The following is a 72089-nucleotide window of genomic DNA, read 5'->3' on the forward strand; positions in this document are numbered from 1 at the left end:
TTAAAAACGCTCCCCATGCATCTCAACGGATGCTTTCACACTGAGGCGTTGCGCAAGCGGGGCGTTGAGAAAACTTCTGCAAGAAAAACGGGTTTGTAGAGGTGCCCATCAATGGATCAGAAGATGTGTCATTGGGTCCCATTAATGACCTCAACTTCATGGCCTGCTTCCAGTGACACGAATCCCCAGCCTTGCTGTCTTGACCACATCCATGCCCACCAATGACCCAGAAGATGGGGGGAAGCACTGGGTGGTCCTGGTGATGGCTCCAATGGCTGTTACAACGACAGACATCAGGCTGACATGTGCCACACTTATCAAATTGTCAAGCAGAACGGCATCCCTGAAGGAACTGAACAAGACCATTCAGTACATGTATGACAACAAGAAGTACAAAAAGATGGTTCTATACATCGAGGCCAGTGAATCAGGCTCCATGATGAATCGCCTCCCCAACAACATTGATGTTTACCCCACCACAGCCACCAACCCTACAAAGTCCGCTTACGCCTGTTATGGCAAGGAGAGAGACATACTTTGGCAATCTTTACAGCATCAGCTGGATGGAGGATTCAGAGATGGAGAAACTGTTCAAGGAGACACTACACAGTTTATACTGGTCAAGCAACACACCGATACCAGGTATGTGATGCAGTATAGAAACTGGACTATTTCCAAGATGAAGGTGAGCCAGTTCCAGGGTAGCACTAAAAGAGTGGTCCCTCACATGATCCTGGAGCCAGTATACAATTATTAAGGCCCGGGATGTACGGACCAGGTTCAAAGCCTCACAAGAGACCACAGCCTTGATCAAGGAATCGGTGAAGAAGCTTGTTCCTGTGGTGACAGAGTGATGAGTTGGCAGAAGAGATTATCACCAGACTTAAATGATTGGTTGTGTTACCCCGCAGCAGTCGAGCACCTCAAGAACCAGTGCTTTAACTGGCACAACTCCCTGCATGCATACTTCAAGAGACAGTTTTACACTCTGAATCTGGATACTCACTAGAGAGCATCACATGCTATGATTAATGTCTGCCAAAATCTGCACTGACACAGCTGGCGACACAAAAGACTTCCAGTAGAAGGAGGCATGGGTGATGACTATTAACCCTCTCTGAGATTTGCCCCCTCTGAAGCTGCTGCCTCAAACCTAATCTCTACTCTTATGCCCTGTACACACGGTCGGATTTTCCGACGGAAAATGTGTGGTAGGACCTTGTTGTCGGAAATTCCGACCGTGTGTAGGCTCCATCACACACTTTCCATCGTAATTTCCGACACACAAAGTTTTAGAGCTTGCTATAAAATTTTCCGACAACAAAATCCGTTGTCAGAAATTCTGATCGTGTGTACACAAATCCGACGCACAAAGTGCCACGCATGCTCAGAATAAATTAAGAGACGAAAGCTATTGGCTACTGCCTGGTTTATAGTCCCGACGTACATGCTTTACGTCACCACGTTCAGAACGATCAGATTTTCCGATCACTTTGTGTGACCGTGTGAATGCAAGACAAGTTTGAGCCAACATCCGTTGGAAAAAATCCATGGACTTTGTTGTCGGAATGTCCGACCGTGTGTACGGGGCATAAGACTGTTTATTCAGCATCACAAATCTTCAGTACAAACCCCAGCCTTCACTTACACAGCCAAGTCCATCTAAGTCCGTTCGAATCCCAACCACAGCACTACCTGCCTTTGTAATAGATATTTTATGCCTACCATGATCTTTACCTTCAGATTACATTATTGTCATTATTAATAATGTGACAGTGAACTTTTGACATACAGTTTGGCTTAAAAAGTTTCAGAACGCTGCCTGGACATTCTGAGAAAAAGGACACCATAAACCAGCTCTGGAATTGTATCTAGAGGAGCTCTCTAAAAAAAAAAAAAAAAAAAATCTCTTTTCCGGCCATTTGGTAGTATAAGTTATGGACTAAGTGGAATTCAATTGAGGTGAGGGGGGAAGGAAGGCAGCTGGGACTGTTTTTAATGACAATTGCCTTCCTTCCTCTACCCTGTTGGGAAAAATATTTTTCCTAATTTGTCAGAGGGACACGAGACAAAACATGTTGTCCTCCATCCTGAGTTGTTAGGAAAAGTTTTTCTCCAATGTGCCAGAGAGACATGACGATACATGTTGTACACCCGCTGTCTGATTTGGAGCCCATTATAAAGTGGTACTCAAGTTGTTCAGAAAAAAAAAATCTAATAGCTCACTTTCAGTCTCTCTCTTTAAAATGTACCCATGTGCTCACCCCCAAGTGGAAGGCCGGTATCGCTGAGAATTTTATTAGTCTGAGATTTTAACCATGCTTCCAGCCTCCATTGACCATGATGTGGAAGTTCTTCTGGATAGAATGGTCTCCTATCCACAAGGACTACAACAGGTACAGAACTACTTCCTCATGGTGAAGGAACTTAGAAAAGGTGGAAATGGAAGAGTATTCTTGGCAAACAAAAAGAAAACAGGTCAGTGAATGACAAAAAATTATAGATAGGCAACTCCTATCCTCATATTAATTAGTGGCTCAAAATTAATAACTACTGCAGTAGGGAACAGACACAAAATATACACTCCATCACTTTCCAAATAACTGTCCTGCTTTATTATGACGCAATTGAAGGTTTTTATACACATGATTACGTTCCCATTATTTCTTATGGTGAAATTTGCTTTGATGTACATGCTTGTAATCCAAAGCATTTGTATAAGGTTTTACTGTATTTGACTTCTCATCTCAGTCATGATGAACAGATCCAGTTTGCAGAGGTCACCTCCAGTGATGGGATAACACTCAATGTTGATATTTCTCATCAATGATTCCTCAAATGTTCTGGATTTGTGCCAAAACTTTGTCTACCTGTGATAGCAGAGCCTGGGAAATTTGGCTGGTGGGGGGAAGCTCCAGCAATAGTCTAAGTGGTCTGAGGGGAACAATAAAGCTGATCATTACACACCACCAATTATAATCGGACACTAATGGAGGGTTTGTCTTTAATTGTACAGGATAGAACAAAAAAAATATGAAAGAATAAGAACAAAGCAATGGTTGTTATCAGAGGGGTGATGTCCCCAAGTATATTCCACCTTATTGGAGCTGCTGGACACAATATAATAAGATGATGGTGAGAAGTAGAGGGGGCAGGGATTGGTGAGCAGCAGAGGGGGCTAATGAGCCAATCCCCTAGCTGAGGACTAAACCCATCACTATATGGGAAGAGCCTGTAGTGTGTATGGAGCTGAGTGTAATACTTTGTATTTACTGCTTAAAAAGGCAGATGAAACCCTATATAAACCACATGACCCATAGAGCGCTATACACACACTGGGTGGAGATTCCATTCACAATCCCAAAATATTGCCTTCAGGATCTCCTTCCAAATCCAACTTTGGTATCAGTGGCTCCCTACACAGAACACTGGACTTTCTGGATCTTCTCTTATTTCTAGAAGCTCAGAAGAGACAACCAAGTCCTACTTACTAGCTCTGTCTCCAATATAGAAATCCCCCTGTTTGCGCTCCCTGTACTCTCATACAAGTTGGTTCTCTCCCTATACTGAGATAAAAGTCATCTCTGTGCTGATATATCAATCAAGACTTTCCCTACAAGTAACTTGTATCTTGGTATAATATCCATCCCACACAGCACACCTCCCTCTCCCAACATACAAATGGTCAACTGCTTCTCCTCTCCACCAAGATATAGTCACCATTCACCCCGCCCCCTCATCACATGACCGATACCAACCAATGAATGTGCTCCAAACCCTTCCCACTCCCTAATCACGTGACCTCTCTCTCATTAGCTATTCATACTGAGCTGTAGCTCCTCCCTTTCACAGATTAACCCTTTTCTGTCATTCTCTGTCTGATGATTTATAAAATCTTGATATAAGAAAACTGACCCCCCCGCCCATATATACACCTATTGGATGGAGGAACTCATCTGGTTTTGTCTATTAGAAGAAGAAACATGGAAAACGTTACTACAGACAACTCCTCACTTTTCCTCCAATGAAAGAACTATTCTGTTTTTATATGCGATGTTAGTCAGGTTTAAAAAAACAAAAAAAAGGTTAACAAATAAAAGGGAAACAATAAATATACATATTGCTATACACACACACACAGTTGATCCAGAGGAAGGCAAAACCCAGCAAAGTATGAACCAATTTGCTGCGGGGGGGGGGGGGGGGGGACATTTTTCTGTCTAAACACCTGCTGACACTTCATTTCATGTATGGGTTTTGTCCAATTTAATTTTTTTACAATTTTGAACTCTACCATAGTTTGCTTATTCTGTGTGAATGAAATCTAACTTGCTGATAGCCACACTCATGAATGTATTTATTTATATTGGGGGGGGGGGGATTCTGAAGAGTGGGGGGTTTATGTTTTGCTTCATTACTATGCATCTTTTCTAAAAAAAATTAGACCCTGAAAAGGTTTTAACCACATGCCGACCAGTGCATGACGATGAACGTCAGAACAATGGCACAGCTGGGCAAATGGGCGTACAGATACGTCCCCTTTAAATTGCGGCATTGTGGGCATGCGTGCCCAACAAAAACTCCGCGATCATTCCTGCAGGTCCCGCGGACTCTACGTCCACCTGGGGCCTGCGATCGTGTCACGGAGCGGCAGAACGGGGAGAGGTCTATGTAAACAATTCATTTCCCCATTCTGCCTTGTGACATGACAGAGATCACTGCTCCCTGTGATTGGGAACAGTGATCTCTGTCATGTCAGTGGTAGCCCATCCCCCCCACAGTTAGAATCACTCTCTAGGACACACTTAACCCCTTGATCGCCCCCAAGTGTTTTACCTCTTCCTTGCCAGTGTCATTTATACAGTAATCAGTGCATTTTTATAGCACTAAATGACAATGGTCCAAAATGGTGTCAAAAGTCTCCGATGTGTCCGCCATAATGTCGCACTCACGATAAAAATCGCCGCCATTACTAATAAAAAATAAAATACTAAAAATGTCATAAATCCCCTATTTTGTAGACGCTATAAATTTTGCGCAAACCAATCAATAAACGCTAATTGCGATTTTTTTATACCAAAAATATGTAGAAGAATACAAATCGGCCTAAACTGAGAAAGAAATGTGTTTTTTTATAGATTTGTTTGGGGGATATTATAGCAAAAAGTTAAAAAAAATAGTGACAATTTTGAAAAAAAAAAAAAAAAGCAGTTTCTTTTTGTTTATAGCGCAAAAATAAAAACCGCAGGAGATGATCAAATACCACCAAAAGAAAGCTCTATTTGTGGGAAAAAAAAGGACGTCAATTTTGTTTGGGTGCAACGTCGCACAACTGCGCAATTGTCAGTTAAAGTGACGCAGTGCCGTATCGCTAAAAGTGCTCTGGTCAGGGAGGGGGTAAATCCTTCCGGGGCTGAAGTGGTTAATTAAATATGATATAATGTGGTGCAGTGCGGAGGGGTTTATACGTCCCCTCCAATGTGTTGCCTGGTGAATATTCACCATATTCTGTACCCAGCTTCATGCTGTGAAAGTTGTGTACAATATAAAAGGTTTAATCTTTATTAGAGTGTAAGCTCTTATGGGCAGGGCCCTTCTAACCCTCTTGTATTGTAAAGAGCTGTGCAAACCCTAAAGCCTCGTATACATGGTACGATTGTTGGCCAACTAATGCCGAGTACACACGAGCGGACTTTCCGGCATACTTGGTCCAGCGGACCAGAGTCCGCCGGACAATCTAACCGTGTGTAGGCTCCGGCGGACTTTTCCGGCAGACTTTTTCCCAAAAGCCCGCCGGACCTAGATTTGAAACATGTTTGAAATCTTTCCGTCGGACTCAGTTTGACTGTGTGCTCGTCTGTGTGCTGGTCCAACGGACTAGATAAGACGCAAGGGCAGGGTATTGCATTTCGCGCTCGCTGCAATAGGAAAAACAAATTTTCTTATTGCGGCGAACGCGGGGCATACCAGGCCCTCAGGTCTGGTATGGATTATAAAGGGAAGCCCCTACGCCGAAAAAATGGCGTGGGGTCCCCCCTAAAATCCATACCAGACCCCGATCCGAGCATGCAGCCCGGCCGGTCAGGAAAGGGGGTGGGGACGAGCGCCGGAGTTATGGCGGACTTTCAGAATGAACAGACTTGCCCACACATGGGGGGCGTGGTCACCGAGTGATGTTGACCACGTCCCCTAAAACGTCACAGTCCCAGCATGCCCAGGGACTGTGACATCATAAAGGGGTGGGGTCTCCGCCTATATAAGTCACAACGGAGCCCTCAGAGAGCAGTCCAGCCGGAGAGATCGTCGTGTTAACATCTAGAGAAGAGGGAAGAAGACAAGAAGCCCAGAAGTCCGGACCTCCGCTGGCAAGAGAGCAGCATGAAGACAGCAGAGGAGCCCCCCAAGCTGTTTAATAAATTATTTTAAAAACCTGTGTAGTGTTTTATTATTGACACTTTTTCCCTAGGGGAATGGGTACAATGTACCCCATACTCATAAGGTGGGGGGGGGGGGCCAGGATCTGGTGGCCCTCTTATTATAGAGGGCTCCCGGATTCTGATAAGCCCACAGACCCCGACAACCAACGACCAGGGTTGTTGGGAAGAGGCCCTTGTCCTCATCAACATAGGGACAAGGTGCTTTGGGGTGGGGGAGCCCCACAGGGCTCCCCCTCCCCTAAAGCACCCACCCCCCCCGTGTTGAGGACAGGCGGCCTGGTACAGTTCAGGAGGGGGGGGCACTCGCTCGTCCCCCACCCCCTTTCCTGACCGGCCGGGCTGCGTTCTCAGATCGGGGTCTGGTATGGATTTTAGGGGGGAACCCCATGTCGTTTTTTTCGGCATAGGGGCTTCCCTTTAAAATCCATACCAGACCTAAGGGCCTGGTATGCCCCGCGACGGGGCTCGCAAGGTGTCAAATCTCGCCGATAAAAGCGGCAAGATTGACTTCCTATTCTAGACCTGTCGCACGTGAGTCACGTTCCAAATGCACGGACTTGTTCATTCGGAAAGTCCGATCGTGTGTACGCGGCCTAAGTCTGAGCTTTGCCAAAAGAGCGGTGTGCCAGGATCTTGTCGTGTCACAAACAGGAATGTAGTGACGTACTACAAGGAATTTCAGCTCTGGAGAGCCATCCATTGTTTGGGCCCCTTCTGCTAATTCCGTGAGCATGTGTGTTTTTACTTTTAACGTTTGTGTGACAGATTTGTGTACTGACCATCCGAAAAACTGAAAAATCTACTAGCCTGCCAGTCAACATTTGTTGGCCGAAAGTTGAATAAAAATTGTCTAAAGCAGTGGTCACCAACCCTGTCCTCAGGGCCCACTAACAGGCCAGGTTTGTAAGATAACTGAAATCCATCACAGGAGATATCATTTGCTGCTCAGTGATTGCCGTATTCTAGTCTGCATCTCCCCCAAGGTAATACATAAAACCTGGCCTGTTAGTGGGCCCTGAGGACGGTTTTGATGATCGCTGGTCTAAAGGAGTGTACTAATGGTCAGATTTTAGGACAACAGTGTGTCAACAGACAATCCCCTGCCAACAATCGTATCGTGTGTACGAGGCTTTACTCCATAAATACCAGATCAGATTTTTACCATAAAGGAACTGAACTGACATCATTGTGGTGCTGCAGAAAGAAAATATAAAACTTGTTTTGTTTGTTGGGCAAATAAAACTTTTTTTAACCAATGTTTATATTTTTATATTTTTTATTGTAATGAATGTATTATTATCACCCATAGAAATCTGTACACCATGTAATGCTTTCACATCTGCCTTTCATTATGTACAATTGCAAGACATATAAAAATAAAAATAAAAAAAGCACACCTTTAAATTCTGTCCTGTCTAATTACATCAACAAATGAATTCAGCTGTGGTAAATGGAGGGTGTTAAGGCTTCATGAACACTGGAAGTTAAAATAACATTATAAAAACGCCAGTAGCTTTACAGTGAGTCTTGCAATGTTTATTTTAACATTTTTGCACTCGTGTTTATTAGCGTTTTTCCACATTAGCATTTTTTAGTGATTTTTAAATATATTTATTTTTTTTCACTTAAAAACCATTAAAAAATACTGGTGAGCCACGTTTATCAACGTTTATCAGCGTTTATGAGCATTTGGCATTTTTTTTGTGGTCATAAAAACGACTCCTGAACGCGATTTCATGGCGTTCAGAAAACAGCCCAAACACTCTACTGTTGATAAACATCCAAAAACGTCCATGTGTGCTATGGACACATAGGATAACATAGAGGGGAGTTTATGGGCTTTTTAAAAAAAAAAATGCCCAAACTCCCCTCTAACAGCCCATAAACTCCCAAAAACGGACGTTTATGAGCTTCAGTGTGCATGGAGCCTTAATGTCAGAAGTTCATCTTTGTAAAACAAACAAAAAAAAATAATAAGATACATGCACATCTATTTGCAGAGAAAATAATGTGCATTTAACATTTTTTTTTTCTTAACTAGGAGCCTGCAAAGCATCACACATGCGATCAGCAGACTTGAAAAGGGTGGTCCATGCGGTATGTTTAGTCAAATATAGTTTATCAGACACTGTAGATGTGGCGGTAACCCCACCCCCACACCTTAGAATTTAGTGGGTACCCCCCTATTAGAGTATGTGGCTTTATAAAATGGTAAAGCCTTATGTATCAAGGCTTTCCAAGCCGGTAGGGCCAAAGCAGTAGCTTGTTTCTGTGAAAAAAAAAAGTTTTCTAGCATAGAAGAAGAATAATGTAATTAAAGTATGGATAGATTTTGTGGGGGCCAATGAAATCAACTAAACACAACTCTATAGTACAGGTTATAACTAAAGTAGTAACCAACTGGATACACTTTGTAATTTCCAGCAAGTACTGAAGGTGTGGGGGATGTCAGGAGCTACTCCAAAAAAATGCCCCATGACAAAAAGGAATTATTTATGGACTATCTCGGTACCCAGGGAATGGACAATTAAGTACTGTTCAATGGCTCGACACTCCCAGAAGATATTAATGAAATTAGCATTGGGAAAGTAGCAATGGCAGCACGTTGAAGCATTGAGCGCTATATACTGTGGGTAGGGTTGCCACCTCATGACTGTAAACCCAAACCCATATTAATTACACAGGTTCTGTGGATGATTAAGGTGGTAATTAAACTCACTAGGAGCCTTATCTGCATTAAAATTAGCCTCAGAACCTGTGTAATTCATGTGTGTTTGAGTTTAAAGGGATGAGGTGGCAACCCTAACCTGTGGGCATCCTAGCTGGGGTCAGATAAATACTTATAATGGATCAGATGGTCCCTTAGCTAACACTAAATCTGGTAAAGGGAGCCTCCAACATATCATCCCAGTCTAGGAACATCTGCAACCCAAACATTTCTACAAGGTGTAAGAAGTTTGCTAGTTGGTATATAAATAGTAGATAGTGCCTTGGAGAGAGAGAGAGTGTCATCTCACAATAATGCATCAATGTCAGTAGATTGAAGAAGAAGCCGGTCACAACCAAACTGAGCTGGATAGGCCTAAACTGCAATAAGTGGAACCGGTGAGAGTTTCGCAGACGGACACAAGGACTTCAACCCATCAAACTGCAGCAAAGTCCTATTACTGACAACATCACAAAGTTTCCTAATACCAAACTTTGTTGGACTGAGAAGTGTGGATTCATCCAGCAAAAAGATAGGGCTGTGTGTACATTATGCTGTGAAAGTGTTGTCTGTCGTACATCTAGTGTGGTGAGACTTTCATATCAAACACGAGGCCACATTACAAGACCCGGCTAACAGTAAACACACCCTAAAGCCTCGTACACACGATCGGATTTTCACCAAGGAATTGTGCGATGACAGACCGTTTGCCATAAATCCGACTGTTAGTACGCTCCATCAGACAATTGTTGTCCAACTTCGGCCAACAAATGTTGGATGGCAGGCTTATAAATTTTCGGCGGACAGCGGTCTGTTGTCAGATTTTCATATCGTGTGTACACAAGTCCGTCACACAAAAGTCCAAACACGCATGCTCCGAATCAATGCTCACCAAACATGACATTAGCAGAAGGTGCCCAAAGGGTGGCGCTCAAGAGCTGAAATTCTACGTAGTACGTCACTATGTTTGTGTTGGCCGAAAATTGTGTTGTTTGTATACAAGACAATATCCAGCCACACGCTTTTCAGGCAAAAGCCTGGAGCTTTGTCTGCCAAGAATCCGATCGTGTGTACGAGGCTTTAGAGGAGCTGTCTCTACACACACGAAGCAAATATATTCCATCAGATAATGGGAATATATAAAAATAAAGAAATGGAGTCGACTGCAGTTTCCAAATAGTGCAATGTTGTACAAGGAAGGGAAAGCCATTTACAGGTGTAAAATATTTTAGGGCCAGTTCAAACCGCATGCCGTCCAGTGAGCTTTGAGGGCCAGTTCAAACCATGCCAACACATGAAAATGAACACGCTGGGCGTTCCTGTGCAATTCAGACCTCATGTAAGACAAACTCCAATCTGCAGCAGATGTAGAAGTGAACAACACCACAAACACAGGTCGCAAATGTATTGTGTTAGCCCGCACCTGATCACATGGTGCTTTTGTACTGCAGTGGATTATAAATTTGGCCACTATTGGCCTGTAAATGTAGGTGACCGTACAGTGTTTGGACCCTAATGTGTAAAAAAAGAACAAAGTAATGGGTTTTGGGCCCTATGGGCTGTTAATAAAACAAAGATTTTTGAAAATGTATTTGTCTGCATTTGGTTGTGTCTTGGTGATTATGTGTATGTAGTGCAAGGGACAGGTCAAAAAAAAATATTGACATACCACAACCTCTATAGGGGAGAGATATCTAAAACTTGTGCAGACAGAATCTGGTGTAGCTGTGCATAGTAACCAATCAGCTTCCAGGTTTTAGGCCAGGTTCACACTGGTACAACAAACGCTCCGACATTGAGAGCTCATGTCACATGACGTGTGACAATCATTGTTTCTCTATGAGAGCCGTCATAACTGGTCTGACACAAGTCGGTCCGACTTTGAAAGGGCTCCCTGCACTACTTTGGTCTGACTTTGATCCTACTTCAACCCATTGAATATCACTGAAGTCGGATCGCCTTCTTAACTGATCCGAATTTGACATGCTACTTGTGCTCTGATGATCTTGAAGGGGAACCCCACTCAAAAAAATAAAAATGAAAAACATGGCATGGTTTTCCCCTCCAACACCATACCAGACCCTTTGGTCCGGCAAGGATTTTAAGGGGAACCGCCAACACCAAAAAAAATGTTGCCCCCTAAATCCATACCAGACCCCTATCCAAGAACACAGCCTGAAAGGCTTAGGAAAAGGGGGTGGGGACAAGTGAGCGCCCCCTCACTCCTGAACCGTACCAGGCCAAGTGAATCCTCAGAAAACGAATCCCATATAATACAGACAATCAAATGTCCAGCAAAACTTGCAAACAAATAGAATATGAACTTTTCCCTTTAAGAGTCTATCAGATTTATTTTTGTTGTTAACTTAGTTACAATTTTACTAAGAAGTTCAAGTGAAGAAACAATATCTGAAACATCATTTGATTTATTTTATTAATAATGAAATAGAGGTCTATGTTGTAGCATTGCTTTGTAGGCATGTACACACAGTTTGCTTAAAAAGTTGTATTTTTTTATTTTTTTTTATTTAACACATTTGGAGCAAAGATGATGAAGAATCCAATTATAAATTTAAAACTTGGACACTTTTAATTTACTTACAGAAGAGAAAAAAAACTTTTTACAGGGTGAAACTGACCATCCCCCCAGAGACTGACTTGTACATTCATATGGTAATAAGGAGGCCAGTGGTGTAATTATAGCCAAAAAGCAGTCTGTGGGGTTCATTTACTAGAGGCAAATCCACTTTGCACTACAAGTGCAGTTGTTGTAGATCTGTGGGGAAGCTCTGCTGATTTTATCATCCAATCATGTGCAAGCAAAAATACTGTTTTTTATTTTCCATGCATGTCCCCCTCAGATCTACGATGACTGCACTTACAATTGTACTTGCAGTGCAAAGTAAATTTACCTTTAGTAAATAAACCCCCTATGTGCCTGCTATGGGGCTCTGGGATAGGAGGGGGCCCTATAGGGAGGTTCTGAAGGAAACTAAACTGTGAAGTTTCCAGTATAGAAGGTCTGAAGTCAGACCTCAGGATCATCACTGGTCAACGATCCCCCTCTGTGCTGTACGAGAGTCATTTGCTGATCTGTCTTAGCAGTGTAATTCTGCTACAGACTGACATTGACCCTGTATACCTAATGGAGTCACCAATCCCAGAGACGATCTTCTGCAAAAACCATGTAGGACATCTGATATCATGATGGTTATTACTACAGCTATAACTGTATCCATAGCACTCCTCCCTTGTAGAGTACTGACTATGCCGATGGCTCTCCTGCTGCCTGTCCTTGATTTAGATATACTTTGAGTTAAGATCAATGACAGAATTGTCAAAGTGTGCATTGCAAAAACTGCTACAGAACTAATAGAGGTAGCCACACACCAGTAGCTTATCATATGAAAAATCCCATCGATATCTTGAAGTCAGGGATCAATGTAGTGGAACAACAAGCAGGATCTGGAGCCAGAAGGGATGTCAGCAAAGTACGTCTAACAGAATCGCAGGAGATGATCAACATCATAGAAACTAAGGCGAAGGCAGAGATCCTCTGGGCTGAACGGCTTAAGTAGGCAGGACTGAAGAGCAGGATATCATCAACAGGTGAGTAACTGTGGAGAGATAGTAGCTGGCAATTAGCCGACAGCTGAGCGGCCAGCTCTGAGAAGGAAGGGCTGAGCCCAACCTTGACAGTTTCCTTCTCTTCTATTTTATTTACCCTCCCTATGAAACGCACATCTACAGCAACACACACTATTGTTGTTCAAGAGGAATTTCAGGAGTTGTTTATTTCACGGAGTCACCAAACATTCTAGGCTTTCATATAGGCCTTGGAGGACCTTTGTGTTCTTTTTTACATAAAAGAGATTTTCACCGGAAAATAAGTTATTTAATAAAAGACAGAGAAAGGGAAAAAGCGGAAGGAAAAGAGAATTAAAACAATATCACAATTTACTTATGAAGAAACATATTTATTTAATTATGCCCACTCCTCCAGACTGACATCCATCCATCAAGACATTTCTATATTTGCATAACTCCTCCAGTGTTGTCAGTTCAAACGGGAATTTAGACGCTCACTGAATTTCTGGCAGGATCAGCGGGTATTTGTTTCTGTACGGAGAAAATTCAAGAGCCCCACCCAGTGCACAGGAGGAGTAACTACTCATATATGTACAAGTTACATCCCCCATGTACCAGGCAGGGGTCTTGTTCAACCCCTGGGGGTAGTCCAGACTTCTTGTCTTAAAAAAAAACCAAAAACATAAAAATATTGTTAGAGCAAAATATTATTATAAATTCCATATTCATGTTTGCTGTTCACATATAATTTTCTTTAAACTGCACATGTTCAGTTCTGAAAGATTTCTTCCTTATAGAATGACTATCCTGCAGTAAATAATTATAAATGTTTAGCAATTCATGTACACATATATCAAGTTACAGACACTGACTGTATAGGTGATTTGTGTAAATTAGAAAACAGCCCTAGAATAGCTAATCTTAGTTAATAAGACAATAAACAAAAGAATAGAGCCATAAATCATCCAAAAAGAAGCCATGCTTTACTAGTTTTACTTTTCTAGATTGATAAAAACCGAACTGTTAAAAGCAAAATGTTAACAGCCTATCCAACAAGAGTCCTGCTATTACCATTGTAAATTAGAAGGCCTTTCATATCAACCTCTTTGATTATAGTGTCACTTTAATACTCCAGACTGAGCTCCACCACTCTGGGAATGGCTAAAAAAAAGTTGAACCATTGGCATACCTCTCAACCTTCTGAGATGAAAGGGAAGGACACACAACGCAAAGTATATAGACATAGAATGTGGTCATGCCATGCTTGCAATAGTTTAGAGGCTGGATGAAAGGTTTAGTGCGTTACAACAACATTCTTGGTAGTGAAATAATACAATTATATAGAGATCTGAACATCAGAAGAGGGACAACTAAAAAGAACAGAGGTATTTTGTTAAAAAAAAAGAGGGTAATCAGCCTATATGCTTTGGATGGAGATAATATGCCTTTAGTACAAAAAAAAAGTAAAATTAGTGGTGGATATGGCAGGACAAAGAGTAATGACTACACACTTAGTGCAGAACTGCTAGTGTGACATGGCCCAAATGGTTTGAACTGTGAAGTTGACTAAGGCAAAATGCACATAAAACCTAATTAGCTATGAGTTTCCTCAAATAAGTCACATACCTGAATAAATTGGGCTTATGTGGTGTTGTTTCAGATGTCCCATCACTCACCAATTCTTCTTTACCCAACATCTACCTCTGCCCCAATATGTAGGGAGAATTCGTCATCAAACATCATTAGTGCCTCTTCCATGTTGTCCTCCTGTGCCTCTGGAGACATCTCAGACTGAGATAAAGAAGTATTTGTGGTCAAAGGGGAAGAAGACATTGAGCTGAGATTAGAAGTGATGGAAACTCTGGAGCTCTGTGAAGTGTACAGATGAGAAGCCGACAAGTCCTCAGACTGTGCAGAAGAATTATTTTCAGTGGGATCTTCACCCTCTTCTCGTGTAGCTGAATCTACAGTTTCTTCTTTCCAGCTTTGACTTGTGAATTTGAGGACTTCGGTACTTTGACTCCTTTTGGAGTAATCAATTGCCAAAAGACCACTGAACATCCTTCGTATCTTAGTGGGGACTTTTCTCCATGCTTCAGGAGGGTCATCCATCTTGAAATTGTTTTGCCATTGAACAAAACATTTGTATCCTTTATCATCAAGGATGGCCACCCGCCATGGAAACTCTCCTGTAAGTAAGCAGTAAATGATAATACCAAAAGCCCACACATCGAGGCTGCCATCTACAGTCAATCCACCTGCAATGGTCACGGCACGCATCTCTGGGGCCATGTAGGATTGGCTGCCACACCTGGATGTTATCACTGTCCCTCCGACCTTAGCAAGGCCAAAGTCTGTGATCTTGATGCAATGACACTCCTTATCAAAGACCAAAATATTTTCCGGCTTCAGGTCCATGTGCACAAGTCCTTTCTCCGCCATAAATTCGAGGGCATTGGAGATTTGAACAGCGCATCTCTTCACAGCGTCCTCTGGAATTCCCACCTAAAAAGTAAATAAATAAGATCAAAATCCAATAGATAATAAATACAGTAGGGAGAATATAAAGAGACGTTCAGAATAAATATCCAGAAACAGGTAAAGTGTATGTATAGCCATACGTTTTTTTAGGTTTAGACTAGAGATTAATTATTTGTCATGTGTATGTATTTGGCATATGTGTAGGTATCTGCCTGACTTTAGCTTGTAGTTTTCAATGAACTACCATGGCGCTGTGAGCACTGTGGTGGTTCATTCATTCTTCCTGTCAGCATGTATCGGCTCCCTCGTACGAGGAAGCAGAAACACCGACAGGTCTCTGCAGGAAGCCTGCATGGCATCAGCGATCTGCTGATCACTGGTGAAATGCTTTCCAGGCTAATAAATGCAGATTTTTTTAACCTGCAAAAAATCTGCATTCATATTTTTTTCTGAAAAGGTGAACTTATCCTTTAACTCCTCATACTGTAATTCTATCTAAAACTAAGAGAAACAAATTGAGCCATACATATATCTTAATGTACTTACATGTGGTATAATCAAAGAGAACAGATCACCAACAGGCGCCAGTTCTTGGGCAAAGACGAAGTTGTACGTGGTTTTGCAGATAAAGTCACAACATCCGATGATGTTGGGATGAGACGAAAGAAAGGATGAAACACTGAACTCCCGGAGGAAAGACTCCTGACTGTTTCTGCTTCTATCCATGAACTTCAGAGCCACAGTTTGACCTGTGAAAAAAAAAAAAAAAAAGAATTTAACTTAAATCAAGAATTGGAAATATTTAGCTGATAATTTTCGAATGTTCACTCTCAAAATCCCAAGAATTATAATAAGATCTGCTGCTCCTGGATTGAGAATGTAAAATACTTCATTTAAAGCTAAACTTCAACCCTACCAGCAGACACATTTCAGTACTGGAGAGGTTGCTGTACAGTTCTTACAGTTTGCAGTAAAATCAAAGTGCATTAGAAGCTTCAGCAAGTCAGATAGAACCCACCTCATTTCCCGGCTAGAGGATGTCCAGAATCATTAGCATCACATCCTTCCCAGCCTGACTGCTCCTAGTTGGTTCCTTGTATTTATTGGATTTCTATTTTATCATATAGACTCAGCATTACATGTGGTCATTATCTAGGACTGTCTGCATGCAAACACAGCCAGTCTAGGAATGTCCACTCCTCTGGACAGATATGTACCCATCAAGACATTTTGAGATTTGCAAAACTACTCCCAAGGAGTCAGCCCAATGCTTAGTTACCTAAATAATATTATAAAATGTATAAAACAATAATCCATATTGATATTTATAGAGATGTAATAAATTCTAGAATTGGCACATATCCTCTCACTGCATATTCTGTACCTGCTATTCTTCATCATGTGTGTTGATCAGGGATTCTACTTTACTGCTCCTTTTATTTTAGGGTGAGTCTACAATTAGTGACCTCTTGGAGAAATTATTTTACAGATTACACACATAGATATACACAAATACTTGTAGAGAATATCAAAATGGTGATTAGATAAATTCACTGACCTGTTTTCCTGTCGTTTGCCATTAATACTCTTCCATACCCACCTTTTCCAAGCTCCTTCCCCAGGAGGAAGTACTTCTGTACGTCCACCTGCCGTAGTCTCTGTGCGTAGAAGGAGATCATTCCATCTAGAAGAGCTTCCACCTCATGGGCAACAGATGCCATAGTGTCCTAGAGAGCATAAAAAGATTGTTACACTAACAATTTATTGTAACCAATAACAATAAATTATTAGGCAGAAAAATAATCTTTAAAGAGAAACTATAGAAATATGTCAAATATGACAACTATTACCCTCAGTTATATGCCTATGAAATGCTCAATAGACTTCCATATCTATAGGTATATGACTCAGGAAAAAAGGTTTGGACAGTAAATCTAGAGTTTGAACACAACAACAGAAATGTTTGGAATACATTTAAAGGAACTGGATATGGAAAGACAGCAATCTACGTATATACAAGAAAATTATCAGGCAATGGTGTAACTTGATCAAGTAGAAAGGCAAAAATAATTTCCAAAAATGTACCAATACATAAATAGGAGCCAGGCTATATCCACAAGTTACCAGTTTAGTTGTGTTCAGGGGCCCTCGGTGGCCAAAAGACCCATTTGTATTCCTTCAGTAAGGAAATGTAATAAACATTGGTAAGCACTGATGGAAAAGTGTATCTGCAGCCAGCAGTCTCTTGGTGACCCCAATATGTCTGGCAGATACTGCCATGAAAAGAGTAACAATACCATAAGGATGACCTATAAGTGATAAAGTTTCTTGTTGCCAACCATCTATGCCAAGTTTCCAGTTTTGGTACATAAAGTCAAGAGAATGAACCCAGAGCTCAGCCAACTGAACCTCCACCCATTGTCCCTTTTATCAGTTGTCCATATATAGGTTTTTATACATTTATTAGATAAACCTCCACAGTGTTACCAGAATGTTCATTAAATAATAAAAAGTTCCATTGATTGTTAGATTGAAGTGACCTTACCTTAAAATGTTGTGGAGGATTCAGCTGTGAAAATATCAAATCAGTTTCGGTATTCAGTTCCACTGCAGATCAGCTCCGGACAACGTCACCAAAATTTCAGCTGTGCTGTAACAGAGGAGTCTCCAGATACCAGAATCTCTGAAAGTAGAATCACTGATCAGTGGGAGAGGCCCCTTTTTACAAGGGAGATGGGCGGGGAAGACAAAGAATGAAGGATTTCCATTGGCTGACTTCGAATGGAAATGTTGTGTGAACAGCCTCAGATTGTTGTTGCCGATTTGCATATAAAACAGGTTTTCCAAAGAATAGGTGATTGGATTAAATATACTAAAACCCAAATACTTTGACACTTTACTGAGTTTAAAAAATGAATCTTTCCACCATATTAACCATAACATGGGAAATATGATTCTAGCCTGAATAAAAAATAGAAGATTGGAGTACTAACCAGGCAATTAATGTTTTATGTATTTATTTTTTCAATGTTATATTGCCTGTTGTTTCTTGATGGTTCTATTATATTTTTCTCTTATTATTAGGTCTTATTCCCAGTAACATTGTATGCCCATGGGTTTAGTTTAAAAAAAAGACTTAATTGAAAATATAACAAAATAAATGATTGTAAAATGTAATCCACGGAAACATAATTTGAATTAGAATTAAATGAATGTCAGGATAGAAATATTGGAGCTGCCATGTCTGGGCTTTTTTTTTTTTTTTTTAGATATCTCCAAACATCCTGATCATTTCTTCAAAACTTGTTTTGTCATTATAATATTTTCCATTACTTGATATACACATGATTGTTCTAGGTCATTGACTCACCGAGTAAGGTGCCAAATCTGGAGTTTGCACCTTCAAAATAATAATAATAATAGCAAATAACTTTCAAAACTGCTTGTTCTGAATACTGTAGAATAAAACGGTGTTAGATATAATTATTCTATACACAAAGCTAGATTTTGTCATGGTGTAATGGAAACCTTAACCTTAGTATTATAAATAGTATTATAAATGGGAAGCCAATGACAAATTTCTCAATTGGCCAAAACTAGCCCTTCCTTTACTGACAGAATATTTTAGCTCCCAAGAGAAGACAAATTTGTCTAGATCAACGTCTCAACCAGATCTCCATGGAACTCTAAAGTTCTCCACTTAATCATTAGAAAATCAAATTAACTTTCTTAGAACATTTGTTTCCCAATTATTTTTTTTTTCAAAATTATACACTTCTATGGCCAGATTTAGACTAGGAATTCTCTCTGAGATCTGATATCTCTAGTGATATAATTTGGTGAAGTTTATCGATTTTTTGGGTAACATAATTAATGGCCACTTTGTCAGGACACTAGGCTGAGAGTTTTTAGCACAGCAGATAAAATATGTACATTGTGTTTAGTTAGTGGGTGTTAGAAGAACTCAAAGGGGGCTAAACCATCACCACTTGTTAATATTTAGATATCCTGTATGAAAGAGTATATTGGATAATAGTTTCATTTAAAACTGGGAGGTTATACTGAGTGGGAAAATTATAGAATAATTTGTTTTGTTTCTTTTTTGCTCAACTTACTTCAGTATCTTGGTTTTGTGTTTTTTGTTGATGGCAAAAAAAGGCACAGAAAGATTTTTTTATATAAAGAGGCAGAAAAAGCTTGTACTTGAGGCTTTTTTAAAAAAAATTTGAAAAGAATTTGTGTCACCTAAATCCATTGTATTTTGCTGGCAATTGAAACTAAGAGTTACAGGATTAGTTTTTGAGGGAATTTAAATATTTTAAGCATTGTTATTTCTGGAAAAGTGGACATTTATAGAAGTGACTTCCAACTGTCACAAGTAGATAAGTGTTTTGGTCTTTCTTTGCATTGTTACAAATGTTCTAGGGTATCGGCTTTGTATGTGTGGTCAATGAATCAGTTAAAGATTTATTGAATTTTTTTTAAAATATGTTATATCTAGCATACTTTATTTCTTATTAGTTGAGATTGATTTTTGAGGTGCATTTCCCCTTCTAACATTGTGTGTTGTATTGGGTGTGGTAGTCAATAGGAACAGTTAACATTGGCAGTGCTATGCTAATGTCTTTCCTGGGGGTTCCATCTGTACTATTATTTCTTGTACACACTGTATCCTATCACTATTATTCCCTGTGCCCCCTTGTCTATTGTTTTTTGGGTGTAGGCTCAAACTATTCAGGGAAGATAACATTGTTATTATAAAATATTGTGTCTCAGTCCTGTACATAGGTGATGAAATTGATATCCTAAAGAGGAGGTAGAATACCCAGCTGAGGTGTGGCTGTCAATACTGTTTCCATCATAATTACCATGTCTATGGAAGCCAACCTCCATTGTTGCTACTAGTCAGTGCCCAACTGTGCCACTTAGGGAATGCAAAATTTACATGATTATCTCAGTACAGGGAGGGGCAAAACTATTTATGGCACCTTTTAGCATCAAGTGAAAAACCTTCCCAATAAATAATAGTCTTGTGCGGGGGGGGGGGGGATTTAATTAATTGTAAAAATATTCACTTTTGGGATGTAGGGTCTCTCAATGCCCAATTAAATTCAGCTTTTATTAAAACACTACTAATGCAGCCCCCACATTACAAAGTCTGTAAGGATTATTATATTTAAAATGGTGTTAAACCCAAAAATTAAAATAAAATCAAAATCAGCAGAAAATGGTGCACCAGTTGTATGAAATCAAAGTGTTTCCATCTATATTATTAGAAATAGTAATTCATTTTATTATTTCTATCTAATAACACAATTTGATTCAACTCATGAATGTTTTATAAAACACGTCATCGATGTACCGACACAGGGAATTAGGAAGAGGATGTTGGCCACCAATGATATCCTTTATAGAATGGCGGTGTGGGAGAAGACCCATGGGCAGGACGGACCAGTGGCTGAGTGTAAGACCATTAAAGAAGAAGCTTGTTACTACAAGAAAGTAAACTTATTATACTAAATACATTTCATTAGTGTTGGTGGTGTATTGGGGGGGTCTACTTTATATTTTCCCGGAGTCCAACTTTAATCACAAAGTGGTCTATTTATAAAGGATCTGTATCTGTATTTTACTGCATTTATTTTCAAAGAGAATTCATTCTATGTGTAAAGCGGCAAGTGGGCAAATCTTGGAAATTAAATTTGATAGGTGAATCTTGTATGTTCCAGGAATCTCTCTATTATAGTCTATGCCACTTCTGAAAAGTGACTCTTGATTGAAAATGATGGGCGATTCCTTTTTGTTGGATGACTAAGGTGAATCCTCCTTAAATTTCAATGTGAAAGGGCACATTTGTTTGTTACTGAAATCTTTATACTGTATATTGTATGTTGAAGATTCATTTTTACCTTTTTTGAAAACAGGATTTGCTCATGTGGTACATTTTTCAAGAGAATCCTCTGAAAACAAATACCATATAATACAGACGAACGAATGTCCAGCAAAACTTGCCAACAAATAGACTCTTAAAGGGAAAAGTTCATATTTTATCAAATGTATTTTTGTTGTTAACTTAATTACAGTTTTACTAAGAAGTTCAAGTGAAGAAACAATATCTGAAATGTAATTTGATCTATTTTAATAATATTGAAATAGAGGTTTACATTGTAGCATTGCTTTGTAGGCATGCACAGTTTGCTTAAAAAGTTGTTTTTTTTTACACATTTGTAGCAAAGATGATGAAGAATCCAATTATAAATTTAAAACTTGGACACTTTTCATTTATTTACAGAAGAGAAAAAAATTTTTTACAGGGTGAAACTGACCATCCCCTCAGAGACTGACCTGTACATTCATATGGTAATAAGGAGGCCAGTGGTGTAATCATAGCCAAAAGCAGTCTGTGGGGTTCATTTACTAAAAGCAAATCCAATTTGCACTACAAGTGCACTTGTAAGTGCAGTTACTGTAGATCTGAGGGGAAGCTCTGAAATGAGGGGAAGCTCTGCTGGTTTTATTATATAATCATGTGCAGGCAAAAATGTTTTTTTATTTTCCTTGTATGTCCCCCTCAGATCTACAACTGCACTTCCAACTGTACTTGCAGTGCAAATGGTTTTACCTTTAGTAAATAAACCCCTATGTGCCTGCTATGGGGCTCTGGAATAGGAGGGGGCCCTATAGGGAGGTTCTGAAGGAAACTAACCTGTGAAGTTTCCAGTATAGAAGGTCTGAAGTCAGACCTCAGGATCATCACTGGTCATCGATCCCCCTCTGTGCTGTATGAGAGTCATTTGCTGATCTGTCTTAGCAGTGTAGATTTATTTTTCAGAATTCTGCTACAGACTGACATTGACCCTGTATACTTACACAATCAACACGAACATCACACAACCGCCGGACTTCTTCTTGACCCCGATCACCACTGACACAACTAAAACCATTATGAGAAGCCTTAGAGACAGCACATCAACAAATGACATCATTCCCACGAAACTCCTGAAAGAGTGCTCCGATATCCTGGCTCCCACTATAAACTTCTATAAACTTCAATTTAATTAAATTTGATAGATGAATCCTGTATGTTCCATGAATCTCTCTATTATATTCTATGCCACTTCTGAAAAGTGACTTTTGATTAAAAATGATGGGCGATTCCTTTTTGTTGGATGACTAAGGTGAATCCTCCTTAAATTTCAATTTGAAGGGCGCATTTGTTTGTTACTGAAATCCTTATACTGTATATGGTATGTTGAAGATTCAGCTTTCAGTGCTGTCGCAGTTTGAATGACAATTGCGCGGTCATACAGCACTGTACCCAAACAAAATTTTTATCATTTTGTTCTAGAGCTTTCTTTTGGTGGTATTTTATCACCTCTGCCGTTTTTATTTTTAGCGAAACAAATAAAAAAAAAAAAAAGACCGCAAATTTTGAAAAAAATAAAAGTTTTGCTTTTGTTTCTGTTAAAAAATATTTGTAAATAAGTAAGTTTTCTCTTTCACTGATGAGCACTGATAAGGCGGCACCAATGAGCAGGCACTGACGATGGGCACTGATGGGTTCTTATGGGTGGCAATAATGGGCACTGATACATGGCACTGATGGGCATCCCTGGTGGCAGTGGTAGGCATTGAGTGGGCACTGATTGGCAGCTGCCTGGGCACAGATTGGTATTTCCCTGGGGGTCTAGGGGGCATACCTTTTGGTCCAGTGTGGATGGCTTCCCTGGTGATCCTGGGTAGGATCCGAGGGGGGGCTGTGCTGATAAACAAACAATAAGCACAGACCCCCCCCTGTCAGGAGAGCAGCCGATCGGCTCTCCTGTACTCGCGTCTGTCAGAAGCGTGTGGGGAAAAGCCGATCACCGGCTCTTCCTATTTACATCGTGACCAGCCGTGATTGGACACAGCTAATCACGTGGTAAAGAGTCTCCGCCAGAGACTCTTTACCTAGATCAGTGTTGCGGGCTGTCAGACTAACACCCCGCAACAACGATCGCTGCTATGCGCGCCCCTGGGGGCGCGCAGCAGCTCAATATCCTATGGACATCATATGATGCCCAGTCAGGGTTTTGAAACCACTTTGCCGCCGTCATTCTGCTATATGGCGGGCGGCAAGTGGTTAAACATTTTTTGGGTGTATTTTTTTTTTTTTTTTTTAATAAAAGGAGTTGTAAATATTTGAGAGTCTTGATATCCAGGTTGCAACTTCTTTTGTAAATGATAAGGGGCACTATGGCTGCTATCTATGGGGCCCCTTTATTAATTATTTAAGGGGGTTTCCTAAATATTGATACATCTCCTACAGCCACCAGCCAGTGTTGTGGGGAAGAAGCCCTTGGTCTTATCAACTTGAGGATAAAGTGCTTTGCCCCCAGCACATCCCCCCCCTGTTGAGGGAATGGTTCGGGGGGGGTCATAAGCTCACCCCCCCTTTCCTGGCCAGTCAGGCTGAAGGCTTGGATTGAAAATAACCATAAAAACAGTCAAAGCAGCTACACCACCTGCACCATAACAGATATCAACTTTACCATATAAGTCTATTTCTAGCTAGTTGTTTAGGATGAGTGTGTGAAGTTGGAATGAATGTGGTAGCGCTACCTGTATCTTGACAATATTGTCAAATTTTAAACTAACATGGTGGAGGTGCAATTATATCTAATTATTGAAAAAAAAACAAATTCAAATTCCACAAAGTGTTTTTTTTTTCTATCACCGGCTGTTTCTCTTTGAAGATTCACTTTGGATCTTAACCACTTAAGGACGGAGCCTCTTTTTGAGATTTGTTGTTTACAAGTTAAAAATAGTTTCTTTTGCTAGAAAACTCCATTGAAAAAAATGTATAATGTTTGGGGGTTCTAACACCCTAGAGAATAAAATGGCAGTCGTTGCAATACTTTCTGTCACACCGTATTTGTGCAGCGGTCTTACAAGTGCACTTTTTTTTGGAAAAAATACACTTTTTTGAATTAAAAAATAAGACAACAGTAAACTTAGCCCAATTTTTTTAATATTGTGAAAGATAATGTTACACCGAGTAAATTGATACCCAACATGTCACGCTTCAAAATTGCGCCCGCTCGTGGAATGGCGACAAACTTTTAAACTTAAAAATCTCCATAGACGACGTTTAAAAAAATTCTACAGGTTGCACGTTTTGAGTTGCAGAGGAGGTCTAGGGCTAGAATTATTGCTCTCGCTCTACCAAACACGGCGATACCTCACGTGTGGTTTGAACACAGTTTTCATATGCAGGCGCTACTCACATATGTGTTCGCTTCTGCACACCAGCTCGGCGGGATGGGGCACGTTTAAATTTTGTTTTTATTATTTATTTTACCTATTACTTTTTATAGATTTAAAAAAAAAAAAAAAATGTGTCACTTTTATTCCTATTACAAGGAATGTAAACATCTCTTGTAATAGAAAAAAGCATGACAGGACCTCTTAAATATGAGATCTGGGGGGTCACAAAGACCCTTAGATCTTATATTTACACTAAAATGTAATAAAATAAAAAAAAAATGTCATTTAAAAAATGATAAAAAAAATGGCCCTTTAAAAGCTATGGGCGGAAGTGATGTTTTGACATCGCTTCCGCCCTCTCCGAGTGAAGGGAAGAGGAGCCATCTTCCCCTCACTCGTCTCCATACCCAGCAAGGGTGAAGATTAGATCGCCACCACCTCTCCTGATGGCTCCGGTAAGTGGCGGAGGGCACCGGAATACGGGGGGAGGAGAAGACCCCCCTCCCGCCACCGATAAAAGTGATCTTACGGCGAATCTGCTGCAGAGACCACTCTTATCAGAAAGGGGACTGCTGGCCGAAGAAGAGGATGCCAGGGTTATGGCAGTTAGGACGTATATCGGCGTGTGGCAGTAAATGTTCATTGGCTCTATACTATAGAATGGGATTTCAGTTCATCTTTCTGTCAGAAACCATGAAATCAGGCCGAGACAGAAGTACAGTTAAATCACACTTGTTTAATAATAAAAGTAAAAAGAACAAACTTAGTCAAAACATATCCAATCAAAACATATCCAAAGTTCAGTAACCGGAACAGATAGTCAGCCAAGCCAGAAGTCGAGGATCAATGTAGTGGAACAGCAAGCAGGATCTGGAGCCAGAAGGGATGTCAGCAAAGTATGTCTTTAACAGGATCGCAAGAGATGGTCAACATCATAGAAACTAAGGCAAAGGCAGAGATCCTGTGGGCTGAACGTTTTAAGTAGGCAGGACTGAAGAGCAGGATATCATCAACAGCTGAGTAACTGTGGAGAGATAGGAGCTGGCAATTAGCCGACAGCTGAGCGGCCAGCTCAGAGAAGGAAGAGCTGAGCCCAACCTTGACAGTTTCTTTCTCTTCTATTTTATTTACCCTCCCTATGAAACGCACATCTACAGTAACACACACTATTGTTGTTCAAGAGGAATTTCAGAGTTGTTTATTTCACGGAGTCACCAAACATTCTAGGCTTTCATATAGGCCTTGGAGGACCTTTGTGTTCTTTTTTTACATAGAAGAGATTTTCACTGGAAAATAAGTTATTTAATAAAAGGGAAAAGGGGAAGGAAAAGCGGATTGAAACAATATCACAATTTACTTATGAAGAAACATTAAATTATGCCCACTCCTCCAGACTGACATCCATCCATCAAGACATTTTGATATTTGCATAACTCCTCCAGTGTTGTCAGTTCAAACAGGAATTTAGATGCTCACTGGATTTCTGGCAGGATCAGCAGGTATTTTTTTTTCTGTACGGAGAAAATTCAAGAGCCCCACCCAGTGCACAGGAGGAGTAACTACTCATATATGTACAAGTTACATCCCCCATGTACCAGGCAGAGGTCTTGTTCAACCCCCGGGGATAGTCCAGACTTCTTGTCTAAAAAAAAAAAAAAAAAATAGAAATATTGTTGGAGCAAAATAAAGAAAATGATATGTGAACAGCAAACATGAATATGGAATTAATAATAATAAACTGGGGGGGTGTTCGGCCCATCCCTAAAGATGACTATAAAACATAATTCTAAAAATTATTCTGGAGATCTGGCTTTAAAGAAATAAGAGATTATTCAGGAGATCACAAGAAATAATAAAGAAATAAGTTTGTGAGAACTCTGTGTGAATATCAGCAGCAAAACAACTTAATTCTTCTAGCATTATAAAGCACAAAAGAATGCGCTTCATTAACAATCACAGAATTTGCAGCGTGAGGAATGTGCTCTCTCCATTATGAACGCTAGTTTTACCAGACCGATCGCTTCCGTCTCGTACTTGCTTCAGAGCATGTGTCGTTTTTGGTGCGTCGGAACAGAATACAGACAAGAAATTTTTCCCATAGCAATTTGTTCCGTCGGAAAAATATAGAACATTTTCTCTATCGAAGTCCGTCTGAATTTGACGGAAAAAGTCCGATGGGGCATACACACGATCGGAATATAGGATGAAAAGTTCCCATCGGACTCTGTCGGAAATTCCGCTCATGTGTACGCGACAGAGTCTGCTAAAGACTTGAGACTGGGGCGGAGGTTCACCTTCCAGCAAGACAACAACCCGAAACATACAGCCAGAGCTACAATGGAATGGTTTAGATCAAAGCATATTCATAGTCACAGTCCAGACCTAAATCCAATTGAGAATCTGTGGCAAGACTTGAAAATTGCTGTTCACAGACGCTCTCCATCCAATCTGACAGAGCTTGAGATATTTTGCAAAGAAGAATGGGCAAAAATGTCCCTCTCTAGATGTGCAAAGCTGGTAAAGACATCCACAAAAACACTTGCAGCTGTAATTGCAGTGAAAGGGGGTTCTACAAAGTATTGGCTCAGGGGGGCGCCATACAAATGCCCCCCCCCCCCCACACTTTTCACAGGTTTATTTGTAAAACTTTTTGAAAACCATTTATCATTTTCCTTCCAATACACAGTTATGTGCCACTTTGTGTTGGTCTATCACATAAAATGCCAATGAAATACATTTACGTTTTTTGGTTGTAACGTTACAAATAGGGTAACATTTCAAGGGGTATGAATACTTTTTCAAGGCACTGTACCTAGCTTGTATTGCACTGCATTGCCTTTGTAAACCTGGTTGAAAACACTGCTTGGGATTTCAGTGCAGCAGAGGCAGTGTTGTCAGCTCAAACTGGAATTTAGGATCTCACTGGATTTATGGAAGGATTGACAGACACTATTCTGTTACGAGAAAAATCTAGAGACCCACCCAGTGCACAGGAGGAGTAACTACTCATATATGTACAAGTTACAGGCAAAGTGGTGGACTTACCAATATATATCTTCTCACATACCAAGGTACAGCATATCCTTCTAAACCTGGCTGATAGCACTGCTTCAAAATTCAGCACAGCAGAGGCAGTGTTGTCAGCTCAAACAAAATCAAACATGTATTTTTCTGCACGGAGAAAAATCAAGAGCCCCACCCAGTGCACAGGAGGAGTAACTACTCATATATATACACAAGTTACACCCAACCATGGACCAGGCAGGGGTCTTGTTCATCAAATGGGGATAGTCCAGATGTATCTAAAAAAAAAAAAAAAAAAAAAAAAAAAAAAAGCAAAGAAATCTTGTTAGAGCAAAAATATAGAAATGATCTGTTAAATTAAAACATGAAAATAGAATTTATAGTGATAAACAGCCTGTTGTCAGCTCTGAAGGACAACCTCTCTATAGAATAAATGAATATCCTGCAGTAAATAAAGATATACCCATAAATAAAATGCTATTATTAAGAAGATTACAGACACTGGCCGTATAGAGGTGTTTTGTAATAAATAAAAATAGCTCTAGAATAGACAATTTTAGTTCATAAGAAAATATACAAAGGGACAGAGAACTACATCAACCAATAAGTAACCGTCCTTCATTGGCTTGTCTGTTCTAGATATTTAAAATTTGAACTCCGGTTCCTATGAGTAATACACTACAATACCTACATAAAAACACTAGACTTACCGCACTAAACTCAAATAAATATGGCATTGCCAAGAACAATTATGTATCTGTCAACCATTTCAAATATTTCATAGAAAAATGCCATAAGATGTTACCATTGTTAGCTAGAAGGACTTTTGTATCGATCTCTGTGTGTTATGCGCCCCTCTTTCTGTTAAGCTTTGCAGTTGTATTATAGTGAAACTAGGATCAGAGTATGCAGGTATAAAACACCCCCAGCCATGCCTTCAATAGTTTAGAGGTTGGATTATTTGTTAGATCTGAAGAAGCGGGAGAACTGAGAACAGAGGGCTTTAGTTACAAAAAAAGGGGGCGATCCCTCTAAATGAAAGAATATTAGGAGCTAGGCATTGAAAAAGGAAGCAAAAAGTAATGACTACATACTACACAGAACTTCTAGCGTGTCATGGCCATACAAATTTTAATTGTGGAGTTGACTATCACAAAATACATATAGAGTCTTATGACCCCTTTATTCCCTCAAGAAATTCACATACCTGTGAAAACTGACCATATGTGATGTTCTTTCACAAGTGCCATCAATTCACCTTCATTCGATATCTACCTCTGCACCAACGTGCATGGAGAACTCCTCATCATATATGATCAGCGCTTCTTCCATGTTATCCTTCTGCGGCTCTGAAGTCATCTCCGACTGAGATCCAGAAGTGTCTATAATCAGAGGAGAAGACGTGGAGCTCAGAGTTGACGTGATGGAAACGTCGCTCTTGGAACTGTTCAGATATGAAGCTTCACACAAGGATTTGTCAGAATGTTTGAAAGAACTGTTTTCAATGGGCTCCTCGTCCTTTTTTGGGGTTTCTGCTTTCCAGATTTCACCCATATATTTTAGGACTTCTGCACTCTGACTTCTTTTAGTAGAGTCAATGGCCAACAGATCAAAAAACATCCTTAGTATCCCAGTGGAAACTTCTCTCCATGCTTCAGGAGGATTATCCACCTCAAAATTCTTCTGCCAGACAACAAAACTTTTAAATTCTTCATCATCAGGGAGGGTGTCCTGCCATGGAAACTTCCCCGTGAGCAGAACATAGATGGTGACACCAAATGCCCACACATCAAGGCTGCCATCTACAGCCAGTCCATCTGGAGGGGTAATTTCGTACATCTCTGGAGCTCTGTAGGGTTTGCTGCCACACTTGGATCTAATCACTGTCCCTGTGACCTTTGCCAGGCCAAAGTCTGTGAGCTTAATGGAATGGCACTCCTGATCAAACACTAAAACATTGTCTGGCTTCACATCGAGGTGTACTAGTCCTTTCTCCACTATGAATTGCAGAGCATTGGAGATCTGAACAGCACATCTCTTTACTACATCTTCTGGAATTCCCACCTAAAAAGAGAAAATAAAATAAAATAACTAAGACATCTGTTAACAAAAAAATACTTTAGATGTTAAATACAATAGAGAGAATATAAGAAGAAATTCAGAATATGTTTCCAGAAACAGTTAAGAAAAAGTATGGTTATACATTTAACTTAAGACCTTAAGTTTTAGACTAGAGATGGATTATATTGCCATATGTACAGTATGTATATACCTGCCCCATATCCACTTTCATCAACTGTCCCGGGGACCATCATCATTCAAACAAAGTGATGGAGTTGTCAGAACAAAAAAAGGTAAGTATAAATCATCCAACATGGACACCTGTACTAATGTCAACCAAGAGAGCTTCCTCTCACTTCCCGTTGCAATCTCTGGCACAGAAATTGAAGGGAAATTTCCCAAAAGGACTGGAATGAGGTTTAACTGTTAACTCCTCATACTTTATGGCCAAATATGTTTTTCAAAGTTTTGTATAGAGTTACTTATATCTTAACATACTTACATTTGGTACAATCAGAGAGAGCAGATCACCAAGAGGTGCCAGTTCCTGGGCAAAGACGAAGCAGTTGAAGGTGGTGAAGATGATCTCACAGCATCCAATGATGTTGGGATGAGAAGAAAGTAGGAATGAAATGGTGAACTCCCGTAGGAAAGACTCCCGGCTGGTTCTACTTTTTGCCATAACTTTCAAAGCCATTCTTCGACCTGTGAAAAAAAAAATCAAGTTAGATTAAGAACAAAGAGTTTTTAGCTGGCAATTTTTTATGTTCATTTGAAAATTTCAAACATTGTAATAAGATCTGCTGCTTCCGAGTTGAGAATGTATTATGCTGCATTTAAAGCTAAACTTCAGCTTTACCAGCAATCAGCAGACAGTTGTACAGGAACCTCTGCTGTACTGAAATTTCTTACTACATTTTCACGCACACTGCAATTCTCACAATGTGCATTAGAAGCTTCAGCAAGCCAGACAGAGCCAACCACATTTCCTGGCTGGAAGAGGTTTAGCATCATTAGCATCATATCCTCCCCAGCCTGACTGCACCTAACTCATTCCTTTCATTCATTGGATTTCTGTTTGCTTTAGGCACAGTTCACACTGATGCGACAATCGCTGCGACTTTGGAGAACTTGTCGCATCGGACCCCATTATGTGCAATGGAACTGTTCTAATTGATGCAACTTGAGTTTCTCTGTCTTGGAAAAAGGTCCCTGCACTACTTTTGGTCCGACTTTGGTATGACTTGCATTGACTTATGTAAAGAAGTCGCAATGCAAGTCATACTAAAGTCGCGCTGGGGTCCAACTTGAAAGTTGTGGGCCGTGTGAACCCGGGCTAAATCATTAGAATCAGCACCACGTGTGATCTTGGACAGTCTGCATACAAATACAGCCTGTCTAGGTATTGATGTTCCTCCAGACAGATATGTACCCATCAAGACATTTTGATATTTTGCATAACTGATCCCTGGAGTCAGCCCAATGCTTAGTTCCCTAAATAATTTTACCAACATGAATTCATATTTTAAGCTTTCTTAAATAAATATTTGTATAAGGTGTTGAAATTGTGATTCTATTAATTCACTGACCTGTTTTCCTGTGGTTTGCCAGGAATACTTTTCCAAAGCCTCCTTCCCCAAGTTCCTTCACAATGATGAAGTGCTCCCGTATGTCCACCTGATGTAATCTTTGTGAATGGAAGGAGACCATTCTGTCCAAAACACGTATCACATCATGGGCATTAGAGGCCATTGTGTCCTGGAGAGCAAAAAAAGAGAACTTATTACATAAACAAAAAACACATTTTTTTGAATTAAGAAAAACTATAGACATTTGTCAAATATAATTGATGTCACCTGTAGTTATAGGACTACAAGTAGGAAATGCTCAATAGACCTTCACATCTATATAAATAAAAAAAAGGGGAAAAAGTTTGGACACTAAAGTGAGAGCTCAAACACAATTAAAACGTTTTGAGTACAGTATATATTTTTTTTAAATATAGATCAAGGTTCTAAATATCAAGCAAGGTTACATCTTTATCAAGTTCAGAAACTAATCTAAAAGCCAAGACATATAGCAATATATAAACAGGGGCAGGATATACAGTATCAAATAGTTACTATGAGGGCCCCAACACACAACTTAACCGGTAACTGATGGTAAAAGTACTAATTTCATTCCCAATTATCCCCGGGCAAAGGAATGCAATACACATTTCCATCAATGCCGGCCAATGTATATCTGCTGCCAGAAACATCTTGGTGACCTTCATATTTCTGGTAGACGCTGCCATGAAAAGGCAAAACATACCATAAGAATGACCTACAAGAAATACTCGGCATAGCTGGTTGGCAACAAGAACGCAGAGTTTCCAGTTTCCTTATATAAAGTCAGGAGGAGGAACACAGAGCTCAGCCAGATAAGAAGTGTAATTTTAATTAAAACTATAATGTAAAATATGGAAAATGGTTGCCTCACATTTGTACTCAGTAGACAGCAGAGTCCATGCTAAAGGCCATCAGAAGATATTGGTGATTCTTAGCTAAAACATTCTCCCCAAAATTGTGAAGTCCCAGAATGACTCACAATAACCATGAGTGATGTCATAACATCCAAACACTCAAATATCCCATCCCTTTTCAGGCAATAAACTAGAACTGAAGGTAGTGCTTCAACACCAGGGAGGGCAAAGGTGGGTGCTTATGAGATACATTGGATGTCACATCCTACAGAATCTGAAATAAATAAACAAAAAGATTTGTACACTTTGATGGAACCAATTGATAATTATTGAACATAAATACATTTATTTGATGCTTGGTTACATGATAAAATGTATATCTTAGGGGGCGCATGCGCAGAGCCTGACCGAGCGATCATGCAAGATTAGAGCTCCTCGGGGATCCACACTGGAGATGTTCACACAGCAGCGGCTCCCAAAATGACAACCGCGGACTCCTGCAGCTACATAGAGACCTCCGCTCTTGCAGTCATGGTCCTGGGGGGTTCCAGAACCAAATACAAGCCAGGGGTTAATCAAATAAAACCAGTGGAACATCAAAGACACTTTGTCCCGGCCGTCTGCCAAGATAGCGCCAGCTGTTTCCTCACAGCCCAGCACAACACGCTCTGCAAAAGCACAGCTACACAACCTGAAGCCACAGGACAATGCCGGTGAGTCTGATTCCGATGCAGGTAGTTTCCAGTCAGTTATTCATTCCAGTATGTTTAAACAGTTTGAATAGATTCTGCAGAAAGCTCTCAAGCAGACATCAGATCATATTACTGACAAGCTGACACATGAGATCAGGGAGCTGGGGCAGAGAACTGCAGAGCTAGAAGGCAGAGTGGATAAGGTAGAGAATCACACACAGACTGCTGAAATCGAGAACCTCAAGGAGGAAAATATGATTCTATGGTCCCATCTAGAAGACCAGGAAAATAGAGACCGCAGGTCTAATCTTAGGATCAGGGGAATAACTGAGTGCTCAACTTGCAAGCCATCATGATTGCCCTGTTCTAGGAACTGCAACTTGGCATCCCTGTGGTTAGGTTGGCGATAGATAGAGTACACAGGGCCCTGTTTCAACGCAAAACCAATGGTCCACCCCGGGACATTATAGCCAAGTTCCACTATTATCACACTAAGGAACAGCTACTTGCAGCAGCCAGAGGCAAAGACACCCTATCCTTCCAGGGCCACACTTACCAGCTCTTTGCAGACATATCCTCACTCACAGTGGCTAAGAGATGGGCTCTCAAACCCCACCTGCAGGTGCTTCAACGTAATCAAATCGCATACCACTGGGGATTTCCATGCTCGGTACGTTTCACACATTTTGAAACCAAGTATGTATGCCGCACGGCCAAGGAGTTGCAGTCAGCCCTGATGGATCTGGGCCTTATGGAGAATACCCCTCACAGAGACTCATTGCGCCAGCGATCAGCCTCCTGCTCCCCGCAAAAGTAGGCGACAAAGGCCACCCGGATCACACATGCCAGAATCTCTATAAACAAGGCTGATTTGATAACCCTGCACCGACCAACATGGACTCGATAGACTGATCTAACCGATTGAACACCATTATAGACCGCTTAATAAACTGTGATCAAACAGGCTTTATGCCAACACGTCAAGCTGACGACAATGTCCTGCTCTCCCATGCAGCTAAAACTAGAAGTATCCCAGCATGCCTATCCCTGGACATCAGGAAAGCGTTCAACTCAATAACCTGGCCATATCTACAATACAATCTTCAGCAATGGGGGTTTTGGGAACCACTTCCTGACCTGGGTCTCCTCCCTATATAACAACCCACGGGCCTACATCAAATATGCAGGCTACAAATCAGCAATGATCAATATTGGGAGAGGCACTAGGCAGGGGTGCCCCCTTTCCCCGCTGCTCTTCGCCTTACTCAAAGAGCCTTTGGCACAACTGATTAGATCAGACCGGAGGCATATTCAACATTTCTTATGGACTATCGGAGTCCCTCTGTTCTAGTCATTTTGAGATCTAACTGTATCAATCCATTATTGATTGTTTTGTTCAAGTTCAAACAATTGTACATGATCTTTATTTTATTAATGCTCATAATGTACTTATCCCATTTGAATGTTTGTATACATACTGTCATATTCCTGATAATTTCAATAAAAACATTGAACGAGAAACATAGATCTTAAAGATTAAAAAAAAACAGGCAATTCATATACAAGACAACCAAATTTAAAGCCCTGCTAAATAAAATATGTCTGTACGCAAAAAACCCTTTTCAGGAACCTTAAAAAAAACCTTTTCAAGGCATTTTCCTGCTCAATGTCATCTTTATGTTCTCAGCAAAACCTCATAGTATCAGACTGACAGACTTCATGAAATGAATTGAAGGGAATGCCCAGTGAGATCATTATGTAGTACTCTGGTTTTGGGGAGAGGGAATCTTTCATAGCAAAGAATTCAACACTATTCAGTCAATTGTGTTTTTGTACAGATTGGAATATACTTGTAATAGGAGATTTATATATACAGTTATACTATACATTACTTGGCTACCCAAACATGTATTTCCCTTTGTATTACATCGCACACATTACTGCCCCAACGTTTATTACATATCCTGTATTATGAACAACTTTTTCATCAGACTGATCATGGCAAGCATCCAATGGCTATCCAATCTTCTGTATACATTGTCTTACATATTATACTGAACTGAACCTCCACCCATTGTCCCTTTTATCAGTTGTCCATATACAGGTTTTTATATATTTATGAGATAAACCTCCACAGTGTTACCAGAATGTTCATTAAATAAATATCCATTGATTGTTAGATGGAAGTGATCTTACCTTAAATGTTGTGGAGGATTCAGCTGTGAAAATATCAAATCAGTTTCGGTATTCAGTATTCGGTTCCACTGCAGATCAGCTCCGGACAACGTCACCCAAATTTCAGCTGTGCTGTAACAGACGAGTCTCCAGATACCAGAATCTCTGAAAGTAGAGTCACTGATCAGTGGGAGAGGCCCCTTTTTACAAGGGAGATGGGCAGGGAAGACAAACAATGAAGGCTTTCCATTGGCTGACTTTGAATGGAAATGTTGTGTTTACAGCCTCGTATTGTTGTTACCGATTTGCATATAAACAGGTTTTCTAGAAAATAGGTGATTGGATTAAATATACTAAAACCCAAATACTTTGAAATTTTACATTTTAAAAATGAATCTTTCCACCATATTAACCATAAAGTGGGAAATATGATTCTAGCCTGAATAAAAAAAATACAAGATTGGAGTACTAACCAGACAATTAAATGTTTTATTTATTTTTTCAGTTGGCATTTGGTTCTTGATGGTTCTATTATATTTTTCTCTTATTATTAGGTCTTATTCCCAGTAACATTGTATGGCAATGGGTTTAGTTTAAAAAAAGACTTAATTGAAAATATAACAAAATAAATGATTATAAAATGTAATCCACAGAAAAAAAAAATTTGAATTAGAATTAAAAGAACGTCAGGATAGAAATATTGGAGCTGCCATGTCTGAGCTTTTTTTTTTTTAGATATCTCCAAACATCCTGATCATTTCTTCAATACTTTTTTTTTCAACGGAAACCTTAATCTTAGTATTATAAATGGGAAGCCAAATGATACATTTCTCAATTGGCCAAAACTAGCCCTTCCTTTACTGACAGAATATTTTAGCTCCCAAGAGAAGACAATTTGTCTAGATCAACCTCTCAACCAGATCTCCATGGAACCCTAAAGTTCTCCACTTAATCATTAGAAAAACAAATGAACTTTCTTAGAACATTTGTTTCCCAATTTATTTATTTTTTTTTCAAAATTATACACTTCTATGGCCAGATTTAGACTATGAATTCTCTCTGAGATCTGAGATCTCTAGTGATATAATTTGGTGAAGTTTATCGATTTTTTGGGTAACATAATTAATGGCCACTTTGTCAGGACACTAGGCTGAGAGTTTTTAGCACAGCAGATAAAATATGTACATTGTGTTTAGTTAGTGGGTGTTGAAAGAACTCAAAGGGGGCTAAACCATCACCACTTGTTAATATTTAGATATCCTGTATAATAAAAGAGTATATTGGATAATAGTTTCATTTAAAAAGGGGAGGATATACTGAGTGGGAAAATTATAGAATAATTAGTTTTGTTTCTTTTTTTGCTCAACTTACTTCAGTATCTTGGTTTTGTGTTTTTTGTTGATGGCAAAAAAGGCACAGAAATATTTTTTTTATATATAAAGAGGCAGAAAAAGCTTGCACTTGAGGCTTTAAAAAAATAAATACATAACAGTAACATTTTTCATTAATATTTAGATTTTGTCTCACCTAAATCCATTGTATTTTGCAGGCAATTGAAACTAGGAGTTACAGGATTAGTTTTTGAGGGAATTTAAATATTTTAAGCATTGTTATTTCTGGAAAAGTGGACATTTATAGAAGTGACTCCCAACTGTCACAAGTAGATAAGAGTTTTGGTCTTTCTTTGCATTGTTACAAATGTTTTAGGGTATCGGCTTTGTATGTGTGGTCAGTGAATCAGTTAAAGATTTATTTAATTTTTTTTTTAAATTTGTTATATCTAGCATAATTTATTTCTTATTAGTTGAGATTGACTTTTGAGGTGCATTACCCCTTCTAACATTGTGTGTTGTATTGGGTGTGGTAGTCAATAGGAACAGTTAACATTGGCAGTGCTATGCTAATGTCTTTCCTGGGGGTTCCACCTGTACTATTGTTTCTTGTACACACTGTATCCCATCACTATTATTCCCTGTGCCCCTTGTCTATTGTTTTTTGGGTGTAGGCTCAAACTATTCAGGGAAGAGAACATTGTTATTATAAAATGTTGTGTCTCAGTCCTGTGCATTGGTGATCAAATTGATATCCTAAAGAGGAGGTAGAATACCTAGGCTGAGGTGTGGCTGGCGATACTGTTTCCATCATAATAACCATGTCTATGGAAGCCAACCTTCATTGTTTGGACTAGTGGTGCCCAACTGTGGCACTTAAGGAATGCAAAATTTACATGATTATCTCAGTACAGGGAGGGGCAAAACTACTTGGCACCTTTTAGCATCAAGTGCAAAACATTCCCAATAAATAATAGTCTTGTGCGGGGGGATTTAATTAATTGTAAAATATTCACTTTGGGATGTAGGGTCTCTCAATGCACAATGAAATTCAGCTTTTATTAAATCACTACTAATGCAGCCCCCACATTACAAAGTCTGTAAGGATTATTATATTTAAAATGGTGTTAAACCCAAAAAAATAAAATAAAATCAAAATCAGCAGAAAATGGTGCACCAGTTGTATGAAATCAATGTGTTTCCATCTATATTATTAGAAATAGTAATTCATTTTATTATTTCTATCTAATAACACAATTTGATTCAACTCATGAATGTTTTATAAAACACGTCATCGATGTACCGACACAGGGAATTAGGAAGAGGATGTTGGCCACCAATGATATCCTTTATAGAATGGCGGTGTGGGAGAAGACCCATGGGCAGGACGGACCAGTGGCCGAGTGTAAGACCATTAAAGAAGAAGCTCGTTACTACAAGAAAGTAAACTTATTATACTAAATACATTTCATTAGTGTTGGTGGTGTATTGGGGGGTCTGCTTTATATTTTCCCGGAGTCCAACTTTAATCACAAAGTGGTCTATTTATAAAGGATCTGTATCTGTATTTTACTGCATTTATTTTCAAAGAGAATTAATTCTATGTGTAATGCGGCAAGTGGGCAAATCTTGGAAATTAAATTTGATAGGTGAATCTTGTATGTTCCAGGAATCTCTCTATTATATTCTATGCCACTTCTGAAAAGTGACTCTTGATTGAAAATGATGAGCGATTCCTTTTTGTTGGATGACTAAGGTGAATCCTCCTTAAATTTCAATGTGAAGGGCACATTTGTTTGTTACTGAAATCTTTATACTGTATATTGTATGTTGAAGATTCATTTTTACCTTTTTTGAAAACAGGATTTGCTCATGTGGTACATTTTCCAAGAGAATCCTCTGAAAACAAATGCCATACAATACAGACGAACGAATGTCCAGCAAAACTTGCCAACAAATAGACTCCTAAAGGGAAAAGTTTATATTTTATCAAATTTATTTTTGTTGTTAACTTAATTACAGTTTTACTAAGAAGTTCAAGTGAAGAAACAATATCTGAAATGTAATTTGATCTATTTTAATAATATTGAAATAGAGGTCTACATTGTAGCATTGCTTTGTAGGCATGCACAGTTTGCTTAAAAAGTTCTTTGTTTTTACAAATTTGTAGCAAAGATGATGAAGAATCCAATTATAAATTTAAAACTTGGACACTTTTCATTTATTTACAGAAAAGAAAAAAAACTTTTTACAGGGTGAAACTGACCATCCCCCCAGAGACTGACCTGTACATTCATATGGTAATAAGGAGGCCAGTGGTGTAATCATAGCCAAAAGCAGTCTGTGGGGTTCATTTACTAAAAGCAAATCCAATTTGCACTACAAGCGCACTTGTAAGTGCAGTTGCTGTAGATCTGAGGGGAAGCTCTGAAATGAGGGGAAGCTCTGCTGGTTTTATCATCCAATCACGTGCAAGCAAAAATGTTTTTTTATTTTCCTTGCATGTCCCCCCTCAGATCTACAACAACTGCACTTCCAACTGTACTTGCAGTGCAAAGTGGTTTTACCTTTAGTAAATAAACCCCCTATGTGCCTGCTATGGGGCTCTGGAATAGGAGGGGGCCCTACAGGGAAGTTCTGAAGGAAACTAACCTGTGAATTTTCCAGTATAGAAGGTCTGAAGTCAGACCTCAAGATCATCACTGGTCAACGATCCCCCTCTGTGCTGTATGAGAGTCATTTGCTGATCTGTCTTAGCCGTGTAGATTTATTTTTCTCAGAATTCTGCTACAGACTGACATTGACCCTGTATACCTACACAATCGACACGAACATCACACAACCGCCGGACTTCTTCTTGACCCCGATCACCACTGACACGACTAAAACCATTATGAGAAGCCTTCGAGACATCACCATCACCAAATGACATCATTCCCACGAAACTCCTGAAAGAGTGCTCCGATATCCTGGCTCCCACTATAAAATTCAATTTAACTAAATTTGATAGATGAATCCTGTATGTTCCAGGAATCTTTCTATTATAGTCTATGCCACTTCTGAAAAGTGACTTTTGATTGAAAATGATGGGCGATTCCTTTTTGTTGGATGACTAAGGTGAATCATCCTTAAATTTCAATGTGAAGGGCACATTTGTTACTGAAATCCTTATACTGTATATTGTATGTTGAAGATTCATTTTTACCTTTGTTGAAAACAGGATTTGCTCACGTGGTACATTTTCCAAGGGAATCCTCTGAAAACAAATGCCATATAATACAGACGAACGAATGTCCAGCAAAACTTGCCAACAAATAGACTCTTAAATTTGATAAAATATGAACTTTTCCCTTTATTTTTGTTAGTAAAATCCTAAATACGTTAACAAGAAGTTCAAGTGAAGAAACAATATGCAAAACGTAATTTGATTTATTTTATTAATAATGAAATAGAGGTTTACATTGTAGCATTGCTCTGTAGGCATGCACACACAGTTTGCTTACATTTTTTTTTCATTTACACCATTTGTAGCAAAGATGATGAAGAATCCAATTATAAATTTACAACTTGAACACTTTTAATCTACTTAGAGAAAAGAAAAACACTTTTTACAGGATGAAACAGGATACAAATAACCCAGAAGCTACTGATAAAACCACCAGCCACAGCTCCCTCTTACAGCAGAGACACTGTTATCGCAACAGTACCAGACTCTCCCCACATGCCTGGTCGTGATACACTAATAAGGGTGAATATAGCGAAGGGGGGACCTGGTAGATATAAAGAGCATGTATACCACTGAACAAGTTATTAATTGTGCAATGGTTGAAGGATTCAGAGCTCCCCTGGTCAGCAGGTGCACTAGGTTATCCGGCCCTATTAGCCCAGCTGCTAGGAATCTGAATTTGCTCCAAGATGCTTAAAAGCTGACCTAACTTTCAACGATGGGCAGGGACCAAGCTTCTGTGTGGTACAGTAGGGATTCCCTTGTGACAGATCCTCCTTTTGGGGGTTGCTTGCTATGGTTAACTTTTCATAAGCTCCAACCCCCCACTCCACCTTTACACTGCGGTTATATTATAGTGCAGGAGGTAAGAAAAACCTCTTTGTTGTTTTGGGCTACAGTCCACTCAGTGGCAGATGTAAAGGTGATTTACCATAAATCGCTTCCTATATCCTTTAATTGAGGTTTTTTGATGCAAGAACTACATGATTACTTGTTTAAGGCCTGCAGGTAGCTATTTACCTCCAGGCTAAATTGGTAACCATCTCTTCTAGAGGTCTTAAATTGGTCTCTAGGGCTGGGCTCGTTGAGACTTTAGTTGCTGATCAGCCCCACCTGTGTATGAGCTGGCTAGTATTTGCTCAGTCTACGGAGATAAGGTAGGACAACAGCTACTATTGTAAGGTGTCCAACCATTTTAGGATTTGTTCCTTCACTGGTGGTGAAGGGTTAGTATCTACAGCCCAGGCTATGCCTATGATATAATTTGCCCCTGTTTGGTTATTTCATAAAGGGATATACCATGACTTATTGGCTGCACACCAGTAGACCTCAGTAGTGAAGGTTTGTCCTTGCTGGGATGTTTTTGTGGCACAGCAGAAATACACATTGAGATTGGTGACATCTCTGCTGGTAAGGGGTATATTGCTGTACATCAGAAATGCACTGTACTAAAGCTTGTTTGGTGTTCTTTATATGCTCGGCAAACAGATCAGAAAAATACAACAGTGAAGGTGGTCTGTACTTTCTGGTTTGTGCCGCATGGCAGAAATGTACATCATTGAGTGTGGTGACATCTCTGCTCATAATTGTTATATTGCTGCACATCAGACATACACAGGATTGAGGTCTGTCTGGGGTTTTGTGTCCTATATTACTGCCTTATTGGTTGCTTATCAGAAAGGCAGTAGTGAAGATTTATGGTCCTGATTTGTTGGGCTCCGTAGCAGAAATACAAATTGAACCTGTGCCAGGGGTAGTACACATACTGCCTTTGGTAAACGGTGCAGCACCACAAGGTGGCATTGTGCCGATTCATACAATGCTATTAACGGCAATGGCTGCCGATTTTAGGCATGTGATTTGACATGTTGAGTCACATGCCAAATCACTTGAATATGGATGTGCTCTCTCTATTCATAATTGTTGTTGCACATCAGACATATACAAGATTGAAGGTTGTCTGTCCTTTATGTCTTACATATACTGCCTTATTGGCTGCATATCAGAAAGGACACAGCAGTGAAGGTTGCTTGTCTTTCTGATTTGTTTTTGCTGTTCAGCAGGGAGACACATTGAGGGTGGTGGCGTCTCTGCTTAGTATTGGTATATTGCTACACATCAGACATACACAAAGATTGAACATTGTTTGTGTCCTGTATGTCCTATATTTACAGCCTTATCTGTATATTGGAAAGGCACAGCAGTAAGTGGTGTTTCTCATTGATCTTCCTTGCTGCTTCTTATGGATACACAGCAGGGGGTTGTTGGCTACACTCCTCCAGGGAGTCACAGCATTGGGGACCCCTCGCTTTTTCGACCTGAAAATTGCTATTTTTTCCCTGCGACCTGTGTAATCTTGAGGTCTGTGGATCCAGAAAGCAGGGACTGCTGGAGACTCTGCAACCTTGAGTCACACAGTCACGAATGGTACCCACTGGAAGCCATAGTGTTGAACTTCTAATGCATCTTGCAGTCCCAAGTCGCAGGTTGGGTCACACGGGTGTGGGAACCCTTAGCTTATCTGTCCCTTCTGGTTGAGGTTTTTCCACGTAGCAGAAATACTCATGGAGTTATTGCCTTATTTTGCAGTAGACCAGAAAGATTGCAGCTGTAAAGGCTGTCCGTTTCTCTGTTTTTATTTTGCTGCACAGCAGAAATACTCAACATTAAAGCTTGTGTAGCGCTGGTAGATTTCTAGTCTACCACTGATAGGTAAATTTAGTGGGTTACTTATTAGGTGAAGTTAGATTTGCCTCTGTTCCAGCTTTGCTGAGTTGTGTGTAATTTCACACTGTGCCGGTGGGTGTCGTTGTCACCATGGGACGGTGTTGGAAAGGCAAGGTGCTGAAGCGTATGAATGCTCCTCTGTCCCGGAGACAACTCAGTGGAGGTGGTCCTCCAAGTTGCATTCTGGGAGGGGGGTATTTATGGAGCAGACGCCATGTTTGGGGGTTCGTTTTTAACCACCTGCTGGCCCTCCTGGCCAACAGGTATGCGTTAGGAGTACCACCTACCGATCCGGAGGTCCAAGCGGCTGCAGCGTGTGGGTGGGCCCAGAAGCCTGTCTGGGGCCTACCACAGCGGCAGAGGAATGGTCCTGGGCTGTCTATCCTCAGTTGGAGGACGTATCCTGAAGTAATCTTACTGCATAGTACTGCCGGGTTGGCTTAAAGGTTCAAGTGCTGTGTCTGATATTCACCGTAAACCAATACATCCTGTGGCAGAGGATCGTACGGGTTTTGCTACAAAAAAGTCTGTGGCAGAGACTTTTGTTCGTGCTGCGCACTGGCTGCTAGGCAAGTGAGAGAGGCCTATCCAGGCGGGCAAAGATTGAATCCCACAAGGGGCGTACATTCAGCTACAAGTGTTCAATTCCTACCAATACACTAGAGAATACTAAGAAAAAGGTATTTGTGCTGTCCTGTTACTTCCTTTATTACTTGTTCATTAAAGCATTGGAAAAGATACTCGAGTGTCTGGTGACTACATTGTCTGGAGGTAAACTCAACGGGACCCTAGACCCTGTGCCGGTGTAATAGAGGTGGCGAAAGTGAAGGTAACAGCCCGCTTTAAACCAGAATCTCCACCGAGAGTAATTGCTACACTTGTTTGTGCTTTCTGTTTCATATTGCCTTACCTTACTGCACTTCAGAAAAAAACACAATGCTGTAGGTTGCTTGTGTCCTTTCTCAGTGTTGGTTTTATCTGACTACACTACAGAACTGCATAACAGAAAAGATTGTCTTAACTGTATTTGGTGGTTCGTCAGAAATACGCAACAAAGAAGTTTGAGTCTTCCTATCTTATCTTTATGGCCTTGTTCTGCTCTACATCAGTAAATCACCACTGTAAAGGGGGTTCCCGTCCTTTGTGTGTTTATCAGTTATGACCTAGCTAGCTGCACTTCAGAAATACGCAGCATTTAGGGTTTGTTTGTGTCTTAATGCTTACATCTTGGCCGCACATCAGAAAACCAGGCTGTGAGGACTGTTTGTCTACATTGAGGTTCAGATTTGGGTCTCTTCCCATATTTGATATGTCGGTTTAGCTAGTCACACAACATTGTTGTCTATGCTTGTGTCCTGTCTAAATCGATTGTGCTGTGTCCACAATCTATGGTCTTTTTATTTGTGATATTAATAATACATGTATCACCTTTTGTATTTCAGCCTTCTCTTCCGTGGAGGGGCCAGGAGTTCTGGCTGCAGACGTCGCATGTCAGAAAGCCTCAGCCCCTTACATTCAGGGATGCCAGAACCATTTCCTAGGGTTGAAGCCCAGTAGGGTTATAGGACACTGGAGGAAGGCGATAATGAATCGCCGTGTTTAATAAGAACTTGGGAAGTTCTGTTCAGAGGAGTATTATGGCCTGAAGATGAAGTATAAAGATGTATACCCGACCGAATAGGTTACGGCTAGGTGCATGACCTTCATTTTACCCTTCTAGCAAAACTAGATGTAGCAATATGAGTGTGCTACTCCTGCTATGGACGCTAGTCTCCTGAGTAGGCTCTCAGGTATAAGTAAAACTATAGATTGGGCATGCCTTAAACCCAGGGATTAAGCTTCTGTTAATCTATTTCCCTTACTTAGGTTTCCCTTCAGTCTATGCTGACGTAAACATAAAAAGGAACAAAAAAAGGTTGCCTGTCAGGGGCCCCCCTTTTTTGGCAGTTTTATTTCCCTGGACAGAGTAGTGTTAAGTGTTTTAGTTGTTCTAAGTAGCACCTATAGGCACAATAGGCCATGGTTTTTAGATGTGTGACAGGCAACATTGATAACTGATAAACAAGTTTACCATGTTTTCTGATTCCATCTTTAAGAGCCCACTCCACCTAGATCCTGCATCCGAAGCAGAGAAGGCAGTGACATTGGTGGAGTAGACCTGCAGATCAGCCACATGATCCAGCTAAGACACCTTCATCAAGCATATGGAGTTAAGGTAAAGCTCACTGCAGAACCGAGGTTTGCCAAGAGGGTCTTCCAGTGGTCCCACCCTAAGGTCGGCCTGAGGTACTTGCTTATCCTCTCAGGTGTGCCGTCCTGGAAGATGACTTGAGAAAAGTACCAGTTACTTACCGGTAACTGCCTTTCTAGGAAATCTTCCAGGACAGCGGGCCTACTTCCCACCTGTTGGAGGAGGGAAAATTTTAGAACACTAGAAGGTGAGTTTCTATGAGGAATGATTTCCTTTGTGAACCAGGTTCAGGAGTTACTTCTCTACAAACTGAGGATCAAAGGGATGGTTGTGGACTTAAAACAGCTGTTGATTGATTGCCTTTCCTGTAAGGAGGAGCCTCTCATATCTCAGGTGAGCCGTCATGGAAGATTTCCTAGAAAGGCAGTTACCGGTGCTTTTACCCAAAAAGACTTGAGTACCCTTTTCCATATTTGGCATGGTCTCTAAATTGAGGACAGGGAACTCTTTGTGAGTGAAGTTGTGCGTGTATCAACTTACAAAAAGTATGTATGCAGCATGTAGCCCAACTGTATTACTAGTTCTTCCATCAGGTCAGGTTTATGTTGGTTTATCCAAAACCAAGCGGTCCAGGGATTTCCAAGCTTCTCCTGGAAGCACTAGCAGTTATGGAAGAGCCCAGTTTTGTGCAGGGTAAAAAACAAAGAGAAGGAGATCTAATGGGTCCTTAGTCAGGTTTACACAGCACTTGTATGTCCATGATCACTCACATGTCGGTGTTATGGTCACAGGAGGTGAAGTGGGAGGGTGTGATGGAGTGCTGGGACAAACTAGTGTCCTTTTGTGGATGTTAATTCCATAGTGCATGCATACCTGCCCTGAATCAGGCAGGAAATGATTCTCTGTTTTTAAAAACCAGACAAGGGGTAACGTGTTACATGGTGCCAACAAAGACCTTAGCCTTTAGCAAGCTAGGAACAAAAAGAAAGAAAACACAACTCCAAAAACATGTCCAAATATCAAACCTTCTCTGTCTTAGATGCATTTCATGCCAGGCTGGCCTTTTTGTCATTACCACCTTGTTGAAAAGAAGGTGATCTGGCTATTTATACACCTCCTTTGGTGTTGGAGTAAATGAGGAAGCCCAGGGGGTAGATTTAGACAGCATTGGCCTGTTAGGGGAGGAGAGTGTTGGATGCACTACTCATGTCAAATACACGGAACAGTGACAAGGCAAAATCCAGGCAACACCACTAAACATGTAGCAGCAGGGTGATAGACCCACCCTGAAAGTGACAACATTCCTTGATGACATTTGAATGCAAAATGGATGGCATATAATGCCTAACTGTTACATGTGCTAGTGATCTTTTCTAAATCTGGCCCCTCCAAAAATATTTTAAAAACAGCTTTCCAGTAGAACATACACAAAGCAAGCAAACACAAAAACAAATCCACGCATCACCACTTAGAATCAGTTGCCTGCTCGATGACAACTGTGTTCTTTGTATTTCAAAAGGTCACCTTTTATGTTTGCCTTTTTATTTGAGGATTGAGACTAGTTTGTTTAATTTTAAGCCCTTGTTTGCTATCATAAAAACACCTTATGTATAAATGTCGATGTTACCAAGCCAGGGACATTACTTCCCATGCCTATTTGCTCAAGAAAGAACAACAACAAGTTCTTTGAAATGTGAACATTTATTAAAAAACATGGAGCCAAAATTAACACAAAAATATATAAATCAATCAAAAACAGTAAGGCCAAAGAAAAAAATATATATACATTTAATGGGGAGGTGGTGGCTGCTGCTCAAGGGGCAGGTGTGAGGGGACCGAGGAGAGGGTAGGGACTTGTGAGGGTTGTGTTGAAGGGGTTGGGAGAGTGGCTTGGAAGGTGAGCTGTGTCAAGGGGATGGTCAAGGGGTAGTGAGGGAGTTGGCTCAGGGTCTGTGGTTGGGGCTGTGTCTGGAAGGCCTGAAGTGTGTATTGCGGGTGTTAGACGTTTTGCTGTGTGTGGCTCTGTGCAAGGTGTAGGACTGGGCTTGGATGAGATTCTGTTGGTGGGTGTGTGCTTGGAGGAAGTGAAGGGCATGGGTCAGCTCTTGTTGATAGGGGGAAGGAGAGGGGGGCCTGGACAAAGTGGGCTGGGGAAGGACTTGCAAGGTGGTCTGGTGATTTAAAATTTTGTGGAAGGTCCTGCTGGGGTGTACATGAGGGGTGGGAAGAGGGCCAGAATTTTGGGTAAGGTGGTCAGCAGGGGGGGGGTTGAAGGGGGAGTGTGGAATCTGATGAAGGGGCAGATGTGTGGGAGGAGGGAGCAGGGTTTAGGGGTTCACCATTGGAAGGGGACTTGGAATTGTTGGAAGTGGTTACCAGTCAACCTCTGCACAGATTGCTGTGTGAGCCCCAGTAACCTTACTAAATCACTTGTTTCAGAAGGCCTCCTTTGCTCATTGAATAACGATCTGGGAAACAAGCCTTTCTAGCAGATTCAAATGTGGGTTGTGATAAAGGTGGGGGGTTGCCGATTCAGCTGCATCCAATGCTGGCTAAAAGAAAAAAAATAGAAGTTACTCACAAAATCTTTTCTCACATCATAAACACTACAAGAATACAGTAGGACATGTGGATGGACTGCCAACACACACACTTGCTCATGTAGGCAGCCCCGGACCACTTAAGATAATGCCTTCCCGTTATATCATTACTACAAGCAATACAATGGCTGCACAGTTTGGACGTCAAAAAGTTCTAATCTTGACCCACACTGCTAGCCTCATTCTTGTGATTTGGACAAAGTGCCATACTTGGAAATGCACCTAAAGAATCGACAATCCTGACTAAGCAATGCTTCACCCCACAAAAATTTGAGGCACACATCAAGTTTGCCTTTACAAATCATGGCCTAGCTGGAATGTACACTCAGGTCCATAAATATTGGGACATCGACGTGAAACGAACAAGATGTGCTTTAATTTGAGGGTATTTACATCCAAATCAGGTAAACGGTGTAGGAATTACAACAGTTTGTATATGTGCCTCCCACTTTGATGTCCCGATATTTATGGACCTGACTGTAATTGTTAGGCAAACAAATGTTCCTCCAATTCTCTGACAAAAGTAGAATTTCTTACCGGACGTTCAGGCAACCCGGCTTAAGCTGCTGCAGATGATGTAGGGCTTTGCTGGTGGAGTGCCTGAATGTCCCTGCCAAGACCAAAAAGATTGAACATATACCATTTCCAAACAAGATGTGTAAAAAAAAATTTGGACATGTCCACCTAGTAACGTCATATCACCTACCCCAAAATTGGATGCAGAATCCTCGCCAGCTCCAGCTGCACCAGGGGACAGATGTTCTTAAAAAAAAAAAAAAAAAAAGTCAAGAATTTTTTGGGCCTAAAATTTAGGTTGTAGGGATGAGCTGCCATTTTTTGAGCACTGGTTTAAGGGATCAGGCACTGGGACAGAATAACATTCCAATCTTCCTTCCTCCTGTTTGACATGGCACATGGGACACTTGCAAACACTCCCCAAAATAAGTTGTGTGTAGAAAGAGGTATGTTAGTGGTCAAGAAGAAGATGCTTTAGTCTTGCTACATAATGATTATAAGTGACAGAAGAAAAAAAAGGGTTAAATGCGCCCATGTTGCGGCGCTTCGGCAGCAATGCCCATTCATTTCAATTGGCAAGAGCGGTGTATACACTGCTCCTCCACCGCCCCAAGGATGCTGCTTGCAGGACTTTTGTTAATGACCTGCCACACTGGGACTGCAGGGGAGGTGTTTTTCAGGTGCTTTACACTATTTTTAGCCCAAAAGCACCTGAAAAATGCCCCTCTCTTACACTCGCCCCCTTTCCCTCAACCCCCCCTCTCCTTTTGGTGGGCGGGATTTTTTTTGTTTTTTTAGGGGGGGGGGGCAACATTTCATTGAATTAAAGTGGGCCGGTCTGGATGAAGTCCAGGGCCAAATTTGTCCCAGTCCAGCCCTGTGGCAAACTGTTTGTTTGTTTGTCTGACATTCAGGTTAGACTTAGACTTATTTAACTTCTGCAGGTTTCCTTTGAAGTCTAAGGCCCTCAACTTGCATGAAAGTCAGTGATAAGTAGTGCATCAACTACATGGAAGATGTTGCCACTGTATTTTGCACAAATATAAATGGGTAACATTCAAAAACATGTTCAATAAAGATGGACTCAGATGTGTTGGCAGCTCCACGTGCCTGAGCCCGCCAGGAAACTCACACTGCACAGCGCTAATCACAGGCAGTGACACGTTTCCCGATCTGTGCTGCCGTGGATCGGGAAATGTCTCACTCCCTGTGATTAGCTATACGCAGTGTGAGCTTCCTGGTGGGTTCAGACACGTGGGTTCGAAAAAAAACATGCCCGAGCCCATACTTAATGTTGAACAACTGGACATGTAAATTTTGATGTTTGTAGTTGCATGACAAGTGTGAATGTAGTTTTCTGCTATTGCCGTGGCCAACACCATGGGGTCCAGTACATGTTCTGTTCTCTGGTTCATGTTAAAATCAGGTGTGGTTCGAGGCTTGACTTGGCGCCAAAGATGCACGTTCCCTTTTTTAAAGGCCCCTTTCACACTTGCACGTCCTGAAAGTTGTGTGACTTCAATCACTGCTTGTGTATTCTTGATGTCTATGGAGCTCAAGTCGGCTAAAAGTCTGACTAAACTAGTGCAGGGACTACTTTGAAGTTGCTTCAAATTAAAATCGCACAGATATGAATGTTAGTCTTTGGAAATCATGGGGTCCAACTTGTCATGTGACTTCGTAGTCCCAAGTTGCATCCCATGATTTCCAATGAGTACTGTTCATATGTGTGCGACTTCAAGTCGCATCAACCTCTAAGTAGTTCCTGCACTACTTTGTTCCAATTTTGTAAACTTGTGGCCTATGGAGGCCAAGTCGTATCACAGGCAGTGATTCCAGTTGGATCAAAGTTGGACATCTTTCAGGTGGTACAAGCAGGAAAGTGGCCTTGGACGGCATCTGCTCTGGACCTGTGTGACCCGGCTTCATTGAGGACCAGTCACACTCCCCTGTAATGAAAATTTGATGTGGGGAAACACAGATCCAATGTGCATATGTGTGAACGGAGCCTCAAGGTGGAAGAGGAACTTTCTTTAAGTAAACAGACATGTTGTGCAAGCTTTTGGTGGGAGTATCAGGGTGACAGACATGTGGTAGTTGAACAGCATTGTAACTGTGGCTTCAAAAAAAATTATGACCTGGAGGAGGAAGTAGCTGGGATCAGAAATGGTGAAAGATGGGAAAATGCAACCTGACTGAAGGAGAACCTATTACCAAGTGTAATCGCCTTTTGTAGCGGTGGACATGTGTGCTTACATACAGACAGATGAAAAATCACAGAGGCAGGGGTAGGTGATGTGTCTTTACAGTTGTTAGATTTTATGTATGTGGTAATAGCATCTGGGGAGACAAGTGTCCGGGGGCAACATTCTTAAAATTATGACTTTGAGAAATGATAAAAAGGAAGTGGATAAGCACAGTATAAACCGATCCATACAGTCATCACATTGGTACACTTTGAAACAAAATAACAGCAAAAGGGACAGCAAACAGCTTCACATAGAGAATAGGCCTCTATCCTAAGGCTCAGTTTCCACTACTGCGAGTTGTTGTGCGACTTGACACATGTGAAGTCGCATGACAAGTCAAAAAACTCATCTATTTCAATGTTCCCCTGTTCTAATTGGTGTGACTCAAAACAAGATTTTTTTTTTGCGCTACTTTGTTCCGACTTCGGCGCGACTTGTTCTCACATGGTTTTCACCGGTCGCATGTCGCAACAAAAAAAAATCACTGTAAATTGCGTGACTTTGGGGTTGCAATAGTGAAAACAGAGCCTAAAGGTTTAAGGGAAAGAATTAATGTTTTTATGTTTAATTGTTTTTTCTCAATGTAATGATTATTAATGAAAAGTATATGGTAGCTCCTGTGAGAGCGGATAAACTGAGGATTGGGAAAGGAAGGGGGAAAAAAGAAGAGAAATGTAAGTTGTAGAATGTTTTTTAATTGAAAAATGAATAAAGAGATTTATAAAAAAAAAATAACAAATGGCCAATATATATCCCAATTAGGGAAGCAATGCATGATTGTGAAATAGCGTGGTTGTACATTTATGTGTGACAGATAAATAGTAGAAGTTTTATAACTATGCTGTAGTGGTTATTTATAATGTCATTCATATTATTGTTTTGTTATCATGTTCAGCCAACAAAGACATTTCATCGGGAGTATTACACAGTAATGTCTGCTATTCTGCAGTGTTAAACATTAAATATTTACATTTAGAACTCAATTACATATCAAATATAATTATACGTTCAACTGGTATCTTCTAATATTGAGTTCTATGTAAATCTGTTTATTGTTTAATTATGGTAATGATATATATTGAAGGTAGAGCTATTTACACTAGTTTAGTGTTTATTAACTCCAGTCCTCAAGGTCACGTCATGTCTTCACGATTTCTCTCAGATGAAACAGCTGTGTTAATTACAAAAGGTGATCACATCACCTGTGCAAAATAATGGCAAGCCTGAAAACATGACCTGTTATGGTGCCGAGTTGAGAAACACTATACTAGGTACTTAGTAATCAGAACTCCTATCTCCAAAAACACAAGGAAATGAGTTCCAATCCAAAACATATCTAAGCCACCACCTGTCTAACGTTCCAAAGGCACATTTACAAATGCATAATTTGCCATTGTTACTTCAGCCAGGTGTTGACCTATTTGGGATTTGAACCCATCAAATGAGCGATTGCTAAGTGTTACTAAACAGGAGCTCAAACCACTAAGCTACCTTGATCAGTACAATTAGAGCAGAAATATACCACTGATAAATGATCAAATAATGAACATAGAGAACTAGAACTTCATACTAACCTAAAGTACTAAAAAGCTTTTTGAAATATACAAGAGTCCAAAGTTGGTTACTGGTACCATCAACAAGTAGCAGTGCATTATTAGCAAAATATGTTATTACAATCTTGTAGAAATGGCTTACCAAATATCGCAAAGAGCAACAGCACACAACCCACACAGCCACAGTGCAATGTGGTCTATATATAGCATATCATCGCGCGTATGCTAATTCGCAATCGCGTACTTATGTGCGCATGTTCGCCAGTGAGATAAGGTTGCCACCTCATCCCTTTAAACCCGAACACATATGAATTACAGGTTCTGAAGACTAATTTAATGCAGATAAGGCAAAAAGTGAGTTTAATTACCACCTTAATCAGCTTCAGAAGCTGTGTAATTAAGATGTTTTTGGGTTTAAAGGGATGAGGTGGCAACCCTACAGTGAGACCCTCTGATCACAAAATGGCAGAGGTGGAGGATAAAGTTATGTTGGCAGCGGCAGTACTGGTTGGTGCCTTTTGTGAGGAAGCCGAGCAGGAAGTTGATGCACCTGTGGCTCACTTTCGCCAGCCACTGCATTTTGCCCCACGGGCATATTTTCAAAGCATGCAGGACTCTGATATCCGTAGCAAGTTTTGGTTAGGGCGAGAAGCAATTATGCACCTCTATCAGCTCATACAGCATAAAATGTCACCATCTACAGACCGCAATCATGCTGTGCCAGGCATGGTCAGGTTGTTTGCGACTTTGTGCAAGCCACTTCTGGAGGTATTATGGGTCTAAGCCAACCCACGGTGTGCAGGGTGTTTATGCAGGTCATAGATGCCATTCTTGACCTTGTACCACAATTTATTCACTGGCCACAAAATGAAGATGAGTGGAATGACATGAAGGTGGCTTTCTACCACCATCCACAAACGCCACAAATCATGGGGGCCATTGATTGTACACACGTGGCAATCAGGGCCCCCAAGATAAGTGAAGCAGGCTATCGGAATCGCAAGCAATACCACTCCATCAATGAATCGCAAGCAATACCACTCCATCAATGTCCAAGTTGTGTGCGACGCCAGACAGCGCATAATGAGAGTTCAGGCGGCTTTCCCAGGGTTGTGCCATGATGCCTACATCTTGAAGCAGACCGGCCTTTTCCAGAAATTTGAGGGTGTACAAATGCCATCCGAGTGGCTTATTGGTACAGTATTGTTTTTTATGCAGTACATGCATTTTTTTTTACAGGCATCTAAGGTCACATGAAGGGATGGGAAGGACTAATTTATGTTTTTTTTTTTAATTTTGTTTCTAGGTGATGCCGGTTATCCACAGCTGAGGTGGCTGATGGCTCCAATCAGGCACCCCTCCGGGCAGCCACAACAGCGCTATAACAGTGCGTTACATAAAAGCCGGGGCATTGTCGAGCTCACTATTGGCCTGCTGAAGTCCCAGTTTTTATGTTTGGCCAGGCCTGGGGGGGGGGGGGGGGGGGGGGGCTACTGTACTCTCCTCCAAAGTGTTCCAGGATCATCCTTGCCTGTTGTGTCTTGCACAACATGTGTGTTGCGAGGGATGATTCCTGGGAGCTGAATGAGGAGAGGGAGCCAGAGGTCCGCCAGCTGTCGGTCCACAGACACAGCAACACTAATTGCTGGGCCTGCCACCTGGAATCAGCTGATTGCCGGTTACTTTACATATACATATTAAAACATAGCTAGAGATAGAGAATGTGTCAAAAAATTCCTACTTTGCAGGGTATCCCTCACAGGGACATAGATGTTAAGAAACATCTGACAGTTGTGGTTGATCCAGTGTGTAGTCAACATGACAATTTACTTTGCCACTAAACTCGATTATGAACTGTGTGGCAATTTCAAAGAGAGTGAAGAGGGAGTAGAACACCTGACAGGTGTTTGCTTGTGTCAGTGCCACATGTATATAGACATGTGCAATTAGTTTAGTTCCAAATTCGTTTAACGAATTTTGACAAAATTTGTTAATTGTAAAATTTCAGCAAATCTGAAATTTGAAATTCGAAAATTCGAATATTCTAAATATCATAAATTTAAAAATTAGAAAATTTGGAATTTTGAAAATCCAAGAATAAGAATGAAATCTGAAAATTCGAAAACCTGAAAATCTATAATAACTAATAAATTATAGGTATTGGAATTTCCTTTCAAATTTGGCTGTGAACGTAACGAGTACGAATTTATCCGAAGTCACGAATTATCTGAAATAACGAATGCTGAACAGCCAAATTAGTAAGGAAATTCCAATACCTATAATTTAATATTTCAATTTTTTTCAGATTTTAGAATTTTTAGGTTTCCGAAAATTAGAAATCCGAAAATTAGAAATTCGGAAATCCGAAAATCCCAGAGGAATTCACGATATCTGTGACGAAACCGGTAGGAGGAGCCCGATTGTCTGACGTGTGGGAAGCAGATAGTGATCTGGAGAGGAGGCAAAGGATAGATTGAACGCCGAGAAATCGGGGCTGCAGATCCAGGATTCAGGTGACCCTATCCCCCCTCACCACCACAGCATTACAGCACTTTACAAGCATTCTGTTACTATGTAAATGTGAGTTGTATGAACTTTGAGCATGTTTTAAGATTAAACAGTTCTTAGACGGTATCACACTATTGTATGCCTCTATTATTCTTCCTATGTGGCATATGCGAGGAGGCTTATTGGAAGTGACCAGGAGAAAACTGGTATCCTCTTAAAGCTGGGCTATTATCAGGAGCAGGAGGTGACCAGGGAAGAGTAGCAGCACACAGCAGCCAGTATACTTATAGGAGATAGAAGGATGGTCCAGGACATCTGCTGAAAACATCTTTTGGCTTATTTTCTAAGCCCTTAAGGTGAGGGTACAACTGAAGGGGGAGGAGTGCACATTGTATGAAGACACCTTATCACTTTATATGGACTGTGTTGATTATTTTTATATCATTATGGACTGTGTGCAATTCACGGAGCACGAGCACTTTATATTATGATTGGATTATTTTGTAATTCACTGTTTTATGATACACATTTCCAGATTACTTTACAGCATAGGTTGTATTGATTGTTGGTTAGGAGTAGCACAGCACATTTATATACATTTGTTTTTTCACATTGTGGGGAAGTGTGGGAAGTGCAGGCAGCTTTTTCAGTTTTTAGTTTACGTTAGTTTATAGTTTTTTGGCAGCTCACGAGGTCTCACCCATTTCTTATCTGCACATACTGAGACCCCCAGGAAGGAACACGCAGGAGACCCCCTCCTCTTAGTGATCATCCCCCTTTGTTTCTCTGAATGCTGCTTACCTTACAATAGTAAGGTAAGTAGTTAGTACACCCACGGGTGCCATTCACACTGAAGATCCATAATCACTAAAGTCACAGCGCCACCTGTTGATGCTATATAGCAATATACCTGCGTGTGAAACACCCCCAGCAAGGATTCAGTGATCACAGACGAGGGAAGGGTAAGAACCCCATTGGGATAGTTACCTCCCCGCTTTATGTGACTTTACACACTGAAACCTGCGGTCACAGCTTGTTGCTATTAGACTAGGCTGCAGTGGCATGGTGTTTTGAACCACTCTGGCAGGTGTTTACAGCCTGTTGCATTAGCTGAATGGACTATGTATATTCATGTGTGCCTTTGATTCCTGCATGGATGTCAGTGTTGGTGTTTTTGTGAAGGAACCCATCTCACTCATACGACCCTGGTACCACATCAGTGAGATTTATACATTTTTATAGTCTTGTGCAATTATCAATAAAGCTGTATTTTTCATTGATCAATTCCGTTGTGACTCTCCCATTGATTGCAGTCCTGGAACTGCTTTGGTCCCAACCCCCCTTTTTTCTTTCACTAGATGCTATATAGCACTTTTTGAGTTCGGGGGAATTCAGCTCTTCACGACTGCGATTCATCAGAACTATTTGCACCTTTATTTATTACATGGACGATCATTGAATTGTTTATGCATTGTGTACTTTTACACATTAATACTTGAAGGTTATATACTTTATTCACTTTAGTCACGATATTAGCACCTTTTGCACTTCATTTGACCACTATCCTTTTATGTGTTCACACATTGATGCATTATGTGTACCTTTATTCGTTATTACCTGAAGGTCTCATAGCATGTGCATTTTTTAAGTTATTTTTATCTTTGATGAGCACTTTATTCATTTATTTTGGAGCGTGACACCATCTATCGGTTTTTATATAATTTGTACTGTGGGTAGTGTTTCACCCTCACGGTGTCTGCTGCACCTAGATTGATTTTCATAAAATTTTCCATAGTAGCGCGGGAATATCTATTATTCCATCTCATTGCAGACTTGTTGTCTCGTCAACAGACGGGCAGATTTCGGGAATTAGTTCCAGATGCTGACCAGATCTGACTTGTTGTGTCCTTTGGATTTATGGAAGCCGACTTGATGCATGTGAAGGTTGCTATTTGAAATTCATTGGCTCCCTCTACATGGGCATGTTATGAATCTGCGTGGAATCTCTGGTGTTCTTTTTTGTAATATTGCAATGTGTCAAATGACTGCGTTACAGAAGATTTAGTATTGTCATTCTTACTTTTTTTTAATGGCTAGTAGAAACTCTTATTCTCCTATTGTGAAGACAGGAGTGTCTTTTTTTTTCAGTTAAACAAGCTTTAAAGGGCTATCATAAAAATCACAGCTTACCTGATAAAGAGATTGCCAATTACCAGAGATCTATTATGCAAGATATGCTCTGCTACTGCGGTAGTGCGTTTTTCACCATTTGAATCGTTATTGTTTAAACTGTCTTTTTGCTTATGTTTCTATGGGACGTACTAAACTGCATATTGGGATGACTGGATTATTGGCTGCAATACTGAGAACTCTCACTAGATGTCAGTGTACCATATACACATATATATGGTAATGACTCTGTTGTTTCTCAAAATATGTTATTCTTTACTGCAGTGCTTGATACAATGTTGCAAGAAGCAGTTGCTAATGTTTAACTCTTCACTTGCTGATATATATGCAGCTGTACAACAGGATACAGAAGTAATATAAAAATTACATTTTACCTGTTTTTGATGGGAATATGGGTAGAATTATTATTGCTCATGGGGATTATTTGAGGAATATCATATTAACACCCGACAATGAACATATTTAATTAACAATAATAATATGCATATACTTATTCTACATATGGATTATGGGTGGAATATTGTAGTTAGACATACATAGGAATATATTAAACCTATTTCTGATATAAATATGTATATAATTATTTTTCTACATGGGGATTATTGGTGGAATATTGTTTATAAATATACATAGCCGCATATTAAACCCATTTCTGATGAGAATATGCATATAATTATTTTTCTACATGGGGATTATTGGTGGAATATTGTTTATAAATATACATAGCAACATATTAAACCCATTTCTGATGAGAAAATGCATATAATTATTTTTCTACATGGGGATTATTGGTGGAATATTGTTTAAAAATATACATAGCAACATATTAAACCCATTTCTGATGAGAAAATGCATATAATTATTTTTCTACATGGGGATTATTGGTGGAATTTTTTTAAAAAATATACATAACATATTAAACCCATTTCTAATGAGAATATGCATATAATTATATTTCTAAATGTGGATTATTGGTGGAATATTGTTTATAAATATACATAGCAACATATTAAACCCATTTCTAATGAGAATATGCATATAATTATAATTCTACATGGGGATTATTGGTGGAATATTGCTTATAAATCTATACAGCGCCATATTTAACCCATTTATGATATGAATATATATGTATTTATTTTTCTACATGGGGATTATTGGTGGAATATTGTTTATAAATATACATAGCAACATATTAAACCCATTTCTGATGAGAATATGCATATAATTATTTTTCTACATGGGGATTATTGGTGGAATATTGTTTAAAAATATACATAGCAACATATTAAACCCATTTCTTTTTTTAACTTTTTAAAGAAGTTTTATTGAAGAGCAGTACATTACACTTCATAGACTGGCAATGCTGTGGGACGCAGCCCACTTCTGTGAACAAGCTCAATTAATGAACAATAACAGAGAAGTTGATCAAAAAGGTAGGGTTATACGTAAGGATAGGGAGAAAAGGACCCTCAGGAATGACAAGGTAAGACCTAGTGCTGCATGTGGGCTCGACACCCCTAACGGGAACATACTGTGTCGAGCACCGAAGAGTGGCCTTCGATAACCATAAGGTGAGTGGCTATTCTGTTAGGGCCCATCGCACCTTCCGGGAGATTAATTGTCCCAGACTGCGTGAGGGAACCTTCCCAGGCTCTCTCTGGCCAGAAGGCCAAAGGGGCTAGGGGAGCCGTAAAGAAATCCTGAGGGTTCCAGCTTAGAAGATCGACCCATGTGGAATGGGTCGAGGTACCGTCTGAGTACACACTAGTGCATATAAAACTGGAAGGAACCGTGTGAAACCGTATACTTACAGTAAATATTTAATAACTTCCTGAGATTTAAGAAGAAAGAGAGTGAGGAAAAGTGGGAAGGAAGACAGAGAAGAGAGGAAGGGGGTGGGGTGTGTTGACAGACTGCAAAATCACAATAGCACCAGGTCAAGCTTCAACTCCCGGTACAAGAGAGATGCCTACATGCCGCGCCCAGGGTTCCCAAACCGCCAAAAATGCTTTATTTGAGTCTGCTATGGTACTAACTAAATTTTCCTGAGTCATGATCCATGAGATCTTTCTCTTGGCTGACGCTAGGGAGACCCCTGGTTGTTTCCAAGCCTTTGCTATGGAAATCTTGGCGCCTGTCAGAATAAAAGCGATAAGTTTAGCAGTTGTTTTGGAAGTTTTGGGAATATTACCATTTAAGAGAGCTATTTGGGGGGATTTTGGAATGGGAGTGTCCGTAATTTTCCTGATCAGGTGAAAGATCCCGTTCCAGAACCCCCTGATTTTCGGACATTCCCACCAAATGTGTAACATGGAACCCTGGGCTTGGCAGTTTCTAAAACATAAAGGAGACGAGGAAGGGAACATCAGTGCAAGTTTGGAAGGAACCAGATACCATCTCGTAAGGACTTTCATGTTAGCTTCTATTAATGCAATATTAACTATACCTTTGTAGGCTCTTGTACTCATTCTGTTCCAGCTCTCCAGGTCCTAAGACTCGCCCAAGTCCCTCTCCCAGTCTGTCATGTATGTGAGTTTGGATGTGGGAGTTGACAGGGCTTCATAAATCAGGGATATGCCTCCTTTTTGCTCTGTTGCTTGTCCACACCATTGTTCGTAAGGTGTGCACCCTGGTGGGATTGATTTGACTTTCCAAATGGAGTGAAGGAAATGGGAGATTTGAAGAAATCTAAATTTCTCGGAATCTGGGAGTTCTAGTTTATCAACGCAATATTTCATGGAGATTGGACCGGAGGCGACGAGGTAATGTCCGATACGGTACAATCCCTTATCAAGCCACCATTGAAAGGATTTGATGTCTAATCCTGGCTTGAAAAGGGGGTTGCGGAAAATGTGTGAGAGAGGGCGGAGCTGTGAGGTCAGAGCTGGGTTTTGAATCAGGGTGTCCCAAAGTTTGAAGGAGTGTGAAAGTGTGGGTGCCATGATGGGCGGTCTAGATTTGCTGGGGGTCCAGAGTAGATAGTCTAGTGTGTGGGAAGGAACCGCTTGGCGTTCTATTTGTATCCAGTCGGGTTTTTCGCCTCTGAAATATAAGGTGGAGAGTTGGGCCAGTCTGGCTGCTTGGTAGTATTTGAATAGTTCGGGGAGACCCAGTCCTCCCTTAGACTTTGGGGCATAAAGGGTGTTTCGAGAATCTATAACCTTTCCCCCCCAGATAAATTTTATGATCTTCCCCTGGAAGTGTTTGAGGTGATTTCTGTTAATCGCGATTGGGAGAGCTCTAAATAAGTACAAAATTCTGGGGAACAGGGTCATTTTGATGGCATGGATTCTCCCCAGCCATGATAATTTGTGGAAAGACCAAGCTCGTATGTCTTCCTCCAATCTACGAAACATAGGAGGGAAGTTAGCTTGGTAGAGGGAGTCTATGCTGGGTGTGAGGTTTATACCTAGGTATCGGATTGAAGAGTCACTCCAGTTAAAATTAAAGGACAGTTTTAACCTCTCAACTAGGGCTGGATTAAGGGAGATGTTTAAAGCTTGTGATTTGGTCATGTTGACCCGCAGGCCTGAGACTTCGCCAAATGTCTGGAGTAGTCTGTTAATGTTAGGGAGGGTGGTAATTGGAGATGTGACGAATAGAAGAAGGTCGTCTGCGAAGAGGGCGCATTTATGGGTGTTCAAGCCACAGTTGACAACTTTGATGTTTGGGTCTGACCTGATCGCAATGGCTAGTGTTTCTATTATTAGAGCGAAAACGAGTGGGGAAAGGGGACAGCCCTGTCTTGTGCCCCTGGCAATTTTGATTGGGGATGAGAGGAAGCCCTGTAGTTTGACTTCCGGTTCTGAATAAAGAGATTTGAGGATTCCGATGAAATGTTCTCCGAATCCCCAGAATTTAAGGGAAGCGAATATGAAGGGCCAGGACACAGAATCGAAGGCCTTTTGAAGATCTAGGGAGAGGAAGAGACCCTCCTGCTTTGGGCCTCCGTCCCATCCCGAGTGCAAAATTGAGGCTATGTCTATGGCCCTTCTGACCTGGTCCGGACCCTGTCTGCCGGGGATAAAGCCCACCTGATCCTTGTGGATATAAGTGTTGATGAATGTATTTAATCTATTGGCGTAAATTTTCGTTAGGATTTTTAGATCGTTATTTATTAGTGATATTGGTCTGTAATTTTCTACCTGATCTGGATTTTTGTCGGGTTTAGGGATGACTGTAATGAAGGCAGCATTCATCTGGGGGTCTATGGGGTCTCCCTTTCGTTTGGAATTGAACATTTTAGTTAAATGTGGCGCTAGAATCACGGCAAAAGTCTTGTAGTAAAGATTGGAAAGACCATCTGGACCTGGAGCCGAGCCCCCTTTCAGATTTTTTATGACCTCCAAGGTTTCCTCCACTGAGATCTGAGCCTCCATGATATCTTTGTGGGATTTTTGTATAGTGGGGATAGGGAGGTGCTCTAAAAATGCTTCTATAGCTCGTGAATCGTTGGATTCATTTGCTCTGTATAGTTGTGAGTAGAATGCTTGGAAAGAATCCAGGATTCTATGTGGATTTTGGGAAGACGTCCCATCCTGTAGTTTTATTTTGGGGAGGGCGAAGAGACGGGTCCTAGGGGATAACTTGGAGGCCAGCATCGTGCTCATTTTGTCCTGATTCAGGTAGAATTTCACCCCATTCCAATGTAGAGAATCCTCAGCTTTAACCTTGAGCGCCAGGTTTAGTTTAACCCGAGCAGCATCAAGCTGGTCGGATTGAACCAGGGATGGGTTAGCTTTATGGTTTTTACGTAAGAGGAGGAAATCTCTCTCCAATTTTGCAATGTCCATGGTTCTCTCCTTTTTGAGTTTGGAGGATATTTGGATCAGTTTGCCTCGTATCACGGCTTTGTGGGCTGCCCAGAGGGTCTCGGCTGAGATGTCGTCCACGTTGTTCAGGAGAAAATATTCTTTTAGTGTCTTGGTGAGTTCCGAAATCTGAATGGGGTCTTTAATGATGTGTTCTTTAATACGCCAGATGGGGGAAGAGGGTCTGAGAAGCGAGCCTTGGATAGATAGGGAGATCATAGAGTGGTCGGAGAGGGGAGTATCCTTAATTTTAGCTGAGATAGCGGCGGGAATATGCATGGAGGAGATCAGGATATGGTCAATTCTGGAGTATACTTGGTGGGGTATTGAAAAGCGGGTGTAGTCCCTAGAAGTGGGGTTGAGTTCTCTCCAGATGTCTGTGAGGCCCTGTTGGTGAATCAGTTTAGCAATTTTGGAGCTGGTTTTTGTTGGCCTAGAGAGCTGTTTAGCTGGAGGTTTAGATTTATCGAGGCTCTGATCAAAGGCGACATTCGAGTCTCCTCCAAAGATTACTGTTCCTTCCAGAAGGGGACCTAGTGTTTGGAAAAGCGATGTGAAGAATACAGTCTGTCCCTTGTTTGGGGCATAATAGGAGATCAGAGAGAAAGTTTGGTCTGCGATCTGACCTTTTACTAGTATGTACCTGCCTTCGGGGTCACAAAGAGTCTGGCTTACTTTGAATTGGCAATCCTTAGCAAATAGGATCGCGACTCCCCTGGTTTTATCCTCAGCGTTCGCCAAATAAAACGAGGGGAAGCGCGCATGTAGGAATGAGGGGGAGAATCGAGAAGGGAAATGCGTTTCCTGGAGCATTACTATCGAAGCCCTTTGTTTATGATATGATTGGAAGGTTTTCCTTCTTTTAATTGGGGAATTGAAGCCTTGGACATTGTGGGAAATAATTTTTATCTGGGGGCGAGATGGAGTGGTGTTAGGCATGTTTTTTGAGTGATGTGTGTGCTAATGAAAGAGGAACACTTACCCTGACCCAGTTGAAGAGGGGTGGGCAGGAGGCGAATGAGGAGCGAGGTCTGGAACCCGGAGATGCTGGACGAGTAGGAGCTGCAGACAATCCGTCAACCCTGGCAGGAGGGGGTAAGGGAGAAAAAAGATGGGTTAAAACAGAGACAGAAGGAGAAAGAGAATATGTACAAAATGACCTGAAATAGGCCGGAGGCGGAGAGGGGGGAAGGTATTCCCCTTTCCGAACTCCAATAACAGGAGAAGGTGGTCCTGGGATCGAACCACCAGTCCATCGAATGAGAATGGGAATTCCATTTTCGTAGGATGGAAGAAGTCGCAGGGCAGCTACCGCAGCCCAAGCCACCCTTGAAACCTTGCATAGAGAAATAAGCTTTGTAACAACATAGATAAAAAGAGGCATACGGAGAACAATAAGGAGTATCAAAATCTGAAAAAAACTGAAGTGTTTTTAACTTGGGGCCGCTCTGGTCTGAAGTACAGATAGAGTCTTCCTGGTAGACATAATGGGTTCCTCTGTGGGGATGGAGAAGGAAGGTGGTGTGGGAAATCCAAGTCCCACTGTTGGCTTAGCCAGTCCGTTGTGAGGGAATGAGGTTGTGTAGATGGGCCAGAACATCCTGCTGGCGCTGGGGGAGCCCAGAGGGACGATGAGGGAGTGATGTTCAAGAGCCGATGAGGCCATTCTTGTGGAGATCAATGAGCTAAATCTTTAAGCCTCCTTGAGGCGTAGGTGAGGGATAGGGGCAATAGTAGATCTTGGGGATCTGGATGCGTAGCCCCGCTGGGGTGTTGGGATGCAAACTTGAGAGTTAGGGGCGGATGGAAAAATTTCCCCTCGCGGGGACAATGCCTCTTTGTGAAGGATCCGAGAAAGGTGGAGAACATCTGGTATGAGATGGATTGGGGACAGTGGATCACAAAGAGGAAGAAGGGTGTCGCCGGGGTCTTGTATAAGACCTCCTCAGGTTGGTAATTGTTCTTTCAGTCGCCTGCTTTTATTAGCTTTCCAGGCTGGAGAGATGGGGCTGTTGGGAGTTTGGCGTTTAGATGAACCCGCTTGAGTGTTGGTTATGTCCATTTCCAAGTCTAGGGATATGAGCTTGAGTGAGAGGAGGATTCGTTCGCCTTCAGTGAACGTGGTGAATGAGTGGGTTCTGCCTTTAAGGGAAAATTTTAGGGCGAAAGGGAATGCCCACCAATATTTAATCTCCTTCTGGGAGAGGACGAGCAGAAGGGGTTTGAGGGCTCTGCGTTTCTGGATGGTCGTGGGGGAAATGTCCGCGAAAATTTGCACTTCCTGTCCTTGAAAAAGGATGCGGGATTGCTGGCGTGAAATTTTCATTATTTCTTCCTTTACACTATAGAAGTGTGGTTTCACGACCACATCTCTGGGGGATCCGTCTTTTCTGGGTGGGCCCAGGGATCTGTGTGCCCTGTCCAGCTCCAACTTGATGGGGGGCAGCTCAGGGATGAGGGATTTGATTAAATCCTGGATAGCTTTGGGGACGTCTGTGATTGATTCGGGGATACCTCTTACTCTGAAATTGTCCCTTCTCGACCTGTTCTCCAGGTCATCGATTCTGTTCAGTGCCACCTCTAGTTGCTCTTGAACAGTATGAATGTGCTCAGTGTTCTGGTTAGCTCTGGACACTGTAATGTCTAATTTGTGTTCTATGGCTTCCATCCTTGCTCCCAAGTTTTGAAAGTCTGCTCTTATCTCGTTTGTGATTCTTGTGGCTGTGTTTGCTAAGCCTCTGTCTAGTAGATCTGACAGTTTGAGGAATAAATCTCCTGTGTTAAGGGGTATGGCAGCCTCCGGATCTCCTATGGAAGTTCCAGCTCCCTGATGTGGTGGTGTAGCGTTCGGTGGGGACAGGGAGTAGTTCTCAAAGGTGCGCTCTAGGAGGGATACTGTGGAGGCTGGGGATGGGGTCCCCATAGGCTGGTTATGCAAAGCAGGTAAGGGTGTGTAGGCCAGAGTGGCAGGAGCGATCACTTGCCTGGTTTCCACGTGTCCCCCTGCATACTGCTCCTTGTGCTGTGCTGCGGCCGCCATCTTGGATAAGGCCCGGGAATCCTCTGCTGAGAACCGCGGACCCAGGTCCCTACGGACCGTGCTGTTTGGCATGGGTCGATGCAGCGGGTGTTCCCGGGTCCGGTTCCGCTAGTGGTGGGCGAAAAGGCGGCCTTAATCCAGCTCTAGGGTGGCTTGCTGGGCTGGGTAGAGCGGAGCTCCCGGCTTACGCGGCCATCTTGGGAGTCCCGCGCCTGCGCACATTGTATTAAACCCATTTCTAATGAGAATATGCATATAATTATAATTCTACATGGGGATTATTGGTGGAATATTGTTTATAAATATATATAGCAACATATTAAACCCATTTCTAAAGAGAATATGCATATAATTATTTTTCTACATGGGGATTATTGGTGGAATATTGTTTATAAATATACATAGCAACATATTAAACCTATTTCTGATATGAAAATGCTTATCATTATTTTTCTACATGGGGATTATTGGTGGAATATTGTTTATAAATATACATAGCAACATATTAAACCCATTTCTGATGAGAATATGCATATAATTATATTTCTACATGGGGATTGTTGGTGGAATATTGTTCATAAATATACATAGCAACATAGTAAACCCATTTCTGATAAGAATATGCATATAATTATATTTCTACATGGGGATTATTGGTAGAATATTGTTTATAAATATACATAGCAACATATTAAACCTATTTCTGATATGAAAATGCATGTAATTATTTTTCTACATGGGGAATATTGGTGGAATATTGTTTATAAATATACATAACAACATATTAAACCAATTTCTGATGAGAATATGCATATAATTATATTTCTACATGGGGATTATTGGTGGAATATTGCTTAAAAAATATACATAGCAACATATTAAACCCAGTTCTGATAAGAATATGCATATAATTAAATTTCTACATGGGGATTATTGGTGGAATATTGTTTATAAATATACATAGCAACATATTAAACTCATTTCTGATGAGACTATGCATATATGTTGCAATGTATATTTATAAACAATATTCCACCAATAATCCCCATGTAGAAATTTAATTATATGCATATTCTTATCAGAAATGGGTTTAATACGTTGCTATGTATATTTTTTAAGCAATATTCCACCAATAATCCCCATGTAGAAATATAATTATATGCATATTCTCTTTAGAAATGGGTTTAATATGTTGCTATGTATATTTATAAACAATATTCCACCAATAATCCACATGTAGAAATATAATTATATGCATATTCTCATTGGAAATGGGTTTAATATGTTGCTATGTATATTTTTAAACAATATTCCACCAATAATCCCCATGTAGAAAAATAATTATATGCATTTTCTCATCAGAAATGGGTTTAATATTTTGCTATGTATATTTATAAACAATATTCCACCAATAATCCCCATGTAGAAAAATAATTATATGCATATTTATATCAGAAATAGGTTAAATAAATTCCTATGTATGTCTAACTACAATATTCCACCCATAATCCCTATGTAGAAAAAGTATATGCATATTATTATTGTTAATTAAATATGTTCATTGTCGGGTGTTAACATGATATTCCTCCAATAATCCCCATGAGCAATAATAATTCTACCCATAGTCCCATCAAAAACAGGTCAAATGTAATTTTTATATTACTTCTGTATCCTGTTGTACAGCTGCATATATATCAGCAAGTGAAGAGTTAAACATTAGCAACTGCTTCTTGCAACATTGTATCAAGCACTGCAGTAAAGAATAACATATTTTGAGAAACAACAGAGTCATTACCATATATATGTGTATATGATACACTGACATCTAGTGAGAGTTCTCAGTATTGCAGCCAATAATCCAATCATCCCAATATGCAGTTTAGTATGTCCCTGTTTCTATGGAGCTTTTAGGATCTCTGAGCTGCTTCCTCCTAATCAAACTGCTGGTTCGGGTCTTCTGCTTTCTTCTGTGGTTTTGCATTCCGGGGGGTTCTTCACATGTTGTTACACAAGAGAAAAACTGATCAACTTGGTCGTGGCCGTTGGGTTACCGCCCACAAGCACGTAGATATGTCTATATGTGCAGTATCTCAGACTCAGAATTACTTAGTGTTTCCATTCAGGGTCCTTTAAAATGTAATTAATTTCTGTTGTGTTCAAGTTATATATTTAGTGGCCAAACCCTATTCCTGAGACATGTACATATAGATGTGGGGGTCTATTGAGCATGTAATTGTTATATGTAAATAATTGAGGGCAATAGTATTCATATTTGACAAATTTCTATAGTTTCTCTTCAAAGATTTGTTTTCTGACTAATTTAACAATTTTTCTTTTTTGCTCTCCAGGACACTATGGCCTCTATTGCTCATGATGTGTAACATCTTCTGGATAGAATGGTCTCCTATTCACAAGGACTGCAGACGATAGACTTACAGGAGTACTTCCTCATTGTGAAGGAACTTGGAAAAGATATTTTGGAAAAATATTCTTGGGAAACGACAATAAAACAGGTCAGTAAAATATTTGTCCCTTTAGAAGCTCATGCTGATTGGGCGAAGCATGTTGGCTGTCCTGACACCACATGAGTGACGTTGAGACGTCACCTCTGATGTTACTTTGCACAAGCTCCTTGAGTTCCACGAGTACTGCGGCATCCATCTTTATCGAGGCACGCCGAGACATTGGCTTGGAGCTGAATCAGGACGAGCGGCCATCACTCATATTCCCAAGTGAGAACCGAGCTACAACTCATGGACTTCATGTCTACCTAGTGTGAGACACGGATTTAACAAAAATTCTATTTTTTTTTTTTTTTTTTTGCTCTTCAGGACACTATGGCCTCTATTGCTCATGATGTGTACCATCTTCTGGATAGAATGGTCTCCTTGTATTAACAAGGACTACAGAAGATAGACTTACAGGAGTACTTCCTCATTGTGAAGGAATTTGGAAAAGGTGTGTAGCGGGCACCTACTTTTAGGTAGGTGACCTTTCCTGGTAGTTTTCCATGTCAGGTACATTTAGACAGGCTTGTGCTATTACAGCAGGCCTGTTTAATTTTTATTTGAGTGGCAGGTAGTTTGTATGCTAGTCTCGGCCAATCATTAATTTGCTTGGTAATGCCCGGGACTCTCAACTCCCTGGAACCATGTGACCCCATTTTTATTTGAGTCCTGTCCTGTAGGAGCGAGAGAAGCCAGCCTGGTTCCCGGAGGGGAAAGGTTTCCCCCTCCGGGGAGCCAACGGAGCTCCCCCTTTGCAAGAAGGGTGGGGAACCGTTCTCCATGGGAGGAAGAGACATCTTACAGCATGTAATCGCTGGTGTCGTTGGCCGCCCCTGCGGGGAGGGGAGCGGGCCATAAAGGAGGAAAGGAACTAAGAATCATTGCGGGAGAAGTAGCAACAAAGTGGAAGGAAACTGGGTGATCGATCGTTTATGAGTGGCACATGGACTATTGATCACGTGAGTGAAAGCCCAAGGGAAGGGTACTACCAGAGGCTGAGGGTTGTTGGTACACAAGTCAGTGAGATGGGCAGTGATGGCCTGTAACTTTGGGTTCAGCAATGCCCCGGGATTCCAATCAGTCAAGCAGGAGGAGTTATTTAGAGTGACTTTTCTTTAGCTCAACTTGGAAGTACCATGTCGGTGGGAAGTAGTGGTAAAAAGGTAGCGGTGAAGCTGCAAGCACACATATAGAGATATAGACTGTTCTTGAAAAGTCATGCAGATGAAGAAGTTATTCAGAGTGACTCTTTGTCAATTATTCTCTATCAAATCTACTTCCATCTTCCCTGATTGAAGAAATCACATAAATTGATTTCCCAACTATCCGCAATGGATTCTAGTTTTCCTGTAAGAGACATTGAAAGATGATAATGTTCAAAAGAGCATCTCAAAAGAAGTCCTTCTCCCATCCCAGTTCATGTTAATAAATAAAGCAAATGAAAAAGCATTAAGTACTGTGATTTATGAATCTGTGGGCTGCGAGGGTTGGGTGGTAAACGTGAATTATGGATATAACAATTATTTAGCCACTCCTTCAGGGGTAAGCGCTTCAGGTGGATTTGGAAAGGTATTTTTGGCAAAAGAATATTTTACTGACCCATTTTATTGTCTAACATATATCTATATCTATATAGATATATATCCATACAAATTTGTTCTGCAAGATTATAGACTTTTTCCAAGAGGTCACTAATTGTAGACTTAATCAGAGATTCTACTTTACTGCTCTTATTTCAGAGTAACACTCTTAATAAAAGTAATCATAATAGCAGGTATATACTTTGGTAATAATGTAATAAATTCCATTATTAGGCCATATTTGTTCAAAGGACTGGTGCACATGGATTTGAAGCAAGATATTGTTTCAGTGTTTGACCTGGACTGCCATCCCATCAAGCTCACAGACTTTGGCCTTGCTAAAGTGAAAGGGACAGTGATTAGGAGGTGTGGCACCGTGTCCTACATGGCTCCAAAAATGTGCGAAGCTGACCCTTCAGATGGTCTGGTTGTGGATGGCAGCCTTGATGTGTGGGCGTTTGGAGCTTCCATGGGAAGTATATTTTTCTGAACTATAAAAAATATAAGACCCCTTTCACACTAAGGCATTTTTTATGCGTTTTAGTGCTAAAAAAAGCGCCTGAAAAGTGCTTTCACACTGAGGCGTTGCACTGGCAGAGCGTTGAGAAAAGTCCTGCAAGGAAATTAGGTTTGTAGAGGTGCCCATCAATGAATCAGAAGAGGGGTCATTGGGTCCCATTGATGACCTCAACTTCATGGCCTGCTTCCAGTGACACAAATCCTCAGCCTCGCTGTCTTGACTACATCCATGCCCATCGTGACCCAGAAGATGGGGGAAGCACTGGGTGGTCCTGGTGGCCGGCTCCAATGGCTGTTTTACGACGACAGACATCAGGCTGACGTGCCACGCTTATCAAATTGTCAAGAAGAACGGCATCCCTGAAGGAACTGAACAAGACAATTCAGTACATGTATGACAACAACAGGAAGTACAAAAAGATGGTTCTATACATCGAGGCCTGTGAATCAGGCTCCATGATGAATCGCCTCCCCAACAACATTGATGTTTACGCCACCACATCCGCCAACTCTACAGAGTCCGCTTGTAACTGTTATGGCAAGGAGCGAGACATACTTTAGCGATCTTTACAGCATCAGCAGGATGGAGGATTCAGAGAGGGAGAAACTGTTCAAGGAGACACTACAAAGTTTATACTGGTCAAGCAACACATCAATACCAGTTATGTGATGCAGTATGGAAACTGGACTATTTCCAAGATTAAGGTGAGCCAGTTCCAGGGTAGCACTAAAAACAGTGGCCCCTCACATGACCCTGGAGCCAGTATACAATTGTTAAGGCCCGGGATGTACGGACCAGGAACAAGGCCTCAGAAGCGGCCACAGCCTTGATCAAGGAATTGGTGAAGAAGCTTGTTCCTGTGGTGACAGAATCTGATGAGTTGACAGAAGAGATTCTCACCGATCAGACTTAAAATCATGATTGATCAAGTTATCCCGCAGCAGCCGAGCACTTCAAGAACCAGTGCTTTAACTGGCCAAACTCCCTGTATGCATACTTCATGAGACAGTTGTACACTCTGTGAATCTGGATACTCACTAGAAAGCATCACATGCTATGATTAATGTCTGCCAAAATCTGCACTGACACAGCTGGCGACACAAAGTCTTCCAGTAGAAGGGGGCATGGGTGATGATTATCCCTCTCTGAGATTTGCCCCCTCTGAAGCTGCTGCCTCAATCCTAATCTCTACTCTAAGTCTGTATTCAGCATCACAAATCTTCAGTACAAACCCCAGCCTTCACTTACACAGCCAAGTCCATCGGTCGGTTCGAATCCCAACCATGACACTACCTGCCTTTGTAATCGATACTTTATGCCTACAATGATTTTTACCTTCAGATTACATTACTGATTGTCATTATTAATAATGTGACATTGAACTTTTGACATACAGTTTGGCTTAGAATGTCCAGGCAGTGTTCTGAAACTTTTTGAGAAAAAGGACACCATAAACCAGCTCTGGAGTCTAGAGGAGCTCTCTGACAAAAGTCTCTTCTCTGGCCATTTGGTAGTATAAGTTAGGGACTAAGTGGAATGTCACTCCAAAGGGCTCAATTGAGGTGGGGGGAGGAAGGCAGCTGGGACTGTCTTTTATGACAATTGATGACCTTCAGCTGACCAAGTATCTTGAGATTTTGTCATAGCCTAACTAAGAGCGCCATCCATTGACTGAAAATGGCAAAATCTTAAGATTACTAAAATCTATTGAAAAGTGTATCTTTAACTGGTTTGGTGGGTATAGGGGCTGTCTTTTGCAAAAGTATATAACAACAAAATAAATAAAATAATAAATAGATTAAATTTGATTTATCTTTTCTAAAATTGGTGTCTAAATCTCCCTTTTCTGTGCTAGGTGCAGTTGAAAAAACATTTTCTAAATCAACCGTGCATTTTTCTATAAAACCAAGCACTGTGATAGATATTATGATAAAACCAAGAAACCAAAACAACTCGCAATCTATATGAACTGATCAAATGAAAGTAAGGCTGCTATCAATACAAGGTGTTCAGAATCCCTTAAACATAAATCAACATATGAAAAAAAAAATTAAGCGCTTTACTATATGATCAGTCAACTTAAAATTGTTGTGCAGATTTGTGCGTACCACAGGTTAATTAGCACACCAATGTGAGCACTGTGTTAAAATACACTAAAAATGAAATAAAGTGTTCAAAAAACTCCAATCCATTTGGATAACTATACCAATGTGAGGTAATGATGCACATACGTGGATGTAATAAATAAATCTTGTGTTGCGGCTCTGTGCAAGGTGTAGGACTGGGCTTGGATGAGGTTCTGTTGGTGGGCCTGTGCTTGGAGGAAGTTAAGGACATGGGTCAGCTCTTGTTGATAGGGGGAAGGAGAGGGGGGCTGGACAAAGTGTCCTGGGGAGGGTGGGCCTGGGGAAGGACTTGCATCTGGTGATATAAATTTTGCGGAGGGTCCTGCTGGGGTGTACATGAGGGGTGGGAAGGGGGCCAGAATTTTGGATAAGTTGGAGTGAGGTGATCAGCAGGGGGGGTTGAAGGGGGAGTGTGGAATCTGAGGAAGGGGCAGATGTGTGGTGTGTGTGTGGGAGAAGGGAGCGGGGTTTACCATTGAGAGGGGACTAGGAATTGTTGGAAGTGGCTAATTGGGGATGCGGCACCCCCCCCCCCCCCCCCCCGGCTGGCTGCCCATTATTTAGACAATTTTGCTGTTCCAACAGAGTCCTACAAAGAATTCTCCACACCACATTAGCAATACATACCAATAACTTTCTCCAGGCTTTGCTGCAGGGGCTGGTCCCGTTTATCCTCCTGCTGCTGGATGTTGTGCTGTGAATAGGACATTGCCGTGTGAGTTGGTTTGTAGAGGATATTACAGCCTTACACATTGGTTGGCACATTCACATTTTGAACTAACCAGGAGAGAGCAGCATACTCTCCTCAGTATGTGGGGCATCTTCAGCCATAGTTCAGCCAAAATGAATTTGCAGGACAAGTGCAAAAGTATTCCAATGTGTCCTTTTTTAGACTGGGTAGAAAATTTAAAGAAGCTGACACAAAGTAATGGCCAAGAGTTAGTGACCATGCTGCCAATCATCCATATCAATACGAGTTTGGAGTCCTAGGATTGTGTTCAACTGGATGAGTGGCAGGTAATCTTGTTTGTATTGATGGAGGAGCGCCACGTAATCAGGTGCGATACCCTGGCTGGTCACATGTCCCTGCCCAGACCAGTGAGCCTGCCTGGCCTTAATGGCTTTCTTGATGCCTCCCATAGGCTTCTTGAGGCTAGCCATGGAACGGTGCTCCACATGGCCCACTGCATTAACAGCCAATGCAATGTCCTCCCACAGCCTTTTTTTGCCTGCCTTACTTGTTCGGAGGGACTAGGCTCCTGTGATCTGCTCAAATCTGGGTAGATAGGCAGTCACAAGAGCCTGGTTCTCCATGGAGGAGAAGTGGGGACCCCAGCGAGAAGTACCCAAACTGCCTCTCCTCCTTGAAGTACCCTGTTCAGGGCTTGAAAAACGAGAGGCAGCACATGCAGGATGTCTCCCGCCAGCTTCCACCTCTTCTCTAGAGGAAGCACGCACCCTTCTGGCAGCAACTGGAGCCTCCCTCACACCCGAGACAGACAACGTGCCCAGCCTGACCCAAGGCCCCGGCCTGTC

The 72089-nt window shown here is 41.0% G+C and overlaps 1 protein-coding gene and 1 long non-coding RNA gene across 2 annotated transcripts; both read right to left on the reverse strand.

Annotated features, from left to right (window-relative positions):
• Nucleotides 1-14418: 14418 nt before the first annotated feature.
• LOC141128802 (ribosomal protein S6 kinase 2 beta-like) lies at nt 14419-33365 on the reverse strand. Its single transcript, XM_073616332.1, has 7 exons — nt 33312-33365; nt 31134-31302; nt 30047-30249; nt 28759-29547; nt 16814-16940; nt 15760-15962; nt 14419-15237 (listed from the first exon to the last, which is right to left on the reverse strand). Exons 1-7 carry the CDS (start codon nt 33363-33365, stop codon nt 14419-14421), a joined length of 2364 nt encoding a protein of 787 aa, XP_073472433.1.
• Nucleotides 33366-46032: 12667 nt separating this feature from the next.
• Nucleotides 46033-47694, reverse strand: LOC141126821 (uncharacterized). The gene is made up of 2 exons (XR_012241451.1): nt 47488-47694; nt 46033-46902 (listed from the first exon to the last, which is right to left on the reverse strand). It is a non-coding gene; the product is annotated as an uncharacterized lncRNA (long non-coding RNA).
• Between the last annotated feature and the right edge of the window lie 24395 nt (nt 47695-72089).

The sequence above is a fragment of the Aquarana catesbeiana genome, linkage group LG01, assembly GCF_042186555.1.
Source record: "Aquarana catesbeiana isolate 2022-GZ linkage group LG01, ASM4218655v1, whole genome shotgun sequence".
In the NCBI taxonomy this organism is placed as follows: domain Eukaryota; kingdom Metazoa; phylum Chordata; class Amphibia; order Anura; family Ranidae; genus Aquarana; species Aquarana catesbeiana.

Bases quoted from the DNA above. Each gene is read 5' to 3' on its own strand.
- LOC141128802 (XM_073616332.1), bottom strand. From the start codon at position 33,365: ATGGAAATCCCCAGTGGTATGCGATTTGATTACGTTGAAGCACCTGCA. The intron at 31,303-33,311 runs GTTTGAGAGCCC...TTTGCTCTCCAG, and splicing joins TTGAAGCACCTGCAGGTGGG to GACACAATGGCCTCTAATGC. The intron at 30,250-31,133 runs GTCAGTGAATTA...TTTTTTTCACAG, and splicing joins GGCAAACCACAGGAAAACAG to GTCGAAGAATGGCTTTGAAA.